The following is a 72,089-nucleotide window of genomic DNA, read 5'->3' on the forward strand; positions in this document are numbered from 1 at the left end:
AGGCTGATAGAACAATTTGCAGCATCGCCCGGCTCCAATGTCCAGGTAAAAGAGGACATTTACACCCTATGACTGCTCCTGACTAGGAGCTAACCACCACCACCACCACCAGACAGCAGAGCAGAATTGGAGAAGACATTCATCCCACTTCTACATGGATCCTTAATACTGGTCCTCAAGGGTCGGTGTCCTGCAGGTTTTAGGAGTTTTCCTGCTGCAACAGATTTGACTCAGTGTTACAACAGGGAAACCTGCAGAACACTGGTACTTGTGGACCAGCATTGAGGATCCCTGTACTACTACCACATCAAGCACCACTTACTGTCCTGCAAGAGAATCAGATGATAAACCCATATTACTCACCTTTCTATGAACTTTTTAAATACTTTTGCAGGGTATGTGTGTGTATGTGTGTGTGTGTTAGAGAGGAACTATCCTTTCTTTTTTTACTATATGAACCACCTGCTAAAGTCTTTTCCACCATTTTGTCCCCATATATAATGGTCTAGCTGTGGTTCTGCTAATAAGCTTTATAAAAATGGAACTAAGTACTCTTAAAACAGTAAAAAAAAAAAAAAAAACAACTTCACATTGAAAAATGACAGTAAAGTATTTACACTTGCATTAGGCATCCATTAGCATCATGTGACGAACAGCCCCTCCATTTGGCTCATTTGTACTGAATAATCACTGTATAGATTTATGGATTGCTTGCACTTACTCCACTCACTCCACTGTAAACACTCACTGCAGGCAGTTTATCTAATGAGCTGCCACTTGACCAGTGGTCACTAAGTGTTATTTAACAGCATGGAACGGCTTTACCGAAGCTTTTATGCCCTCTTCACTGCACTGAGCTGTAAATGTGAGTATAATTTATCACCCTCGCTGACTGTACCACTATTGAAATGTTTTTTATGAGTGCAAAATGTTGAACCTGATCCAGATTTGTGATGGAATGTATCACTGGAGCAAGTGGTGCAACTGGTGTGGAAGTCATTTCAGCAGCTGATAAGCAGTTGCAAAGATCTTATTTACTCAATCATTTAGTTATTTTAACACACTGTTATGAACATGTATCAGCTGGTTTACCAAAGATCTCCAGGGGGATATTACTGAAGGAAGAGAGGAATTGAAAATATATGAATTTTACTGGCTGGAGAGACCTCAGAGATGAGACAGGATGCAAAATGGATGCTGCATCAACCTTTAAAAACAATGTTAAAACTGCAAAGAGCTGCCAAAGTTAGGAGGCACTGCATCAAAACAATACTGAAACTCTGTGTGTGTTTCTGGTGCAGTTTAATAGAGGCAGCAATGCTAAACTATGCAGTAATCTGCAAAAAATAAAATAAAATCACACAATTTGAGAGATTTCAGTGAAGTCATGCATCCAGGTTATTCACCTCCTTGTTCCAGTCCAGCTTTGCTGGACAATAAGAAGAATAAGAATAAACTTTATTTTCATTGCAACAAGTACAACGCAATTTAGAGAGCCATTTCAGTTGATGCCTCATTCATTACATAAAACATAATATAAAAAGATAAAGATAAATAAAATACACAAACAATGCAACAGTGTACTGTCTGCTGCCCCATCTCAGTCATCTATGATTGGCAGAATTTAAAATGATGACTGTCGTTGGGTAAAAAATGTTCTTAGAGTGAGTGTCCAGGGTGCGACAAGTCCCTGCTGATGTTTTGGGCCTTTTTTAGACGGCGTGAGCTGTGAAGGTCTGCAAGACTGAGGAGATGGCAACTAGTGATCTTACCAGCAACCAGTGAGCCTATCCCAGCTAGCAGGTGAGGTACAGGGTACACCCTGGACAGCTTACCAGTCCACCACAGGTCCACTAACAACTAATCACAATAATCACACTCAAATAGGGAGAATTTAGAAATGTCAACATGCCTAACATGAATGTCTTCGGACTGTAAGAGGAAGCCTGAGTACCTGGCTGACATTTTCCACCAAAAAAGATAAAACAAGACATTACTTTTGCTTTTGTAATTGTGTGTTTTTTAAATATCATTTTGTTGGTGGTGTTTCACATTGTTATCATAATAATCTAGTCAAAGGTGAGAAGGAGCAGCATTTTTTTGCACAGAAAGCTGGCTACATACAAATAGGCTTTTTTTATTTCATCTGGTTTATTGAAAATAAAGAGTTTAGTTTCAAACATCAATAACATATAAAGCAAAAAAACAAAGATTTACCTGAACAATTCCAGAAATGATTTGGATTAGAAAGGGAGGAAGACGGTGGCTGGACGTCAAACCCAAATTAGATCGATTGACCATAAAACAAAAGTGTGTTTCTGTTGCAGGTGTTAAAAGTGAACCTGTGTTATTTCTTTATTTATTTTCTTCCATTTTATAGAAATGTTAGCGTTATTACTTCTGGCGCCATATAAAAAGGTCATCCATTGAGAGGGGCAGGTGTTCATAAGTTTTCTTTAACCTGCTCCTTTTCATTTGTGGTGTCGTGAAAAGAAGCAGTAGAAGTGAATATTTTATGTAAACCACGAATGAAATAAAAGAGCTCTTATTAATGAATGCACTTTTCACAATCTCATCGGCCTGTGAAACATAAACATGGCAGCTAAACCCCCCCGTTTGGACCCGTCTTGTCAGCGCTTCTATGTTGTCAAATATTGGATTTGGCAGGAGGAGAGCTCCCACTGCGAGGTCTTTCCTCGTCTTGTCTCCAGCTCAGTCTCCGTGTGGCGGAAGCTGTCGAGGTGAAACAAGTCCTTTCCAGCGGCCCTCCTCTGTCCACATCAGCGTTGACACAAGTCGATGCTGCCAATTTATATTCCCTGCCCAGAGTGTTGTAGATCCGCAGGCGTCTGGTCTGATTGCAGTGTGAGAGCTGGTCTCCCGTCAGCTTCATCAGGCACACAACAGAGACTAACGGAAGAGAAAAGCTCAGAAGGAGCTGAGCCATTTTCAGTTTCTGCCTGCAATACCTCCAGATTCAGTCTTCAGCGGTTTCAGATTACACATATTTATGGTTTTACTGGAACTTGTCCAGTAAGTCCATCTTGCATCAGCTGATTAGCTCCAGTCTGGTTCCAAACTTATACTTGCCTGGAGCGCAATACGATGTGGTTAAAAAAAGAGAAAAATTCAGCAAATAAATTAAAAAAAAAAAACCCCATCATTTAACATTACTTGACCACATTTAACAGTGATATGTTTTTATATTTTAGTGTTTAATCAAGCTGAACTGCAACATTTGTTCCTCAGCTGCATGTTGGTCGTACTGGGGTTCAGTGCTCCTCCCAGTATGACCAGCCCTCATACACCTTTCTGGGTACATTTTGATGACTTGATGTGTTGATTGTTTTGACTTTGTGTGCTGATGATGGATTGGAAACAGCTGCACCATGAAATGACGGCTCTTTCAGAGGTGGGGCCTCCACCTCTCAGAGCCCGCTGGTGTTTGCTTTGTGCATCATTAGGTCAGGTTAAAACTTATGTTGGTTCAGTTGGGTAGCAAAGAAGTTATTTGTTTATGTGCATTCCCTTGTTTGTTCCGGTCCCTGAGCTGACTGTAACACCAGCGATGGCCAACAGATATGAATAACTGGGTTTGGACAGTAAACTAAACTGGAAAGTGGACCCTGAGGCTTTAACAGAGAAAACTCAGTAGACTTGTTTTTCATGAGAAAAAAGTTTTTCTATGTGAAAGTAGATATTAATGCATTTAATAATCATTTTGCGTAAAAAAAACTTTTTTCACAAAATTGTTGAACAACATCAAGTAAGGAATAACTTTTGCTCAACACATTTGCATTTGAAGAAGAAGAATTTCTATCCAACATTTTTGGACATATTAACAAATTAAAGCAAAAAAAACCAAAAGTCTTTCATTTTGGCTAAACAGCCATGCTAACTGCTCATTTTCAGAAGCTGAATCTGATCCTGTCTGAATATTCTCAGCTCGCTGAGCTTAGCGTTTGGGTTTGACCTGCAAGAATGCAAAGCATTTATATTTATATTCTATATTCTCTACATTCTGAGAAACCCCTCCTGAGCAGGATGAGTATTATCTCTGGTGATTCCCTCTAAATGTCTTTCAGCAAGGGAACAAAGCCGTTTTGACTTCTCTCTGCTGTGTCTTCCAGTCCGACTGTAGCGGGAGAAGCACACGGATGTACCGTATGATAGTATGCTTTCTATAGAGGAGGAGTAGAAGGTCACCAGCAGCTTTATTTTTCATAATGACTGACAGGAAGTGCAGAAGCTGCTGGTAGGAGTCCAGGAAAAGGTCAGCAAACACGTGATGCCCATGATACAGAGGTGAGGTGGATCCATACTCTGTTTCCTGAAGTCCACAACTATCTACTCCAGGCAGATTAATTCCAACCTGCGATCAGCCCCACCATCATGTCAGCTGCAAGCTTTACCACGGCGCGAGTGATGTGGGCACATCTGCCGTCAGAGGTGTGTATGGTATCAGTACGTAGGTGAGTCTGCGCTTGGTGTCTGGATGGAGAGAGATTTTCATGCCGTAGCCCATGTCCAGTAACTCTTGACGACTGTATCGGTGGTTCACACATGCAAAGACATGAAAAACAAATATAGTACCAAAAATGACATTCTGCTGTGTTGATATGCTGCCATGTTACAAGGCATAATAAGAGGTGTGGAAACAAAAGTGCCGTTCTTTCCCTAAGTTCTCTTTTTTTGTGACATAATCAAGTTTTCTTAGTTTCTAGTTTCATTTTAAAATTCTTTTCTGTCCTGTCTGCATACTGCATATTTGGTACATTTGTTGATAAATCTATAAATAAAAACATGTTGATGAGCTGTTTAAAAAAAATGTCTAAACTGGGAGGATTATTTGTCAAAGTAAGCAACTTCTTTCCACAATAGGCTCTATTATTCTTAAATAAATCCCTGTTTGTATTATTATGACATTATGTGGAATAACACATATCCGACTTATACTGAAAATGACTTGAATCATGAAAAAACTGGCCATAACAGCAATCTCTTGGTCCACGACAGATTGTCAAACTAATGCTGTCTTCCATAGACATGGCCTCCAAAAACTTCCTGAATGCAATCTTTCAGGTTAAAGAGGCGACTGTGCAAAATCATTCCATTGTATTCATCTGGTCAACAAAATACAAGGAACATGTTGCTGCTGAAAGGGAAATACAGAAAACTGATAAACAACCACAAGTATGGAATGAGCTGAAAAACAACAGAAAACATGTTATATTGTATGTATTTATAGAAATGTAAATAATAAACTACCAGAGGGTTAAGCATATGATGGAATTACAACTTAAATACTTTAAAGAACTACATGGTGTCACGGTTGGTGTGGAGATGAGGACCCAAATGCAGGATGCAGAAAGTTGACCTAATTTTAATCCATGAACAAAGTGAGAGCAGAACTAACAAAATGAACCAGCGACTGAGAACACAAACCAAGGGGTATAAATACACAGAAGAAGGAACTGGACACAGGTGAAACAAATCAGAAAATCAAACCAGGTGAACTAATGAACAGGAACCTGGACATGAGAGAATTAAACAAGAAAAACTATAAACTAAAACAGGAAACCAGAATTGAGGAGAAACACAAAATATCATATTATGACACATGGATTAAGTAACAGTATGAAGGTACATAATGGTGATTATACAGAAAATGTTAAACTGTACTTATTCTATATATTATGTTATAGGTATGTAAATAATTGCTAGGCCCATGCTAAAAATGTCTCATTTGTTTCGTCTGTACACGGTGATGTGAGTTGCTCCATGTTGAAGCTTACGATGGCCCTGAAGTGCAAACCACAATTACAAAACAAAAAAACACAAAATTAAAAAAACAACAAATTGAAAATGACAACAAAATTTAAAAAATGCACAATGACAAATTAAAAAACACAAATCAATTAAATTAGCACTACAAAAAATTCTAAAAAACACAACAAATAAAATAAAAAAAAAAAACAAAAAAATGATAAAACACGATGACAAATAAAAAACGACTACAAACTTATAAAAAGCACAACGACATTAACATACGGGAAGAGGTAGGTACCAGCGGGCAACAAGAGAAATCGCTGATTGGACGACGGTGCCAGACGGCTTTTGAACCGGAAGTTGTTGTGTACGTAGCGCAGTTTTCAAAACATGAACGTAACCCGGAGCCCAAACATAGCTGCTGCTATCCAAGAATATTTTGATTGTTACACACTTTACACAAGATGTGTCTTAATCAGCACACTAAAACTACTTCCAACACTTCTGTAGTATTTAACACAACGAATTTAGTACTACTTCAGCCTTTCCTCTACTCCAAACTGAACGAGGTACAAAAGTACAACTTCTGGGTCAAGAGCCGTCTGGCACCATCGTCCAATCAGCCATTTCTCTTGTTGCCCGCTGGTACCTACCTCTTCCCGTATGTTAATGTTGTTGTGCTTTTGTTGTCGTTTCTTATTTGTCGTTGTGTTTTATCATTTTTTTGTGGCTTTTTTTTTATTTGTTGTGTTTTTTTTTAGAATTTTTTGTAGTGTTAATTAAATTTGTCGTGCTTTTTAATTTGTCATTGTGTATTTTTTAATTGCTGTCGTCATTTTCAATTTGTTGCTGTTTCTTAATTTTTTGTTGCGTTTTTTTGTTTTGTAGTTTGTGTTTTTTGTTTTGTTGTTGTGGTTTGCACTTCAGGGCCACCGTAGAAGCTTGATTGAGATGGGATTCATAAGTCTTCTGATTTATGGACACCCATTATATGTAGCTCCTGCTGTGGGTCGGTCATGTTACTGGACAGTGTCGATGTAAGTAAGCTACAATTAAAACAATGCTATAGTACCTATCAGGCGGTGGTGTGTTGGGATCTCTGTTTTACAAGCTTGAAGGGTGTTCCTTTTTTCATAGTGTAACATGGTAGCAGCCATGCAGTCTTTGCATGTGTGTAAATGTGAAAATTTGTGTGAAATGATTGGAACTGTTTTGATGTAGGTGGTGTGTGTTGGAGTTATTAACCTGTTCTACCATCCAACTCACACCTCAGCATTATTTGCAGAAGTTTGCCTCCATTTCACCTTTTAGATGTCGCTTGGATTTGTGACACATTTTCATCCTCCAGTCTTTCATCCCATTCCCCCCCATTTGGCTTTAACACATATGGCACCCACCAAAGGTTGATTTCATCCACAAAAAGCACTAGGGGTGGGGAATAGAATAAATTGAGATTCATCGCTTCACAATTTTAAAATTTATATTTAATAAAAAAAAATATTTTCCTTTTTTAAATGAATAAAAATAATCCATTATACAATTTTTGTCATATCTATTGTTTTTATTAATATTTTTTCTTGTCTTTTTGGGGATTATAGCAGCAGAATGATGGTCTGGCTACTGTGTTATCTAATTGAAATGAAGAAAAATATAATTTCTGAGGTCTTTCTAGCTTACAGAAGAATGGAGTTATTTGGTAATTCATCGCCTCTTGTTTATTAAGTGTAATGATTATGAATAAAAAATCTGTTTAAATTAAGAATCGATTCTGAATTGAATCGTTACCCCAAAACATTGTAATCGAATTAAATCGTGAGTTGTTAGATTCACATCCCTACAATGCAATGTGTGGAGAACGTGATGATTGTCATTTTGACTTCCATTTTGACAGGTTAAATCCTTCATGCTGGCTGCATGACAGCTCATCTAGAGTCTCATTGTGGTGTCCACTGTCAATGCAAGAGGTGCTGTAAGGGCCAGGAAAATGGTTGTCAGCGAAGCTCCGCTGTTAAAACAAACTGTTGTAAACCGGTTGAAAAATGAACAAGACAAATATGGCTTACCTATTATTATTATTATTATATTATTATGTTAATATACTCTCAGCAGCTGTATTGACTGATTTAAAGTGACAGCTGAGCAGATTTGATGTCTTCACTTTCACTCATATCATGGATGACATAAAACTGTTTGTGGCTGTTACCAGAGGCATTGTCTCAAAAGATTGTGCAGGCAGTGGTTGCACCGCAACGGAAAGGTCAGCGATGTGAAGACACACAAACAGCCATGATGCTGCAGTTCTGCAGAGCACATGCAACACACACAGCATGCAACAAACAGGAATCTGCTCTGACATCCAGTCTAACCCTGAATCAATCTCTTGTTGTGGAATATTTCATACTTCCTACTCCCACACTCTCATGGGTAATTTATGAGTCCAGTATGTATTCCACAGACAACTGGATATGGAGCCTATTTTTTCAGTCCATTTACTGCCTTTACTGGTCTTACATGTGAGCGTTGGCTGGATAATGAGTACATCAAGATCTCAACTCATGTAGATTGTGTGTTGACACTCTCAGATACAAATCATAAGAGCATCCATACAACTTTTATCCCAACAGGCAGCAAAAGCAAAAGTGACTCATTGACCATCGAAGCAAATATCATCCTCTAGTGTTTCCTTTTTGTGAATGGATTATTTTACTTCCAATATTGGAGGAAAAAAAGCAACAATCAAAGACGCACCATGGTAAAAACTAAAATATCAGTTTAATTAGCATGATTTTGAAACTCACGGCAGTAATACCTGTAACCACTAGAGATTGTTTATCAATTGAGCTACATTTAGCATCTTATTACTGGACTCAAAAATAAAATAAAATAAAAAATTTTAGAAAAATCTATACAATTATTTTGTGAAAAAAGGAAATTACATAAAATACCCAGAGTATATCTGTTAACTATTAGATATGAAGCCTATTTAAATAAGATCAATACCAGGCAGAAACTAAGGAGACTCAGAGAAATAGTTTATTTGGACATTCTTTTGAACAGATCAAATCAAACACAAAAAGCTCAAAGTAATACAGCATCAATAACAAGCATAAAAAAACTACTCTTTTACAACAATGAGAAAACTGCACAGCAAAATAAATAACACCGTCCATTTTAAGCACCAGCAAAGGAACGTATTAAGACACCTTACACAAATTAAGACTATATTCTATACTTACATTCAGAAATTCCATCTGCTATAACTTCCAGCTGAAACAATACACCTGTTTTAAAGTTGCATGTCATTGGTTGATATCTTCAGTTATGCAAAACTTTATATGTTTGTCAATTAGTGCTACACCACATTAAGTACATTACTGATATTAAGCAGATGATTAAACCAAAAACTTATTTGAAATGCTTTTTTTGAAAAAGAAAAAAAAAAAAAATCAACCATCACCACAAAAACAGGTTTTTCCCAGATAAAGAGTGCACAAATAGATGCACTACCTGTTTAATAAGTAGTCATCAACTATCTGTGCATATTGTAAAATAAAATTTAAAATTAAGAAAGCATTGACCATTAAATCAGATCTGAAGTAAAACCCTCGACAGTACATCAAATCCTAAATTTTTGGATTTAGACTTGCTAACTGAATTGCATTAGCATACGTGCTAACATGTTGAGCTACATGCAGACTGCAGCTCGACTGATATCATCCTTTAGTTTGTGGACTTGGTTCTTTGGGTTTGAGTTCTTTTAGCCATTGTAAGGTAAGGTGTTTTTAAACTAAATGATGGATCTGAAAAAACTGGAAACTACTCATTCCTGTTGGATGACAGCTTGTCTATCACAACACAAGCGCACCCTACTGCACACCCTGCTTTATCCTTTAACTTCTTTTAACTGAAAGGGGACTCATTCAGTAGATAGTCATTTTACTCTAGCAGCCTAGAGACATTAATTTTAGACACAATCTAGACTTAATTTAAAAAAACCTTTTTTTTTTTTCCATCTGTGGGCTATAAAGTGATTTCTGTTTTACAACCACAATCTTTCTCTTTATATCCATTAGAGCATGGTCAAGGCACTTCTGCATTAGATGCTTCATATATATTTTAGGGAGTGGTTCAGACAGCAAGCTGAGTTGAAAGCTGCACACCAGACACAGACACACTACTCACAACAGAAACAATACAGTTTTAGCCACTTTGTCATTAGCATCAATAGTGTCAATGCTCATGAGCCAGCTAATGTTTTTACAGGCACATGTTTGAAGTGGTTAAGTATGTTTGTTTAGTATTTATGGATGTTAAATTGTCCTCTTTATTGTTTCATATATACATATATATATATACATATATATATATATACATACATATATATATATATATATATATATACATATATATATATATATACACATATACATATACACATATACACATATACATATATACATATACATATATATATATATATATATACATATACATATATATACATATACACATATACATATATACATATACATATATATACATATACATATATATACATATATACATATATACATATATATATATATATATATATATATATATATATATATATATATATATATATATACACACACATATATACACACACACACACACACACACACACAATTGGTCAAAGACCTGACAAGTTGTGCATTTTCCCAAAATGCAGAAGCTAGCAAACGTTAGCATTTCTGGTAAGAGCACAACTTTGCCATGTTAGAAAAAGGTGAACATGGTGAATACAATGTACTACATACAAGTGAAATAGTACCATCTTTAAAAACATCAAGTAAATGTTTCCTTAAAATATGGTTTTGACAGGTAACTCAAAAATCATTTTAATTTTAAATTTATATCATACCATGTTTGGTGCAAAGTAAAGTGGAAAAGTGTGTCGTGTTCAGGCAAAAACAAAATATGGAATTACTACTGGAAATAATCTTCTGGACAAAAGATGCTATGAACCATCCAGCTTGATATCAGCGCTCAGTTTTAAAGTCTTCACCTCTGATGGTATGGGGGAGGTAATAGTGGGGCATAAATGCTTCAAAAACTGGCAACTTGCACATCTGGAAAGGCTCCATCAAAGCTGAAAGGTACATTAAAGAAAATTTCCAAAGATCTCCGGATTAATGCATTCTGTTTGCATTAATAATATTAAGCAGGGTCCCACCTTTTTGATAATCGGAAAAATGACACTTCAAAGATTTTATCTTTTGTTGAAATAGGCCTCCAAAAATTAAAACATATCTTTTCTTTTCTTTTATAATGTGTGTATGTTCAAACAATGTTTATCACAAAACTAGCCAACACAAACTACAGTTTGTACATATTAGAATGGCAATCAAGAAGATGGATTTAGATTAAAGTAGAAGCAAATGCACCAATTCAACCAAATACTTATAATAGAGAATGAATTCTGATATGGAATTAATCTGCTTCAATACAATGAAGATTAAATACAAATCAGATTTGCAGAAACAAGCTGAAAACAACAAAAAATGGATTTATTCGAAACCTGAAATGTGGGATATTTCAAATATCGTTCAAACTGGCAGCAAAAAAAGAAAAATAACAGAGCACATATCTACCTTAAGACATGACAGTGGGTTGTCTATAAACAAGCTGAGATTTGGATTATTTGGAGCACCAGAGTGTGCTTTACCAAAAGATTTCAGAGATTTTAAAAGTTGCTTTATATTTTATAACCAGATGATGGCTCTGACAGATGCTATAAAGTGTGCCAAGTCTGCAGGGTCTCAAACATTTCTGTAAACTTTTACTTCATTCATGACTAAATAAGGCTAAATGGTATAAAAATAAATACCCAACATTTTACCACTTACTTTATGTAAAACTCTAATACTGGAGGACAGGGGAGCCGTCAAATTACTCAGCAGAAAATGACACAGTGTAGAGTTTAATTTATACATTAAATTTCTTCAGTATTAATCTCAACAGTACAGCAACTGAATTCACTTTCATTTGGATATAATTTATACTGTCTAAAGTTTTAAAACAGAATTGAATAAGGTGTGAGTTAATCTATTTAATTGTCAGCTGCAAAGAGTGAATGGACCATTGGGTTAGGTTCTGCTGCTAATATTTATTAATGTTGCAAAAATTCATGAATCAAAGCCTGACATCTTATGAAAACCTGCATGTCAACTAAATTGAAGCAACGAGGACTCTAATTATGGAAGCTGAGAGCAGCCATGCTTGAAAGAATTTTTCAGCATCTTTATGTCAAGATGATGTTGAGCCAGTGGCTAAATGTTTTTACATCCTGATACCATGATCATTTTTGAACTTCAAAGCAAACAGTGTAGTCTCTTTAAAACTCACTGCACAAGTTCAAAGTATTCATCTAGCAAAATTCTAAAAATGCAGCTTTGTTTTGCAATTGGAATTGCAGAAGTTTATAGAGATTTTTGTAATTCTGGATGATTTAATTACATACACACCCATGTTGGAGGAAGTGAAATTAACAACTAAAAAGAGCGCAGTAATCTGTTTTTTTAAGACAACAAAGATCCTCCAGTATTAAAGAAGTGATCTGGACCATCCATCCATTTTTTTAATTGATGGTTCAAATTAAGGGCTACAGGGGAGCTGAAGCGTATCCCAGTTATCATTGGGTGAGAGGCAGGGTACACCCTAGACAGGTCACCAGTCTGTCGCAGGACACGATCTGGACCTGCACTCTAATATCAATAACTTCTTTTGCTGTCTACACTCCAAGTTTGGTTAATTGTCGCAGTTATCTATACTACTAAGAGATTTAATGCCAATTGAATGTCCATTTAAATAGTTTTTTCAAGCACTAAGACAGAAGCAGAAATGATGATTAGTTGGTATGAGACACTGTAAGCTCTGCCGTTTGAACACAACTACAGCTTGCATAAAAAAACTACAACTTTGAGCATTTAACTTGTGTCTATAAAACTAACTTGTCAGAACAACTTTTTAGTAATCAAACATTTAATTTGCTTACTATGACGTCTTGATATAATTTCTTTGCTTAATTCCACATCAAACTGTTGAGTTTATCAAAAAAAAAAAAAAAGTCTGGTGTTCATGAGGGTGTAATACTATTAGCTTAGTGTTCTCTTTATTTTAGTCTGTTTGGTCAAGTTTAGGCACTGAATTTTATAAGTTTGTTGCAACAAAAAGGACAAAAAATGCAAAGGCAAATAGGAACATTTTACATTTCGAATTGAAACCCTTTGTTTTCATCACTAAACAAAAAGCAGCACTTTTGGCTATTTGTATGAAAGTTTAAGGTCCAATTTATTTTGGTTATTTTCATGAACTCTGAGTACATTTTTTTCTGTTCTAGCTTATGGCACCAGAGTCAAATGTAAGCGAGAAGTTGTTTCATTAAAGAGAGTCAAAGAGGTTTTTCCACCAAGTGGTAGTTAACGGTATTGCACTTCTGATAGTTATTAATCCAACTCATATACACATATCTGATGCACCCCCACTGAACATAATAAATCAATTTGTTTATATTTAACATGTTTAACATCATTATGTATTCATACATTAAAAATGATAGGATAGTTTTGAGTGTGCTTTGTAATAATTCATTTTCTTTTCAATGTTAACGCAATGCTATTACCATTTGCATTGAGTTAAGCTCTTTAAGGCAATTTCTAATAACTGATTCACCATAATCATGACATTGTCATTGATTCATACCCTGACTATAAATTAGCTGCTTTGTAACAATTTCAGCTTTTAGTTTCAGGTCTTATCCTGACAGCGTTAATCTTCGAAGTTCCAGCCATTAACTCATTGGCTGCCAGCTATGGCAGGGACCCCGCGCTGTCACCATTCAAGCATTTTGGCTCAACTTTCCGGACCATGGAATGTTGTAGAATTTGCTGGGTGTGTGTGTTGGGGTGTTTTTGTGGTGCGCACATGGAGGGTATTCACCATGTATTGGGTACGCTATGGATGCTAATGGTTTTGATGCTGATGGGCACACCTGGCCAAGTTGACTTTCTGTATTCAGAAAAACAAAAGACGTCAAAAGATTCCTTTGGCAGCCAATGAGTAAAATTCTTGTCTACCTGTACTATGCAAGCCTTCTGAAAGACAGTGCTTACTATGCTTTGTCCAAAACCATCAGACAAAACAATCGAACAATGAAGATCACTTTTGTTTGCAAACTCTATGCTGTACAAACACAGCAGATGTTGCTACGGAAAGAGATTTTCTCTGCAATTTATCCATCCATGAACTGTCTGGCAATGCTATGTAGCTAGCGTAGCCACAGGGCTTTTGTGTAGCTCTGAAAGTCTCTACGGGTCATGAATCAGAGCTGAAAACATCTTTCACTTCATTCACTTATTTTTAAACATTGAAAACATGATGTGCAGTTGGTTCTGAGCATGTTTATAAAAAAAAAACTCAACATAAAAATCTGCTGAATGCTTTCAAAACTAAGAATGTAAAAGTGAGTCATCTTCAAAACCTTAAAAAGACTCGTTTGTTGTTTCCAGCTGAATATTCATTGCCATTTCCCTAAGAAACCAGTCAGCAAACTGGTCTCCTGGGTTTGACCATCAAACTGTCTACTGACAGTTCTGATTAGCATGTGCAATTCATTTATACTGGTGCTGCATGACAGAAATCTCCAGGGTGATCTTCTCAGCAATCTCTTGTTTACTCTGTACAACCTTGACTGTATGTCCAAATATGAAACAGACTACTGTGAAGTTTGACAAAACCACCATCGATGTTAGTGAAAGCTCATTCATCCAGATCATGGTATCCTACATGAGCAGGGTTAAGTCAACCGGACTACATTTAGTTTATTGAGGACATTTCACAGTCCTCCAAAAGCACTTCATCCAGAAGGTTTTAACAGAGATTGTATGAGTATTTGAGTAGCCTGTGAACCCATCAATGGTGAGAGCAGTTCTATGGTTGGGTGTACATTTTGAAGAAGAAAAGAGGCATTGGTGGAAGTGAAGTTGAGCAAGTGAACAGTCTCCTTATCTCAGTGGCATGCCCAAGAAAGGCTTTTATAAACTTCCACAAAGGAGCAGTATTCTTATTGGAAATGTGATTAGCTAATGTGGGACATGTACAAACCAGAGCATGTTACTTTGACTTTTTTCAATTGAAGGAATCCGTTATTTAGAATAGTTATGTCAATCATTTACATTGATGACTGATTAGATGAGCTGTGCACGTCCAAATATGGATGAGACTACTTCTTTGAGCACAGGGAGATCAGACACAGCTCCAAGCACAAACTTGGATCGTCACTGGAATGTTGTTGCCATGCCAGAATCTCAAGAAGAAACTTCTTGAATGAGGTTGGACTTAGTGAAGAGTGTTCCACCAGCTCTTTCACATCCTTGTGATGAAATCAGTTTCAAATACTTTTCTTCATTGTGTCCTGGACTTAACACTACGTCGGCAAATCTCTTCATCTGTTCCTGTCTCTGAGCAGTGAGTCCAAGTGAGCAAAGCTGTTGAACTCTGTCAGGAGAGTTATGGAAATGATTGCAAGCTGAAGCAGTATTTGACCTTTTCAGAGGCTGCACTTGGGATCTTTCTGTGACACAGTTTCCAGCAATAGCCTACTGATGAGTCAGGAGAGTTTGCTAGTGCTGATTAGGTGTTAGCTGGCAATGTTTTGGCTGGTATTGCTGAGCTGACCTCAGGTCTAGGTGAGGGAACGCACACTGATCCCATCCTGTTAAGGGACGTGGCTTTTGTCAGGCCCTCGCTGCCAACGGTGGAAAGCGGAAAGCTTTCGTAACTCTCCCCCGCCCGGGTGCCACACTGGCAGCGCTGCAGCGTCGTCTTCAGCTCCCTCTGGAAGTTGCTGTTGAGGAATCCGTACACAACAGGGTTAATGCAGGTGGAGGCCATCGCTGTTAGGTGGCAGGCAGAGAAGACGGTGTCATGCTGGCAGTCAGGAAGGGCCTGGTGATGCCAGTCAAACAAAGTGTTGAAGACGTTCAACGGGAGCCAGCACAGAGCGAATGCGACAACGATGGCTAACAGCATGACGTTAATCCTCTGTGCTCCCCGGGTCCTCCTGCTGCGCTCCAGCATGTCCCTGCAGAACACAGCATGACATCTATTGTCAGACAATCCACTGTGAAAGATCACACCAAACCTTAGGCAGAATTATGCAACAGTGGGATATATAAATAGAGCACAAAAAGAACACAAGCATGCTGTCACACAGTGAATGGAAAATGCTGCAATCAAAAGGCTTTGAAGTGCATGAGAGAAAGCAGAGCTGGGTGACCTGCGTCGTCTCAGCCGGAGGAAGATCCTCAGATAGCAGAGCAGCACCAGCAGGAGTGGCAGGCAGTACTGGAAGATCAGCAGCGAGGTTGTGTAGGCGAGGCGATGTTTGTCTGACGGCCACAGCTCCATACAGATCAAATGGTCCCTTCGATAAAAAAGACAATATTTAACTTTACAAGACAAATACAGAAGACGGGATGTCTGGGGGATGAAGTCCTTCTGTGCTTACCCAGCCTGGAAAAGAACAACATGATCTCATTTTGATTTGTTTTACAGATTTACTGTGTTGTGTTTTCAGCTATTATAAATGGAATATTTGAGACATAAATACAAAGTTATCAGGTTCTTACTGGGTCTTTAGAAAAGATAAATAAAAACTGAAATGTATAAGAGACACAGCTTTTGTTCAATAAATGAACCAAAATGCAGAAAATGTGTGGAAAACTATGAACCGACAGCTTGTAGAAACTCGCACCAGTCTCTCACAAGGTTGTGGGCAAAATTATGACTTCAGTTGAGATTTGCAGTGTTCATATATTCAGTCATTATGTTGAAGATCTGCTGCTGTGTTTGTGATCTCTGTCCTTTTGTGCAACCCAGTTTTAGCCAAGCTCTGTGTCCAACAGCTGGCCTCTCATTTAACTGCACAACACTTTAGTATCTAGAGGATTCATGGTCCACTCTGACTGAAAGGTGTCCAGGTTCTATGGGTGTAAATCAAGCCCAAATCCAACCTCTACCACCGTGCTTGACACTTGCTGTGAGCTGTTTGTGCTGACATGCCGTTTTGTTTTCTCCAATTGTGACCGAACATCTCCACTTGGTCTAATTCTTCCACATGAGACTGTTCTAGATGACTTGTAGCTCATTCAGAGGCCTCTTCAAGCCCCGTATTCAACAGGCAATGAGCTGCTCGTGTTAAAAAGATGTAAACATGTTTTTCTTTATTATTTTTGTTCTCAAGAGTTGTAACTTTGCGCATTTCAGTGCCAAATGAAGTAACAGCTGAGGCTTCTAATTCCTTTAGCACATGGATACTGTGTATGAATCATCTTGTAGTTTGCTGCTACTTTTGAGTCAGCAGAACCAACAAGAGTTCATTATAAAGGGACCTGCAAACTTAATACAAAAAGTGAGCTGTGAAGAAACATTGAATTGTACAGAGAATAAAGTACCTTAAAAGTTACATTAAGTCAGGAACACAGAAAAGAAGTGTCACAAACATCAAACAAAAACAACAAAAGACGAGCTCCCATATCAGGCTGCATGAATACATTTTGCATAAATGTTTAACATTGGATGTAAACAATTAATGGGATTTACTGCTAAAGCAGGTCCTCTTATCTGCCCAGAATTTGCATGAGAAGGACTTTCTGCTACAGCATTAATGGTTAAAAACCCATGGAGTGCCACAGGGTTCCAGTCTGGGGCCTTGTCATTTTTATCTACTGCCTCCTTCTTGCCCACATTATGTAACGCAGTGAAATAATATTTTGTTTATTTTTTAAACACACTTGTTAAATTCCTCTACTGGACAAATTGTGTTTGGACCCGGAAAGGGACTGTCTAAAAAAATTGACATGCCCAGAAAACTTCACAAGCCAGGTGTGCAGGTAGGCATTCTAACCAATTGACTCCTGTAATTATGAACAGCAGTATCTCCTTCTTGAAGGCCAAGCTTCTCATCCCATCTGTACAGGAGAGTCCATGCAGAGGAAACTCATTTCAGCTGCTTCTATTTGTTTGTGATTACAGGTGTGCATAGAAACTTAGATCAACATATAAATTAAAGACCTTTTGGCTCAGATCCTGATGCCAACTACACCACCCAATATGCTGCCTCAACACAAACTGGACAATATCAGCTGGTATTTCTCAACTCCTTACACCGGTTAATGCTCCTTTCCTGCCAGAAGAGTGATGCTGCGCATCCCTAGATCCAGTTTCTGTAACTGAGGTATTGGACTTCCAAGGACCCCATGTTGGGCTATTACCAAATACACATTGCACCCAATCTGGATTTCCTTTCCACCAGTGATGAGACTATGTGAAGGTGGTCTTTGCACTTGGGGCTGGACTCAGGCAAGCCCAGGATGCAAAGGCTAGGAAGTCACCTGTGAGCTGCCCATCAAGGCCTGACTCCTGAGAAGTGATCTGATTCTGTGTTGTGAGCGAAATGACGTGTGTTTGTCCTGTTTCCAATCAATCAAGGTGTATAAATTACACTTAGTCTGGCCCCTCCATTAAGACCACACTGCCTTGGGAGACCCTACAAGGGACTGATGCCTCAGGCAACACAGCCATCAAGTTAATTAAAGCACACTGGGAAGGAGGGTCCATTCATGGAGTGGGAGACTGTTTTTCTTCTTATTAAACTGAGAAGAATATGTCTGCATTCATGGACCAGTAATGTGATCAGAGAAATCCAGTAACAAAGCCTCCCATTTGTACTTTTGGTAAGCTGCTGCATAATTTGCCCAATTTGTGCAAATCTGGTCGTTATATGATTACATTGATTCAGAGCATTTTATTATTATTTATTACATTAGTTGGTGCTTTGTTTTCATTTAAATTCTTTGGTTTCAGTTCTAGAAATGCACTTGAAGTGATGTCAAAAGGCATCGCCTTCATTCTCTCAACCCAATTCAGCAGAATCTAGTTTTAATTCAGTCTTCAGCAGAGCCAGGACAATCTGCAAGTATGCTGCAGTGATGTCACACGGATGCATAAATATTTATGACCATAAATACTAAAATGCAAAAGTGGAAATGGAATTTCACAGAACTGCTTTGAGGCATGGCACAAGTAATGTTTTGGATAATAACAGGCAGAAAAATGAAAGGAGGGTTGTTTTTTTTTTTCAGAAAAAATATGTTGAAGGCTTTTGATGTGTACGCAGGCTGAAATGTTTACTTCTCTGTGATTGCCAGGACCTGGTTGAAATATTTTGAAAAAAAAAAAACATGTTTGACTGAATAAAGTTATATGTGTTGGGATCAGTTGAAGGTATCATAAACTAATACATTTCTTTCAATAAAGCAAAAAAAACAAAAACAAAAAAAAACAGTGCTTAGGGAAACACAGGAACAGCAGCCCAAACAGACAAGGTTGTGCTGACATGGATTGTGAAACAGGAAGAGAAAAAAACAAGGAGCATATATGCCAGGAAGTTTGATTAGACGAATGACTGCAGGTGAGTAACAAAGACAAGGTGATAAATTGGGGATTAAGACACTCCAGGCTCATCTCATTTCTCTAATTTCAGCCTCTTTGCTTGCAATTTCCTCCTTCCTCCAGCTTGTGACACAGAAATCTTTGACAGCCAAATATTTTAATGGCTGTCTCTTTTCATAAAATGCACCTGGAGGAGAAAGAACGTGTGCCAAAGGAGCTGTAAGTGAATTTTTTTCAGCTCCTGTGACACCTGAAGGGTGCATGGCACATTACTGGGAACACTGGGAACTCAAATAAAAGGAAATGCATACTTCATTAAAAACAATTCCATACAGCTGCTGCAACAAAACTACCAGCTGTCAAACATATAGAACTGACTCAAAGTGACACCCTGATGTAAGGACATCTCATTTCGCCATATGTTCATCATCTCAGCTCCCCTCGACTAGAAAGAATAAGATACATTTATCATCCTAGTGAAGTAACGTACATTCATGCAGCTTTGTGCTCTAACAAGCAGTAGACAGAAAAAGTTACACGGCTGTCAGATGGAAGATGGTTTTAGTTAGAATTTCTGATTTGCATTGGATCAGAGTTTATGCTGTGTTATGGATGATTCTGCACGGAGCAGTCAGTCTATTAAACATTTAGGTTTGAGTTTTCTGTGCAAGACTTGGCCTTTGCTAAGCACCAGGGTTTCTAAGCAATTTGGGCTAAAATAAGGATCTTTATTTGAATGTCTTTTGTTTGACTTGTATCTGCTCCCTTTGGGTCAAACATACAGAACTTTAACATCAACAGTTATGCAGATGACACACAACTTTATGTGTTGTTGTCACCAGATGACTCCAGTCCAATAAACTTTCTGTGCCAGTGTTTGGAACAACCAAACAATGACCAACCAAACAATGAGCCCTTCTCTTTGCTACACACTTGGGGACCAGAGCTCTTAAAAATACCAATAAAGTCTGGAACCGTGGAGTGTTGATAGACTCAGATCTGACTTTCAGCAGCCACATAAAAGCTGTCCATAAGAAGCTTTTTACCAACTCTGAAGCATCGACAGGATTAAAAGTTTAGTCTCCCAGAAAGATCAGGAGAAACTCCTCCATGCATTCATCTCCAGCAGACTGGATTACTGGAATGGTCTTTTAACAGGACTTCCGCTGCTGTTGGAGCAAGAGTCCAGACTCTACTACCACATGTAGAAACGTTCAAATCCGGGTTAAAAACATTTCTTTTCTCATGTACCTATGCATGAAATCTGAACAGTAACTTTTAAATAATTCTGCTTTTAATTCTTTTATTATTTTTAAGATTTTATTGTGATTTTTACACCATCCATAATGCTTTTTAATGTGTCATGTAAAGCACGTTGAATTGTCTTGTACATGAAAGGTGCTGTACAAATAAACTTGCCTTCCCTACAAATGTGAAAGGAATGAAAACATCCACCATTTCATTAGGAGTGAGTAAAATCATTGTACAGTTAAAATGTGTGCATGTGATTCAGTAAAAACATATCTAGGAAAGTGTTCATCAGGTAAAAGCATCGTATTAGCAGTGGATAAAAATGACTTGTGAGCAGAAAGCAGGTATCTGAGGCTCCTGGAAAGCCAATAACCTCTCCATGCAGGAAACTCTAGAGGCTGCAGTTGTACAGAAAGCCAGATTTCAGTCCTTAATCAATGCTGACAAAGAGAAACATTTGCAGTCGGCTCAGGCATACATGAAGACTAATTTTCAAATGGTTACATCTCCCGATGAAGGCCTTGCTGCACTGGATCAAACAGAAAGTCAAAAGAAGAAGACGGAAAAGTTAAGAACAGTACAAAAAAAAAAAAAAAAAAAAAAAAAAACACTTCATGGGCAGCATCCGAATGTCCCTACATAGAGCCCTATATAGTGATCCCATCATTTTCTAGGGGTGTCCGAATGTCCAGAGAGAAAAACGTAGCGCAGTCAACATTAATGAGCATCGATGGCGCAAGTAAGGTTAATATCAAACCAGGTTAAGAAAAAAAACAGAGGTGAATAATTCAGGTGCCAGAAAGCAGAAGTCCTACCATGTTTTGGGATCTACATGTGCATTTAGAACAGGTGTTTTCACTAACAGGCCCGTCTACCTCACAGTGGAGCTGAGCTACTTAAACTCAACTGGTTTAGTGACCGATGGCCGGACAAGACTTATGGCACCTGGAATTTTCACCTCTGAAAAGAAAAATGTTCATTTTATTTCTTTATTAGTTGAATAAAAATGCAACAAAGAAAAAACAACATACAATTCAAGAAAAGAAAATATTTTCACATGAGTTTGGATTGGATTTGGAACAAGGCATGGTGGTTGCCGTGGTGACACTTGGTAGTCGCATGACCTGTGATTAGGTGAAAATAGCAACTTCATGTCTGAATAGTCAGCAGAATGAGTTCACTACTGTATGTAGTGTGCTAAATATTGTAGTCCTGTATAGTAAATGAAGGGTTAAGGAACAGTGTGTCCAAAAACGGTACATGCATCAAGCACTGATTAAATTCAGAGTCCAACTTGCAATGTTAAGATGGACAGATGTGGATGACTGAGAAAGTTTAGCAAAGAAAACTAAACATATCCATATGCCACAGGTGTCAGACTCCAGTCTAGGAGGGCCATTATTCTGCAGGTATTTGTTGTCTCCATGCTCCAACACACCTGACTGAAATTAATAAATAGGTCGACAAGAAGCTGCTGAATCCGTTTGATTTGAATCGGTTGTGTTGGTAGAGGGAAACAACAAAACCCTGCTGGGTAACGGCCCTCCAGGACTGGAGTTTGACACCCCTGCCAAACATAAACTAAGTTACAGATTCTGAATACCAGTTCAGACAGGAAATGCCACTCTGACATATCTTCCTCCCACTTTGTGGCTGTCAACTGACTTAATTTTCAGATCCTCAGTCAGCCATTTTAACGACCCTGCTGTTGGTAATCACGACTCTGGTAATCACCTTCCGTGTGTGCGTGATGACAGAGTAGCAGCAGAATAACGAGGAAAGTGATAGAAACTTATCAGTCACAAAGTGTGAGAAACAGAAGTGAGCGTTCATTTATTAATGCCTCAATGTCAAAATGACTATAAAGTTCCACCTGTGATGCAGCCACTCATCTTTGATGGTATCATTCATCACTTCTCCGTGTCTCCACTCTGACAGCCATGACACAGAATGAAAAATGCAACGACGCAGTCGAAGGTCGGACAGCGTCGAGTGTCTCCAATCAGGTGCAGCGACATGTGAAAACGGCGACGTGACGCTCAAGTGATGGAGAAATGACAAAGACGAGATGGTGAACGTAAAGCTCTTCAGGGCAGAATATGTTTCTCTGAGCTAATCATGCTGTTCCCACTCCTTCCACCACAATCATCCAGCATCCAGGCTTGATAAATGAACTCATCTCTGTTGTCTTTGTAGGTTTTAGCCCCTTTAGTGAGACGGGACAGATGTCCCTACTTTACCTTCTCATCATTAATGCTAGAATTCATAATCAAATAAGCATCTGTGATATCCAAGCCCTTTCCACAGGACTTCACACACTGCTGATTAAGCTTTCTAGCATTAAGTAAGTAAATATCAAAGCATCACTAGTATTTGTGCAATCCTGTGCAAAAAGTGCCGATCCAGCTCTAATTTCTTTCTATTTACACTCCGAGGTGACATATTAGCTTTTAATCTTGAGTAGGATTACAAGACAGTCTGGGAAAAACTCCTCCACACTTCATGAAAGTCTTTCCACAGTTTTCTCTCATTTAAGAACCACTTATTGCTGTCCTTCAGTCAGTTTTGACAATAAATTGATGCATAGTGGTTCTCCACTGATATGTTTTTAGATTAAATCGGGCATTTTAACAAAGCCGATGACCTCTCTGTTTGTGTGTGAGTGTGTATATGAGCGGATCTGCACGCGTTTTGCTAAAGTTTTGAAACTTGTTTGCAACAGCAGCAGGAGGAAGTGTAATTTCATGGCAAAATGCACCATCTAATCAGCATAAAAATGATCTCAGCTGGGCACTTTTCCCTCCACCTCAGTGTCAACGTGTTCATTTGGAGCTGGGTAATGACTACCACCTCAGGGAAACTGCTGAGGACAGAGCTTTGCAACTGCAAGGAGAAACCAGAGGCCTGTGTTTACCTAAGTGCCTTCGGGCAGTTCCCATCGACTCCAGCTGTCACAGTTTGAGACTAATGTACTGTAAAGTGTAATGCTTGTAACAGCCTGAAGAAATTGACTCAAATAAACTCCCAATTAACAAAGGATTTACTTCCTTCGGGGTTAACCATGTGATGTTTGTTTTCAGTCATTAAGATGATGACTCCCACCTAGCATGGCCTTTCTTATGTGATATTGCCTAAATGTTAGAAAACATCCAGTTTCAGGGTGATGCAGAAAAACAAGCTCCCAACCTGCTATCCCCCAAAGAGCAGAGGGGGTCCAGAGGTTTCGACTGTTCAGAGTGTGATTTAATTTAAGGTTATGTCCACACAGAGACGAGTTGATGTGTGTTTGCTTGAGTGTTAGATCATTTGGGTGTTTTGTTCACATGGAACCAGATTTTAGGGACTCTGAAAATGCCAACTTTGCTCCATTTCATTAATGAGACATGTTTCAGAAATGCTACACTGCAGTCGACAAGCTGAAGTTTGATTTTATCAAAAGAAAGAGCTCAAACCAAAAACAGCTGATTTCAGCATGAAACCAAGAATGGTTTTAACACAGGGTGGGTGGCTTCTGGTAGTTGCATGAAGGGGGTCCTCTGGGGGAAATAGGTTAGGGCTCCTTCATAATGTTCTGCTCCAAAAATCCCCCGAAAAGCTTCCAGTTGATCCAAAACACTGCTGCTGTCAGAGCTCTAATGACAGTTAGCAGCAGGGATAAAATTCTCCAATTTTAGCTTCTTTCCATCCCAAATTTCTTCTTTTTACATATAAAACTCATCATGATCAGGCTCCATTACAACGCAAACATCTCCCTTTGCTCTTTGCTTTCAAACTGTAGTTCTACTTGTTGCTGGAAGACCTAAAAGCGGAACGGGAGGTAGAAATATCAGGTATCAAACCTGTCTTCAGCTTCCAGTTTAAAGGTAAACGGTGTTTACCTTTAAAACTTTGCTTTTTGATCAAGCATGCAGTTAGAACTGGCTCGGTTAACCCCTCATTATTGTAATTTTCTTCCTGAGCAGGTATTCCTGGCATGCAGCTGTGGTCTTGCTGACCCCTCTTCCGTGTCCTCTCCACTGCCCTTCCTGAGACTGGTTCCGCTGGAGGTTTTTCCTTCCTGCTTATGTTTCTTATCTGTTGTTACTTTTTGCTCCGTAAACACTCAGGATAGGGGGACTGAATGCAACAGAAGACTAGATGTGGTCTGCTAGTTTTCTTATGAACAGGCTTATATGAACAGTTACCTCAAACTGGACTAATGGATCTGTTTTAATCAGATTCTCTTTAGACTATGATAAAAAGGATTAAACTGGGCTGTTTGATTAAAGCAGCATTGATTCAAACTGAACTGAACGTAAATGAATGGATCACACAGTTTGGATGTGTTGAGGATCACTTTGGGCTGTGACTGACATCTGGCCTTCTGTCGCTTCAACATCCCCATTTCCATTTGAATATCTTTTTCATGGAATAATAAGATTTTTTTATTGTATTTTTGGATCATAAAATATACTTTTAAGTTTATATTTGGTGCATTTTATTTCATATTTATGTCCATCTCATAAGTAACAACTGTTCACAAACATGACTGGGTTTAGTAAACATCACAAGGAGTATATCAGAAGTGAAAAAATTTAACAAATTGTCCCAAAGCCTGGGAATAAAACTTTTAAAAAAAATTAGATTAATCTGTATATTTAAAATGTCATCCCTGAAGGCAAAAGACAAGACTGAAAAGTATTCCTGTCACTGATCTCCAGAGAGCACTGCATTATCACTGCATGGACTCAGAAACGCCTCTAAAAAAACCCAATTTATCATTTTATCCACAAACAAAAATTAAACTCTAACATGAAAAGTAAAACACAAAGAAAATGACAAAACATTCTTAGGGATGCTGCTTTCTCCAGGTTGAAGAAAAGACAAAGATCCAGGTTTTGTGCATGGAGGTGTACTGTTTACATTTGCTGTAAGTATAATGTCTTTTTAAGGAGAAGTACCCGCAAATAAACACATATAATTTATGCACATATTAAAAAGCACAGTAAGAAAACAGCTGACCGGCTTCGAGTCCAGACCTGAAACTCTCTAAAATCATTTGGAGCTTTATTATATAAAAAACATGATGAAGATAAATTTATTAAGCAGCTTAAACTTCACTTTTAAAAGAAGAGCAATTAGTCTTAAATGAAATGTGATATGTTAAATAGGGCATTTAATGATCTGCAAATCGTTGTTTGTATTAATAATATTTCAATAATGGATTTTACTACGGAAAGATGAGAGCTGTCTGAACTTATGAGCCTTGTAATAAGCTTGCTGTCTACATTTTCCTCTTGGTCGACTCCAGCCGCCTCTCTCTCTCCTGTCATTTCTTCCTGAATCTCTGAGCTGGAGTTTAACCCCCCCCCCCCCCCCCACCCTCCGCTCCTGTTTATGAATTCAAGCAGCCTGGTTCTTTATGAGTCTGGATCAGCGACATTCCCGCATCCCAGATGTTTGTTCTCACCTGAACGGGTTGGCAGGCAGGCTGATGTTCTGGAAGGGGTCATTGGTGAGGATGTTGAAGGAGAGGAAGGGCAGGGAGATGAAACAGGCGACCAGCCACGTGAGCCCCACAGCCAGGTAGGAGTGGCCGGCGGCGGGGGACCAGCCGGTGGGATGGAGGATCAGCTGGTGACGCTCCAGAGCGATGAGCACCAAGGAGAAGATGGACACCGTCACGGACATGCACTGAACAAAGGGAGTCACCTGGACAGGTAAAAAAAACAAGCAAACTCAGCTCAGTTTGATGCTTTTTAAAGGTTCATTTCTGCAAAGATCTCGCTGCTTTACTTTACAGCTACAACATCGCTGAAATTCTCCATGGGCCCAATTTGTGGTACAAGCTGACGTTTCTGAACTGTAATCAGGACCCCACAATCCACTGCATGTCATCACGTCTCCAACAGCTTATTTAGTTGGAAACTGGTTATTAGAAATTTTGGAATATTCCCCACCACAGCACATTATGATGACAGACCCTGCCTCATTATTTCATCATTTAGCACCATGTGGTGGACAGGCCTCGGGTCATAAATCCAGAGGTAAGCAGAGAGGTGATTGCCTAAGTTAACTACTTCATCTGACACCATTAACTTTGCACAAGAAAAAAATAATTAAATGTTTCAAGGAGCACCACAGGAGGACAAGCGAATGGCTGCCATGGGATAAATCTCCCAGCGCTTAATGTCCCCAAAATGTTCATCTTTACGTGGATATTTTAATTGGGTCATGCTTTCTTTATTTCACTCCTCCTGAAGAATGATTGCTGTAAAAGAAGCAGAAAATACTGCAAAATTGTTTTTACTTTGGTCAGTGTGTATGTTGTCATGACAAAAGATCAGTGTTGACCTGAAATTAAGCTGAATTCTCATTGTTTTATAATAATAGTTTGAATGAGACTTTTACATGAGCCTACATTCCTGTTAAAAACTGTTAATCAAGTTGTCATTTCTTTATATTTGGCTTGTCTGTCAGCAGACAAACAGTCTTGTAACATCCTGACATGTTCTTCAGTAATAGTTCTTCGGTCTCTTCGAAGGTCTTTATATATATATATATATATATATATATATATATATATATATATATATATATATATATATATATATATATATATATATATATATGTGTATGTGTACAGACAACTTACAGGCTCTTAGTAACTGCATTAACAAGATTAATGACTGGATGTGCCAAGGATTTTTTTTGAACATCAACAAACTGAGGTGATTGTCTTTAGAAAGAAAGAGAAGAAAACTAAAATGAAGAAAAGTGAAAGAAAAATTATTGAGGACCATCATAGAGCTTCATGTTTTACACTCAAAAACTACCAACGTGTGCCCAAAATCCTGGCATAGCAATGAACTGGGAGCTAAAACCCACCAACAAGGTCAGAAATCTGGGTTAATGAATGGACTGGGACCTAAAAATCACCAACCAGGTCTGTAATCTGGGCAAAGCAATGGACTTGGACCTAAAAACCACAAACAAGGTCAGAAATCTGGGTTTAGCAATGGACTGGGACCTAAAAGCCACAGAAAAAGGTCAGAAATTTGGGGATAGCAATGGACTGGGACCTAAAAACCCTCAACAAGGCCAGAAATCTGGGCATAGCAATGGACTGGGATCTAAAAAACCCCAACAAGGTCAGAAATCTGGGTGTAGCGATGGACTGGGACCTAAAAACCACCAACAAGGTCAGAAATCTGGGTGTAGCGATGGACTGGGACCTAAAAACCCCCAACAAGGTATGTAATCTGGGCATAGCAATGGACTGGGACCTAAAAACCACTAACAAGGTCAGAAATCTGGGTTTAGCAATGGACTGGGACCTAAAAGCCACAGAAAAAGGTCAGAAATCTGGGTGTAGCGATGGACTGGGACCAAAAAAACCCCAACAACGTCAGAAATCTGGGTGTAGTGATGGACTGGGACCTAAAAACCACCAACAAGGTCAGAAATCTGGGTGTAGCGATGGACTGGGATCTAAAAACCCTCAACAAGGTCAGAAATCTGGGCATAGCAATGGACTGGGACCTAAAAACCACTAACAAGGTCAGAAATCTGGGTGTAGCGATGGACTGGGACCTAAAAACCCCCAACAAGGTCTGTAATCTGGGCATAGCAATAGACTGGGACCTAAAAAACACTAACAAGGTCTGAAATCTGGGTGTAGCGATGGACTGGGACCTAAAAACCCCCAACAAGGTCTGTAATCTGGGCATAGCAATAGACTGGGACCTAAAAACCACTAACAAGGTCTGAAATCTGGGTGTAGCGATGGACTGGGACCTAAAAACCCCCAACAAGGTCTGAAATCTGGGTGTAGTGATGGACTGGGACCTAAAAACCCCCAACAAGGTCTGAAATCTGGTGTAGTGATGGACTGGGACCAAAAAACCACCAACAAGGTCAGAAATCTGGGTGTAGCGATGGACTGGGACCAAAAAACCCCCAACAAGGTCTGAAATCTGGTGTAGTGATGGACTGGGACCAAAAAACCACCAACAAGGTCAGAAATCTGGGTGTAGCGATGGACTGGGACCTAAAAACCCCCAACAAGGTCTGAAATCTGGGTGTAGCGATGGACTGGGACCTAAAAACCCCCAACAAGGTCTGAAATCTGGGTGTAGTGATGGACTGGGACCTAAAAACCCCCAACAAGGTCTGAAATCTGGTGTAGTGATGGACTGGGACCAAAAAACCACCAACAAGGTCAGAAATCTGGGTGTAGCGATGGACTGGGACCTAAAAACCCCCAACAAGGTATGTAATCTGGGCATAGCAATGGACTGGGACCTAAAAACCACTAACAAGGTCAGAAATCTGGGTTTAGCAATGGACTGGGACCTAAAAGCCACAGAAAAAGGTCAGAAATCTGGGTGTAGCGATGGACTGGGACCAAAAAAACCCCAACAACGTCAGAAATCTGGGTGTAGTGATGGACTGGGACCTAAAAACCACCAACAAGGTCAGAAATCTGGGTGTAGCGATGGACTGGGATCTAAAAACCCTCAACAAGGTCAGAAATCTGGGCATAGCAATGGACTGGGACCTAAAAACCACTAACAAGGTCAGAAATCTGGGTGTAGCGATGGACTGGGACCTAAAAACCCCCAACAAGGTCTGTAATCTGGGCATAGCAATAGACTGGGACCTAAAAAACACTAACAAGGTCTGAAATCTGGGTGTAGCGATGGACTGGGACCTAAAAACCCCCAACAAGGTCTGTAATCTGGGCATAGCAATAGACTGGGACCTAAAAACCACTAACAAGGTCTGAAATCTGGGTGTAGCGATGGACTGGGACCTAAAAACCCCCAACAAGGTCTGAAATCTGGGTGTAGTGATGGACTGGGACCTAAAAACCCCCAACAAGGTCTGAAATCTGGTGTAGTGATGGACTGGGACCAAAAAACCACCAACAAGGTCAGAAATCTGGGTGTAGCGATGGACTGGGACCAAAAAACCCCCAACAAGGTCTGAAATCTGGTGTAGTGATGGACTGGGACCAAAAAACCACCAACAAGGTCAGAAATCTGGGTGTAGCGATGGACTGGGACCTAAAAACCCCCAACAAGGTCTGAAATCTGGGTGTAGCGATGGACTGGGACCTAAAAACCCCCAACAAGGTCTGAAATCTGGGTGTAGCGATGGACTGGGACCTAAAAACCCCCAACAAGGTCTGAAATCTGGTGTAGTGATGGACTGGGACCAAAAAACCACCAACAAGGTCAGAAATCTGGGTGTAGCGATGGACTGGGACCTAAAAACCCCCAACAAGGTATGTAATCTGGGCATAGCAATGGACTGGGACCTAAAAACCACTAACAAGGTCAGAAATCTGGGTTTAGCAATGGACTGGGACCTAAAAGCCACAGAAAAAGGTCAGAAATCTGGGTGTAGCGATGGACTGGGACCAAAAAAACCCCAACAACGTCAGAAATCTGGGTGTAGTGATGGACTGGGACCTAAAAACCACCAACAAGGTCAGAAATCTGGGTGTAGCGATGGACTGGGATCTAAAAACTCTCAACAAGGTCAGAAATCTGGGCATAGCAATGGACTGGGACCTAAAAACCACTAACAAGGTCAGAAATCTGGGTGTAGCGATGGACTGGGACCTAAAAACCCCCAACAAGGTCTGTAATCTGGGCATAGCAATAGACTGGGACCTAAAAACCACTAACAAGGTCTGAAATCTGGGTGTAGCGATGGACTGGGACCTAAAAACCCCCAACAAGGTCTGTAATCTGGGCATAGCAATAGACTGGGACCTAAAAACCACTAACAAGGTCTGAAATCTGGGTGTAGCGATGGACTGGGACCTAAAAACCCCCAACAAGGTCTGAAATCTGGGTGTAGTGATGGACTGGGACCTAAAAACCCCCAACAAGGTCTGAAATCTGGTGTAGTGATGGACTGGGACCAAAAAACCACCAACAAGGTCAGAAATCTGGGTGTAGCGATGGACTGGGACCAAAAAACCCCCAACAAGGTCTGAAATCTGGTGTAGTGATGGACTGGGACCAAAAAACCACCAACAAGGTCAGAAATCTGGGTGTAGCGATGGACTGGGACCTAAAAACCCCCAACAAGGTCTGAAATCTGGGTGTAGCGATGGACTGGGACCTAAAAACCCCCAACAAGGTCTGAAATCTGGGTGTAGTGATGGACTGGGACCTAAAAACCCCCAACAAGGTCTGAAATCTGGTGTAGTGATGGACTGGGACCAAAAAACCACCAACAAGGTCAGAAATCTGGGTGTAGCGATGGACTGGGACCAAAAAACCCCCAACAACGTCAGAAATCTGGGTGTAGTGATGGACTGGGACCTAAAAACCACCAACAAGGTCAGAAATCTGGGTGTAGTGATGGACTGGGACCTAAAAACCACCAACAAGGTCAGAAATCTGGGCATAGCAATGAACTCGGACTGAATATGAAATGACTAAGGAATGAAAACGTCAGCCACCTTAAGAACATATTGTATGAAGAGTTACATATCTGATGTTTCAGAATGACCTGAAAAAACTAGTTCAGGTTTACATCTTTAGTCAGGTTGATTACAAGTCTTTGTGTGTTCTTCCTAAAAAAATCTATTGGACACCTGGGGCTAATTCAGAACCCTGCTGCTCAAGTCCTCACTAAAACCAAGAAAGTGGACCACATCAGTCCATATCTGAGGTCTTTAGGCTACCTGCCTGTCAGAATATAGACTTTAAAGTTCTGTTACTAGTCATTAAAATTCTGAATGGTTTACTACCAAAAAACATCAGAGATGTCTTGGCCCAGTATGAAGCTACCAGACCCCTCAGGTCATCTGGATTCTGTCTTTCATCACTTCCCAACGTCAGAAGAAGACCTGGAGAAGCTGCATTCAGCTTCTATGCTCCACATGTCTGGTTGAAAAACCTCAGATCATCTGGGACATCCAGGTTAAAGACCCTCCAGTTCTCAGCTGCATGGAAATAGTTTTTATTTAAAAGTCCAAGTCTGCTGTTTTTCTTAATTGTGTTTTAATACTGTTTTTATCTCATGTTCTTTCTTTTTCCTTTTTCTTTTGTGATTATTTTTTAATTATTATTTTCGAATGTTCTCTGGGAAGCACTTTGAATCACCCTGGTGTTGTATTGTACTATAGAGATAAACTTGCTTTGTTTAACAAAGAGCTCATTTTGAATATCAGCTTTTGGCACCAGCAGCCTGTCGCAAAGACACACCATTTATTTCCATTTCTTTAGTTGGAGCTTTGAAGAAGATCAAAGATAACACAGTCTGACAGACCGAAAATTGCATTTTTGCTGTGACAAAGTGATTCCCGAAAGAGATGTTAACAGAAAACTTGGCATATCGCAGCACATTGAAGGAAAGTGGACAATAAGGAAGACAAAAGAAGTTTGAGGTCTAAAAGATATTTACAGCAAATGAAAGTGATGCATTTTAATAAAGATAGAACACAAACAAACACGCAAACAAAAACTCAACTAAAAATAGGTTAAGTTAATTTTTTAAAACTAAAGTTTAAACGAAACTTTATTTGTCTGAATAAGAACAAAAACAAAAAACACTGCTAATTATTTCATGGGAACTTGAATGATGATTAGTTTTGTGACGTAATTGTACTTGGGGTGATAAAGTTGTAGCCGAGAAGATTTTAGAACTTGCATGAGTTTGATTAGGTGGAGGAATCCCAGCTGGTTTGATATGGACACAGAGAATTATTACATTTCCAACATTTCCCAAGTGTCTTCATACTGTAGAGCTCAGGGCTGTTTCTCTAAACAACACACTCAGACTTAATACATTTGTCTACATTTACACAGGAAGAAATTCAAAGAAAATACCCCTCAGGCTGAGAGATTTAATTAGCATCTGCACAAGGTGGGTTAGATACACATTATAAGGAAAGCAGAAGGATCAACAGAGGACGAGCGTTTGATTCTCTTCCCAATGGTGGCTTCATATGGTTCTGTATGAATACAGCCAACGTAATTTTCATATGATCACCAACAGAATCTTTTACATCCCCGTACTTTGAAAAATATGTAGATAATACACATAATAATATTGTTTATTGCTCTCAGATGAACAAAAGACTGTTTTGGAAATAAAAATATTTTTCTGCCACTTTTCAAAACAAGCCATACTTGTTCAGTCTTCAACTTCAACCTCTAACATGCTAACTGGAATGAATATCTTGGGTTTTCTGCAGTTTTTATGAGCTTCAGACAATCTGACATCAGACTAGCCACTGACACTGGAATTAAGTTTAATTCCGAATAGAAAATTAGCATTAGGAATTAAGTGTTTACATGGTCATTTTTCATCAGTTTAAAGGGGAATTAACTTTTATTTGGAATTAAACAGGAATTAAAACTCCCATGTAAACGTAGCATTTATCTTGTGTCTTTTTTTTATCAGTTTGGGATTAGTCAAGTTGTTTGCAATATCACTTTAGTCCTGGATGTTTTCCACTTTTGATGACTCTTTTCACTGTTTCCATGGCACATCCAGTGTTGTAGTAATTTCTCCGTACCTTTCTCCTGGCTAAAAAACCTTTGATGCTTTACCATGACGAAGCAAGGCAAAGTTATTTGTCCTGCACATTTCATGTAAAAAAATAATTCAGATCTTTTTTTTTTATTTTTATTTTTTATTAAAACCTAAACAGCAAAACAGGTGTTGTAAATACTAAATTAGATTAAAACAATTAAAAGCAAGATCAGTTAAAAGTTACTGTGCAGATGTCATGCATAGGCGCATGAGAAAAGAAATGTTTTAAACCTGGATTCAAAATTGTCTACGTGTGGTGAAAGTTTAATCTCCACTGGCAGTTTGTTCCAATTGTTTGCAGCGTTAACAGCTAAATGCTGCTTCTCCATGTTTAGTATGGTGTCTGGTCTGGACTCTGGTCTGGCCTAGTTTACCTGGGTCTTTGGATCTAGGAGCTCTGCTTGGTTTACATTCTCTGAACATATCACAGATGTATTCTGGTCTTTAAACCATTGTAAGATTCTGTAAACCATCAGCAGAGCTGTTTATAGAGCACATTACAGTGCTGACCACAGTGCTGCACATTCATTCATTCAGTCATTATCCTAACCGCTTAATCTGATGGAGGGTCGCGGGGCAGTGCTGTACAATAAATAGAAATAAAAGAAGTTTTTGAAACTTTTGTCTATTTGTTTTTTTATTGCATTAAAATAACTCTGACTTTTCAGTGCTTGCGTGGCCATTAATCATCTGTCTCAACAACATTTCATGTCTCAGATTGTATTTACTTCATTGACAGACCTGGAAGGTCCAGACTTTCGAAATGAAGACAGGTCTATTCTGCTTTTATGGTTTTATTTTCCATTGAAAATCATGCAAGGTGAGATTTTAAACATTACACATCTCATGGACAGCTGGTTTGGGTTATCTGCTTCTCTTTCTGTTCATGAACCCTTGGTTTAGCAGTAAATATCTAATTCACAGTGTGTGTGTGTGTGTGTGTGTGTGTTCAACTGACCTTACAGAGGGCCTCTCCCAGCACCCAGCGGTCCATCAGTGTGTATATGACAGTAACTGGCAAACACACCACACACATGAGGATGTCCGAGCACGACAGGTTAGCGATCAGGATGTTGGTGACGTTGCGCAACTCCTGTTGCCGGGCGATGATGAATACCAGGCCTGCATTGCCCAGCAACCCAATTGCGATGACAGCACTGTACGCCACAATCAGAAAAGTGGCGCCGCCCACTGAGGGCGGGCACTGAGATGTGTCTGCCCAGTCAGACGCCTCCCAGACTCTGAGGAGGCTGCTGTCGTTGGACATGGCAAGGGGTAACAGAGCGGGGTCGAGCCCTGAGGCTGCCTGCAGAACTTGTTCCAGGAAAACAAAAGTGTGCAGCGATAACTGGATGAGGGAGGTGCAGGAGGAGCACAGGTGATGAGCAGAATTCAACACTGTGGTGGGAGATGTTTCGTGAAAAAGCTGCAGGGTTGCGTCTGAGGAGAGGAGCATTCAAATATAGAAGCTGTTCTGTTTTTCCATCTCTGCTGGCATCCTGGTGGAACAGCTCGGTGTCAGTTTCCCTGCAGAGGAGAGAAAGCAGAATAATGAGGAAGGCTCTCCACAGACAGCCAGGCAGTTAGAGGTGAAGAAAGGTGAGGTGGGGCTGTGTAGAATGACTGAATATATTAGCTCATGCTGTTTTTCTGCTCATTTCCTCTGCAGAGCCGCACCCACCACCCACAGACACTCATTAACATACAGCGTTGTTGGTTTAATGGCACATTATGCAGCCCGGGTCGCCAGGGAAGGACTGATCTGTGCATCTGTAAACGAAGCGAAAAGACTTCAGCTGCTGACATATCACAGTGAGAGTTGCTTTTTTTTTTTTTTTTTTTTACACAGAAAATCTAAACGCACTCCTCGGAGCCTGCTCACTTCAAAGCCACCGAACATCCACATTGTCTAGTGGACACACAGCAATGCAAGAACAGAAGACAAGAGCAAAACAATGATGAATGGGGGAAAAAGAAACTCTCAGAGGGCTAAACTTTGTCTAAAGAATGAAAAAGCTCATTCATAATCCAGATAATGTTTTAACAATGCGAGCTATTGCACAGCTCCATCATGGACAAGAGCCCACCGCAGAGCTGGATGTGTGGCTGACAGCATCAAGACCAAACACCATATTGAATACAAATATATATCCAAGAGCAGAGTGAGATGGGACGTTATATGAACCTACGGAGGTTCTGCAGCACTAACATCTGGAAAAGCTAAATTTATGCACCAAACTAAGTTACAGTGCAGTTCTGATACATATCTATGAAATCTCTTTGGGTTTTTTTTTTATATAAAAGAATCACAAATTAGCTTTTTTTAATCCTTTAAAGTGTCATTTTTTGTTACCAACTCCTACAGTAAACAGGACATCAAGGCAGCCCGGACAGAAGTAAGCTAATTGTCGGAACTCCAGAAAGGCGAAAACAAGAAGCCTTTTTAGATGTTCATACTTCAGGCTCTGGAAACTCCTAAAGGAAGACTCCTTGCCCAGTCCACCCAACCGAGGAGGCACACAAGAGAAATGGAGGCCAGTAAAAGAGTTCTCCAAGTAGCATGCTAACACCATACAGGTCACCCACCAAGGCTGGAGACTGAACAATATCGAAAGCAGTGGTTCACATGACATTTACCAGAGGTCTAAAATAATCTTGGAGCGATTACCGTTTTAGGGTTTTTACTGACGGAACTAAAGGAAATTATATTTGCTATGAAATATCATCTCGTGGAGGGAATGACATAACTCGCCTTATGTTAAGTTTGCTTTTAGATCTATGCTTTCCAAACAACGGTCCCCAAAGAACACCGGAGATACGAAACGTTTTCACTCCGTAACTATTTGTGTGAGCAGAAAACTAAAATAGATCATAAATTAGAACTCAGAGCTTGGAAGCGCATGAAACATGGAGTCAAATGCCTGAAGCTGACACCTCCATGACACATCTTTTATAAATGTCTTCCAGGCTTACGAGTCCCACCGCTTGACACACATCACATTAACCCTTTATGCCCTGGTAGGGAAATATGTGCAGATGTGAGGTGCCATCTTTGAGCATTTTTATGATTATACCCTGTGGCCATTAAATTTGGTAAGAAAATGTTTTGCTCTGAATTTTGATATGTTTTAGTTACAGATTCACTGTTAACTTTATCACAACCTTTTGACCCCAAACTTTATATCAAAATGATTTTTAATGTGCCATTTCTCTGATAAAAGAAAGAAATGTGCCCTTTATCTGAGATGTCTTATGTGATGGGAATTACTGTAAATCTTCATCCACTTTAATCTTGTTCATGTGGAGACCCCAGGAAGACTAACTGCGACCTCAGCAGCATCTAATGGAGATTCTGGAAATAAATAAACAAGTAAAGAGCCAAAGTATAAGTGTGTTTCAACAAGGTATCAGATTTGAACATATTTCTTCTTGAATTCTGCTACAGAAAAAGAAAAACTCTCCATTTGTCCTGGCTTAAGATTTTACCTTTGAGACAGCTTGCTATGAGACCAGGTTTAACATGAACAGCAGTGTTTCTAAGCTTGATCCTTGCGGAAAACCTTTATTTATAAAATTCCTGATCATCTTTTTAAACCATTAAACAGTAGGCGATACACAGAGCTACACACCACTGAATCTTTCAGATTCTCCTGTGTCAAAAGTAATCAAATTAATTTATGAAAATGCTTCATAATGCATCATCTCTTCTTTAAAGTCTAAAGAAGCTGCTGTAGTTATACATAATATTTTTCAGAAAACATTACTAAAACATAAACATTCCTTCAGTTGTTCATTTATGAGGAAATCCCAGAACACAGACATGGACAGAAGACTCAGAAATGATGGTTCAGATCTGCAGGGTCAAACCCCTTAAATAAAGAAACAAAGCAGATTTCTGATCAAGGTAAATTTTGCTTTGCAAAGAAACAAACTCTATTCATTAGTCATCATCGTTATTTATTTAAACATCATTGCCATCGTCTAACTGCTCCAGAGAGCCAACTTTAATCTGGACCAATCAGGCAGCACTTTGAGGATCTTGTTCTTTGATTTATACAGTAATTTTCATACAACTCAGCTGCTTGGTAACACGAGAAGCTTAATAAATTCCAGAGTAATCCCGCAAATGATGGTCAGCAACATTGGAGCACCACAAGGAACTGTACTCTCACCATCTTTCTTCACGTTGTACACCTCAGACTTCCAGTACAACTCTGAGTCCTGTCATCTGCAGAAATACTCTGATTACTCTGCAGCTGTGGAGTGTATAAGTGATGGACAAGAAGCAGAGTACAGAGAACTGGTCAGTCAGTTTGTGAGATGGTGCAGAAACAATCACCTCAATTTCAACACAAACAAAATAAATGAATGCTGACTTCAGGAGGAACAAGAGTTAACAAAACACTGTTTACATCTTTGGGTACAGATGATATGGTGTTACAGATACAAGTACTTCTGAGTTCAGCTGGACAACTGCTGACTAGACTGAAAATGCAACACCGAGTATCTATAACGGGTGCCCAGCTTCGGTCCTCGAGGGCCACAATCTTGCCAGTTTTCCATGTATCCCTGCTCCCACACACCTGACCCAAACTAAATACTTGTGCAGAAATTCATTGGCTGTTGGATCCATTTAATGGAAGCCAGGCGTGTTGGAAAAGGGAAACACGATGGACTTTGAACACCCCTGATCTACGAGAAAGGACAGAACAGATCCTACTTCTACATCATCCAATGTCTGCACTAGAATGTTGCATATTGTTTATAAGTCATCTGTGGAAAGTGCAATCAGCTGTGCAGGATCTGTTGGGGGAGCAGCATCAGAACCAGACACTTAAAGAGACTGAACAAACTGTCTAAGGAGGCTGCTTCTTTGCTGGAAATAGCTGTGGACAAGCTGGTGCCGTAAATTTGGTTAAACTTTGAAATTCTAAAGAAACCACAAATGAAAGCTTGACTGATCCCCAGCTCATATTTCCCAGTCCCGGTCCTCAGGAACTGTCCTTGTTTTAAAGGTGTCCGTACTTCAACAACCTGACTTAAACCAACAGTTCATTAGCAGCCTGTCATAGAAATGGATGAGCATTTCAGATAATCTGCATGAGGTTTGCTGGAGTTGGTAAGAACTAAAACATGCATGGTGGTGGTCCTTGAAGTCCAGGTTTGACAAATAACATGTAAAACTCAGTGGTTATATCAGTTACTGACATCTAGTGGTCAAGTTGGAGATAGCAACCCTTTTTAAACACCATCCATCCGCAATGTAGCAAGAAATATAATCTACACCAGCAACTTCCGTGCCACTTGAAAGCTTTACTTCTTCGTCACTGATTTTCTTCTGGGATCTTGTTTCTGCTTTCATCTATACCGAATACTCGTCTTCTTTTCATGTTGTCTCCTCTATAACAAGGTGTTCAAGCACAAATATCTGTATTATGCAATAAGTCTAACCCCTCACTTCTCAAATATTAAACCTTAAACTTTTCACAGACAGCATGCAAAATTCCTGATTCAAACACTTTCTTCTTCTTTGTTATCCTTCAACAGTACTCTTCTTCTACATGCCTTTTATCACAGCAGCAAGGCTGTTCTCCTGTATTTGTTCTTTATATTTGCTAGAAAACTGAATAGTCTACAGGATGAATTAAAATATTTTTAATCACATCACACAGTTGAGACTGAAATTTGATATTTAAAAAAAAAAAGCTATGTTCTCTTGTTTTACTGTTGGACATTAAAGCCGAATGTCCCTTTTCTAACATTTAGCTTCTCCTCTAAAGAGTCTGAGTGAACTATTTAATTAAGATGCAGCTTATTAACTACCAGCACATCACAATATCTCCTGCTGCTGGTGCAAAGCACATCCGTTGATTACAACATCCATCATATAATACCGTGCACACAGATCCAATCAGTTGATAGCTACCATTCCTGTTGCCAGCCTCCGTGTCTGCAGATATCCACCTGTCTCTCTGTCTCTGAATTTCTTTTTCTTCTGACAGTTGTTATGGGCCTCGGGGGACAGAGCTGCCAAAAAATGAGACATGCTCACAGGTTCCTGTACACGGTGCTGACTCACTTGCACCATCCACCTGCCTGTAAAAACGCTCATCAGAAATGTTCTCTCTATGTGCCCTTTCTCTTCTGCAAAAACAAGCAAACAACATCACTCTTTTCTCAAGGTGTTTGTTTCTTTGAAAGAGTGGAATTGTGCAGATTCGGAACAATAAAACATCAATCTCACACACTGAAGTCAAATTACAGACTAGCAGAACTTCAGTCTGAAGCGCACCCACCCAATAGCAAATCACCTGTTATAAAACAGTCTACATGCTGATCTCATTCACCTCCAGAGGTCTTCCATCAGGTTTTACATCAGCCTATTTTCCTGCACATATTTTGTTATAAAAAGAGATTTTGAGATGATTTTCTTACAGATTTAAGTTTGTGAGACACCTGCAGGGAAAGCCAGGAAAAGAACCGACTAAATAGCCTTCTAGTGACCAGATCTGTAAATCTGTTTTCTTTTTTTTTGTTTCTTTTTTAACATTTACACACAATAATAATAATAATAATAATAATAATAATAATAATAACAATAACAATAATAATAATAATAATAATAATAATAATAATAATAATAATAATTATTATTATTATTATTATTATTATTATTATTATTATTATTATTATTTTATCTATAGATGTAACCAAAGAATTATGATGTTTATTCTCAGTGGCTAACTTACTGGCCAAATTGAACATTGAAGTGCGAATTGAAGGGATAAAAAAGAAGCTGCTGTCGTGCCTTTTGTTTATTTAACTTTTCATCCAGACCTACAGAAAATTAATAATTAATTAAAAAGAGAAACACACGGGTCATTCAAGCTTCCAGATCCTTTTCACTCTTTCTGCCTCCAGTACATGTTCACAACCCCTAACCCTACCAAAACTGGTGAAATTTCATTGCCTATTTTATCCACTTTAGACCAGTTATTGGAAATTTTAATGATTCTTTGCTTGTTTTAAAAGATCCCATCAAACTTGCTTCACCAGTGAACAAAAATCCAGCAAGTGAAACTTGTCTGTAATGTCGTCTCTGAAACTTGTCTCTGACAGCAGGACCAGACGCTTATCAGTTGTCGATATCCAAATGTGAGGTTTCAGTGCATAGCTGAAGACAAATACAGCTGATCAGACTTTATCCAACACATTGACTGCAGAGCTTTGTTATTCTGCAGTCAGACACTGAAGTCAATTTCCTACAATCCAAGGGGTTGACATTTTATTTTTTTCTCTCTCAGTGAGGATCAAAAGCATGATGTATATATGCATGGACGTGTATGGAGGTGGGGATGGGGTGCCCTGGGCCCTGCTACCTCATCATGACAGTGGTACCCTTTGGTATTTCAGTTTCTTTACATGACATTATCTGACCCAACAAACCACAAATGTCACATTGACTGTGCTCAACATTAACAACATTAACAAGCAAAAAAACAACCATTTAAAATTTAGTTTTCAGTGCATACAGAATTAAATAATGTAGGACGAATGAACTGGATTATTACATGCATGCTGTCCCACAATGTCAATGTCTTACAAAACCAGATTATTGGTTCTCTTTAAATCACAACTGACTGCTGATGAGATATTAAACATGCGATTTGTTAAGAAACAGGCATGAATTTTACAGAGGGCAAAATTTAAACAGACTTGCTTCATATAATGGTGATTAATGTGATGCAAACATGAAGAGCATTTTTAGGCTTTGTGAGCTTTAATCTTGCAGCATCCATGTGGACTTTGTGGACGCTTATGCTGAATGATGTGACAATAATGGCTGGTTCAGTACAAGGATTAAAATCCAGTCTTGTTTAAAAAAGAAAGTCCAACAAGGACTAGTTTTACAATGACGCCATTATTTATTATCACTCTACACAGTCCACTGTGTTCATACACGAGTGTGCGCTTGACTGACCAGCCTGCAGTCAACATCTGTCTTCAACTGTAAATATAGAGAGCATCGTAAAGAGGAGAATCAGACAACAACAACTAGGCACCGTTAAGCAGCTAGAATCTTTGATTTATTAGGAATAAACACAGAATCGTCCAGAAGAACAGCAACAATTAGCATATTTCCAAACCATTAAAAAGTCTCATTAAAATGGGGTGGAGAGAACACAGTGGGAAACAAACTGGAGTAAAAGCTGAACTCATTAAGCTTGTTTACATTCAAATATTAAAAAAGAAAAAATTAAACCAAACTTTGAAAGTGCTTGTAAACATGTTAGAGAAAAATTGTCTGAAATCAAACTTCTCAAAGCTGAGCTAACACAACCAAACAATGCAAGTAAATTTTGAACTAGTAAAACTGGTGTTGGCACTTGCTCCACAGCTACTGTCCAGCACACAGAGGAAGAAGCCTGTTACAGTAAAAAACAGACCTAAGGCATGGCATACGTGTCTGTTAACAACAGCAAGGGGTTTTATTGCAACAATACCGTTGATTTTCAAATGAAGTTGCTTGTTTTTTTCATTTTGTAGATGGCCAAGTAGATGCACTGTTACGTGCATCACTTGTACAAACTTGTCATCCCTCTTATCTCCAGGTGGTTCCAAGTAGCTGAAGCGAAGATCTGCCTAGCCTGGGATCTATTGGCTGGTTCAAAATCAGATGCTCCAATCAGCACTAAAGATCACCCTTTAAAAGAGCAGCACCTGGAGGCCATCAGGCTCTTCTGTTTTGCTTGTGTTTGTTAATGGCATGGTGGAACAGGTATGTGGGCAGGCATGAGGATCAGGTAAGTTGGGGCGCCCTTTACATTTCCACACGTAGAAAGCATTGTGTAGACACACTAGGGCTAGAGGCTGTTGCCACCCCTTGTAAACGTTTTGGTCAAGATGGTTATTAGATCAGTTAGATAGGAGTTTATTTGGTTTTGATTTGGTTTACAGGTACAGTCTGAGTTAGGCCTCGTTTTGTTTTATTGTTTTCTTTGATTTTGGCACAGCCTAAATGTCCCATCCTCTCCCACAGGTTCTATAATCCCGCCATATCCAAGACCTGTAAATAAACGTGTCAACCCTCTATACTTGTCTTGTCTCCCTCTGTGGTTGTCAGGTTGCACCCCTCCCAGGGGACGTAACATGCACTCTTAAAAGGCTCTCAATAACTTGCAGCACTTGCAATTATGTTTTTATGTATTGTAATTCTTATATGTTTTTAATATATGTTTTATGTCCAAATCACTTTGAGTACTATTGGTTACTGTAAAGGCCTATACAAGTAGAATTAGACTGATTGACTGAATCAGAAGTTGTGACTAAAAATCTGCCAGATTGTCACATTAACCAACCTCTTCTCTTGCACAGTTACTCTCTCTCTCTTGCTTCTTCCTACAACGTCCCTGTGGGTTTCTTTACTAGATTAGTCATATTGCACATTCAAAATGACCGGCATGTTGATATTAGAGATATGCATGGTTGATCAACTAGTCAGCTAGTTATTACAGTGCACATTGTCGACTATTACTTTTAAAATTCAGCTGTTTTTGTTTGGACGAGAGCTACGTCTTATTATGCAGAGATGCAGGACTGTTTACTGTGTTGTAATAAAGTAAAAGAAAGAGAAAGACAGACACAGAGAGAGAGAGAATAGAGAGAGATGTACATCTCATGCCATCTGGTCCAACACACTGAGTGGCTCTAAGTCAGAATGGGACCATCAGAGCAGAGAAAGGTATTTGTAAGAAAGTACCTGTTTAGTGGTGAATGTCCAGTTTTTGCTACAAGCTGCAGTAATAAACGCCATACTCTGCTGGTTACTGTAGCATCCTCTGTCTGCTATGTTATTGCCAGACTTTTTACTGATAGTGTAGGCAACAAACCAGACCAGCATGATTACTAAACCAGTACAGAAATGTTGCACATCAGGAGCAACAAGATCAGGTGAAAAGACGAGTAAAATAACTGGTTTTGTTGTTGCTAAATGCTCTGGCGGGCACAGTGTTTAGTTCACCGAGCAAGTCTCCCCCACCCCGTACAGAGAGGCTACAGACCTCTTGATGCAGCAGACCAGGAACAATCCCACTGTCTCCCTGACCCACTACGGTAATGGCCCACAGAAGATTAACAAAAGCTTTAAAAACACTTGTGTGTGGAGCATAAACATCGTGCAAAATATCATTTCACATTTTAAAACTTCCATATGGAGATGAATTATTTTTCATTTCACTTTTGATGATTTCATCACTAATTGACTGATGATTTTTAACTTGTCTAATTAGCTGAATTAAAGTTGCTAGCATGTGATGGAGTGTTGTAAAGGAAACTGTAGGTGTAACTTGAAAACACAGAAGTATAAGGTTTGAAACTTAAGTTGTGCTGCTTGAAGGCCACATGTCAACTATAGAATCTGTTCAAATAAAATGTATATTTCACTGCCATGTCATCAGCTGAAAAAATCAAGCCTTAGCTTGTTCAAAGACAACATGTGTGCAGTGGATTTAGCTCTTACTTGCAAGTGTGATGACCTCCCACAGAGAACGTAAGAAGCTTCAGAATATCTTGAGCATTTTCTCACAGAATCTACAGAATCGCAGCATCATATATTAAATTCATTCCCATCCTGTGCTTTTATGCTAGGACAAGAAGTTCTAACTTATAACTGCAGCTCAACATAACTGTGCATGCAATCTTCTGAATTAGAGACTCTGAATGAACATTTATTCCTCTATTTGTATACTTATTTCTGTCACTATAACCTGTTCACCTTAAAAAAAAAAAATCAAGAGAATTTCAGCAATCTTGTTTCTGAACTTCCTGGTGTGCAGCTTGTCTAGTCTTTTCTTTTCATCTCTGAATGAGAAAAGTTTTTGTTTTGTCTGCTAATCTGCGTGTATGCATTGTGTCACATGTATGTGCTGTTACATACTGCAATGCACCCGGCTGAAATGAACCAGAATCATCTTTTACAGCCTGCCGGAAAAGATTAGTTGTTCATTTGAGTGAAATCTCTGAGAGACCTGAATACACCGTAGGTTTGGCCTTGAGGCGTTTGTGCCAGCAACAAATGTTTAATACTTTGTGTGTCCGACATTGTGATACCGTCATGCATTTATAGGCAACGAAGAGCCTGCAAAGACTGTGCTGTAATGCTGTTTTCTGCTTTTCGTGTGAGTGTGGCTGAAGAGATAAAAATAACCTCAGTGTTTTCTGTGTGGAACTGGGACAGGCCTGATAGTAGAGCTATTTAATCCGGTTTGGTTTAAGTAACATCATGATTTACTTTACACTAAGACAGAGAAGAGCCTCATCATAAAGGACCAGCTGAGGCTGTGTTCTGATGATTTGATCTCAGCTTGACGAAGCAGATGACTTCAGGTCGATCTGATCAGTTTGACTTTGCGTCACTGACGTCCGTACATGTTGCAGGCCCACGGGCTGCAGCTTGGCGTCATCTCTCTTTGCCACATTGCAAGACACAGATTGTACAAATGATCGGAGTGGGTGAAAAGATCCTTCAGGTTCATAGTGTGTTAGGATATGAACCATCCTCCCGGCTGCGAGGAGCGACAGAGCAAAAAATAGAAGGAAGGGACAAACCCAAGGACAAAACGCCACAAAGACGAAGAAAAGCTCTGCTTGTGTGCTTGTCACATGGACGCAGATGGCATATTCACACTTCTTCCCTGATTGAATTTGACTGTCTGTCACGCTGGATGGAGTGTTGCGTTCCTGAAACACAGGACGAAAACAGATCTGAAACTTTTCCCGAATTACTGAAGGGATTCAAAACTTTTTTCCATCTTTAAATATTATGTATCACTATATAATACATTTTCCATAATACATTATACATATATATATATATATATATATATATATATATATATATATATATATATATATATATATATTTATATATATATATATTTATATATATATTTATATATATATATATTTATATATATATTTATATATATATATATTTATATATATATTTATATATATATATATATATATATATTTATATATATATATATTTATATATATATATATTTATATATATATATATATATATATATATATATTTATATATATATATATATATATATATATATACATACATATATATACATACATATATATATATATATATATACATACATATATATACACTATTCACAAAAAGTTAGGGATATTCAGCTTTTGGGTGAAATTTCACAACAAGCCTAAAATGCATTCAAACCTGTACAGGTGAACTTAATGTGATCTTCTCTAAGCTTTTAAATGCACATGTCCAACTGTTAAATGTTTCAATAAATTTTGCACAAGTTGCTGTTCTCTAACAAGGAGCTTAACGGCAAAAATCACGGCAGGTGTGTGATCCTTGAATTGACCAATAAATGTCCTGGTTCAATTAGAGCTGGTGTTTAAACAGTTGTCCTCATCATGCTGTTCACATTTTGACATCATGAGACCAAGACGACACCTAACAATGGAACAACAGTCCCTTGCCATTGCGATGCTTCAAACAGGACGTTCTCAGACAGAAGTGGCCACTGAGCTTGGAGTGTCACAGAGTGTCATCAGCAGGTTGCAACAGAGATATGGAGAGACTGGAAGAGTCACAGAAAGGCCTAGAAGTGGACGTCCTTTGGCCACATCCCGTGCTGATGACCGCTACATTGTGAACACTGCCCTGAGAAACCGGATGATGAATGCCACTCAACTCCAGGCACGTTTAAGAGAGGTGAGAGGCACCCAAGTGTCACGTCAGACCATTCGAAACCGTTTCCATCAGCATGGTCTGCATGCTAGACGACCTGCACGGGTACCTGACCACACCACCAGGCACAGGCATCATCGTCTTGCATGGGCCAGGGAGCATTTACGCTGGACGAGGAACCAGTGGGCCTCAGTGCTGTTCTCTAATGAAAGTCGATTCACACTGAGCAGAAATGATGGCCGGCAACGATGTTGGAGACGTCAGGGAGAGCGCTATGCATCAGCCACTGTTGTCACCAGGCCAGCTTTTGGTGGTGGCAGTGTTACAGTGTGGGCAGGGGTGTCCACTTGGTACAGAACTGCCCTACACTTTGTGAATGGTACAGTGACAAGCCCATACTACCTGAATAACATCATTAATCCAGTGATTGTGCCCCTACATGAACAGCACAGGCCTAATTTCATCTTCATGGACGACAATGCTCCTGCTCATCGAGGCCGCATCATCAGGGAACGGTTGTTGGAGACTGGTGTACCTCAAATGGAATGGCCTGCACTCTCTCCAGACCTGAATCCCATTGAAAACCTGTGGGATCAGCTGAGCCGTCGTGTAGAGGCTCGAAACCCTGCACCCCAGAACCTCAATGACCTGAGGGCTGCCCTTCAAGAAGAGTGGGATGCCATGCCTCAGCAGGCAATAAGTTGCCTTGTGAACAGCATGAGACGTCGTTGTCAAGCTGTAATTGATGCTCAAGGGCACATGACGAGATATTGAGACGTTCACATTTTTTGTTGTGGTGTAACTACCATTGTTGTTACCTTTTGTGTTGAATGAATTTTTTGAGATGAGGAAATCAGTAGTGCATCCTTCTACTTAAATGTCTTACTTTTATGATATTATTTCACTGTAGCACGAACATATTGCATTTTCCATAAATTTCACCTGAAAGCCGAATATCCCTAACTTTTTGTGAGTAGTGTATATATATATATATATATATATATATATATATATATATATATATATATATATATAGGTGATCCAGGAAGATTTTCCAGGCATTTATACAATATTTAGGCAATTTGTGATCCAGCTGCACAATGTAGTGTTTATTCTGAAACTTTATCCAGTAAATCCACAGAGTGACGCCGGATAACACCAATTTTTATCACATTATTATTAAAAATAATCACCGTCACTTCCATGTTGCTAAGAGATTTCTGTTTTAATGCATATCGTGTGATGAAATCCACTTCCTCTCCTACCCTCAGCCAATTAGATGGTTTAAACTGATCAAATCAAAATGGGACTTTATTACCAGGTAAGTTTGCACAGTATGTGTTGGCGTTGTGGGGAAAAAAAGCAGGACTCATAAAAACACAAAAATAGACAGAACATGAACTGTATTTACAGGACATATGTAAACTACAAAATAATACTATATAAAGTAACGGTTCATGTTGTGTGTTTCTTTCAATGCCAATAAGTTTTGTCTCAAAAGCCAAGACTTGAATAATATGCAGATGAGAAATGGCTGGGTCAACGTTGATCTGTGTGTTATTCATTGCAAAGTACTGGTGAATTCATTAAAACTGAAGCTGAAACTAAATATTCTGGATGTTGAGTAGGAGTACAAGGGTTGGAGTTTTATACATGTTTATATGGAAAGACACAACAGCAGGGGGGACAGAAATAGCAACAAAAATTGTTTGAAGTTATTACAACAGCAATAAGTGGAAGGTGGAAGTACAACCAGTGAAATTCTGCAACACTTTAACATTTCTGTCAGTCATTGGTGACAGCAGCCAGCACGCCGTGTGAAAACCGTGGGTGTATGCATGGCCTGATCTCCTCAACAAAACACTGCACAACACGGGAGCTGCATGAACACAAATGATCTGCTTTCCTCAGTCCCACACAGAAGACAACAGGAAGACGAAAAATCAAACAAGCCACTCCTCATTCTCTCAAGTTCTCCTCACCTCCTCTGATGTGACTTCAAAGTCTGCAGAGTAACAGTCTCTTCTGTGTGAGGTGTGCCTAATCTGGTTTGGAAATGAGCCTGTGATTTTAATCAAGGCAAAAGACAAGGTTTTATTGCTCAATCTCACCACAGATGAAAAAAAAACAAAAAACAAACAAAAAACAGCACCTTCAGCCTTAGAGCTGCATTCAGATTCCTGCTTTGAAGACAGAATAATTACAAACACTGATACTTCTCAATCCAATTACTTGTCTGTTTCTATTACAAAGAGATCCAGTCTGATGAGTCTGCAAATGGAAAAACAAAATAAAAAGGAGATGCTGTAATATTCACTTAATTCATTTAGCTTGTTTTGGGTGAAAGAGATGTTTTAGTGCCTTTTACATGCAACAGCTGCACGGTGCTTGTCTGTGCTCAATCCCACCAGCAGCTGACACATAATTACCTTGCAAATGGATAAGCAGGAGTTGTTGCAAGGGAACAGGAGTTTTCTCTGCAAGCACACCGTTTGTGGTAGAGTGCGTTTAGTTTCCGCAGATCATATCGCTTTCTGGACCCTGAGGAGCTTTTTACTCTCTGTGGGCTCATTTTAACTGCAGCATAAAGTCTTGCGCCTGGTATGAGATCACCTGACAGTTCTGTCAAAAAGAAACTGCTTGTACTGTGGCTGATCATATTTTCTTGCCAGAGAAAAAGGAAAAAAAATACTCTTGCATGTGTGGGCTTGTGATTTGGAATTCTGCTTAGTATTAAATGCTTTTAACACACCGTGGAAACATTAAAAAAGCCTTTGTAAACTGCTGTTACCTTGTCAAGTGATCAAATTAGAGTTTTTCATGTGTATTTGTATATCAGCTTGTCTCTTTTCAAGCCAGATATGACTATTGAGGGGATCTGGTTTGGTGACTTCAGGATTGGGTCCCTGCTTTTTGCAGATGACGTGGTCCTGTTGGCTTCATCTGGTCGTGATCTCCAGCTCTCACTTGAGCGATTCGCGGCCGAGTGTGAAGCGGCTGGGATGAGAATCAGCACCTCCAAATCTGAGACCATGGTCCTCAGCCGGAATAGGGTGGATTGCCCTCTCCGGGTCAGGAGTCAGGTCCTGCCTCAAGTGGAGGAGTTTAAATATCTCGGGGTCTTGTTTACAAGTGAGGGAAGGATGGAGCGCGAGATTGACAGATGGATCGGTGCGGCGTCTGCAGTAATGCGGGCTCTGCGCCGGTCTGTCGTGGTGAAGAAGGAGCTGAGCCAGAAGGCGAAGCTCTCGATTTACCAGTCGATCTGTGTTCCTACCCTCACCTATGGTCATGAGCTGTGGGTCGTGACCGAAAGAACGGGATCTTGTATACAGGCGGCTGAAATGAGTTTCCTCCGCAGGGTGGCCGGGCTCTCCCTTAGAGATAGGGTGAGGAGCTCGGTCATCCGGGAGGAGATCAGAGTAGAGCCGCTGCTCCTTCGCATCGAAAGGAACCAGCTGAGGTGGCTCGGGCATCTGGTCAGGATGCCTCCTGGATGCCTCCTTGGTGAGGTGTTCTGGGTACCTCCCTCTGGGAGGAGACCGTGGGGAAGACCCAGGACACGCTGGAGGGATTAGTGTGTGGTTTTCGTCCTGGTCATGGAACTGTGGACTGGCTCGTAGGTCTCAGCAGGGTTCTGAAAGGAACATGAGAGTTGGCCCAACCAGTCCACATGTTTTGTGTGCTTGGAGAACTCGTTCATGGAGAGGCTTCGGGAGTATGCGGTACCACACTATCTGATGTGGTTTGGTTCTTGTACTTGGAAGTTGGATGTGTTTGGGTTGGAATTTCTCGGTGGAGCCAGAGCATCGAGGGAGCTCCAATTTGGTGGACTCAGGACTGGTTTCATAGGGCTGCCACTGGAATGGTTGCAGCTGAGTGTGAAATGACCAGGACAGTCCTCAGCAGGTATAGGATGGAGTCCTCTCTGGGTCAGGAAGAGATCCTGCTCTCAATGCTCGAGCAGCTCGAGTATCTGAGGGTGGTGCTGTGTGAGAATAAAGGAAGAGGAGATGTGCAGATGGATCAGTGTGTCGTAGCGAAGAAGAAACTGAGCCAACGATGAAGCTCTCAGTTTACCCGTCAATCTAGGTTCCGACCATTACCTATGGTCACCAGCTATAGGCGCCTGAGAAAACAGGGTTGCAGATACACGAAGCTGAAACAAATTCCGTCCTCAATGTGTCTGGGCTCTCGCTGGGAGATGAGATGAGAAATTTATCATCAAGGAGGGTTTCAGAGTAGAACGGCTCCTCCAGATCAAGCGGAGCCAGATGGGGTGGATCAGCCATTAGGATGCCTCTTGGACACCTCCCAGTTGAGGTTTTCTGGGCATATTACACTAGGAGAAGCCCCAGGGAAGAGTCAGGACACGCTGAAGAGACTCCGTGTCCTGGTGGACCTGGGAATCCCTTAAGATCCCTAACTGGAAGAAGTAGCCAGGGAGAGGAAAGTCTCAGTTTCCAAGTTTGAGCTGATGGTCCTGCGACACGACCTTGGATAAGTCTCTAATTATAAAACACTATTTGGATGCTTGATGAACTAGATTTAGAGAGATTGCAGTTTGGTTTAAATTGCAGCAAGATAACTTTCATTGTGTACAGTTACTTGATGTTTTTCATTTGGAATTAATGATTTGGAAAGAAATAATTCCACATTAACAGCATTCTACCTATAAGTTTACATGAAAATATTAATTCTGAATGGAGGTTTACATGAAACATGTCATTACTTAATTCTGCTTTAGATCCGTGGGTTGAGAGGGGTTCTGATTGGACAGAGGGTGGACGTGATGTACTTATGTCCACCGGAAATAATCAAAGTTCACTTCCTGCTTCTCGTCTTTTTGGTCATAACCTTGAAAACTACTTAATAAGTTCCACTTTTGCCACTATTTTTATTATAATTTTGAAGCAGCAGCTCGACAAGAGCAGTTGCTTCTCAGCAGCTGAGAAGGGGAAGGAAGATAGACCACCAAAACTCCCATGTAAACGTGACCATTGTAACCTCCAAACAAGCTGGATTAAATCAGATGAAGGAGATCATCTCAGTTTGGTGGATCAGTAATATCTGTTCACCCTGCAGCAACAAAACTCCAAAGAAGTTTCATCTTCAGAGATAAAACAAACAAATATGGAATTTAGTTTCATGCTAATTTAATCCAGTTTTATTTGCATTGCGCTTCTTCACAACTAAGTCATCTCAGGACACTTTACAGACACATCTGTAAAGGATGTTTTTGCAGTTTGCAATTTGTTTACTTTTGCTCAAATTTAATAAGCAACAAATCAACTGAAATGAAAAGATGCACCAGACTGTTTTCTTACCAGAGGGAGCTGAAGGATAGAGGAATTAAAATTCGATTAGAAACAAAATTGAATTAAAAGCTCAATAAGATGAAACTGCTCACTGAGACATGAAACCAGACTGAAAAATCCAGCTGCTGGTCAAAATTTGTTTAAAAAAAATTACATTTTAATCACCACTAATAAAAAGGAATCAATGCTTGAAATTTGCTTATTTTTCCCTCTCTGCTTTTCATTTCCTGCTGGTTGTCGTGACTTTGTGATGAATGAGGACCAGTTTCCTTCTGGTAACGCAGGGACGGAGGGGGTGGCGGGATGATTAATGGTGTTTCCATCAAAAATGACGCCAAGTTCCACCAACTCACATCATGTTATCACCTCGCACGCAGAGATCTCACGGTGAGGTAATAGCCTTGATCGTCGCTGCAGGTTCTGCCCTTAAGGCATAAACCTGGACAAGACTTTGACAGATCCTCCAAAGTGTGACGAGGCAGAGCCGGGAGTCTGCCGATGGCAGGTCTGACTGCAGCCAGGCTGCCTCAGGTTCATCTGGTGCCCTTTGCTCCTTCTAGTAATCCCATTCTAACTTGTACGCTACCTCACATCATACTGATGGGGATTGTTATAGAGAAAAGGGGATAAAGAAGTGAAGTAATCCTCTTTATTCTCTGCTACTTTACCCCTTGTCTCCACAGTTAATTTACAGGGTATTAAGTCACAGCTGTTAGTAAATAATATCTGAATAAAAGTGAGATTAAAACAGTATGGACACGCATACAGGCACAACTCTGTCTTCCGTCTTCACAGTGTTTATTAATGAGCGCTTTGCCTAATCGGCCCAGAAGCAGCGTGACAAACCCTGTGAGGCTGCATGTATTTACTGTATTTTTCACACATCATCCAGCAGCTTCTGAGACCCGGTCTGATGCTCAGCTTTGGCACATCATTCACTCAAACAGACCAAATGGAGTGAAAATGAGCAGATGAGTAACTGGAACAATCCTCCCCACTCAGATAGTCAAAGAGAAACCAGCCTTGCAACAGGCTCGCCTGACAGGCCCTGAATCTGTGTCAGAGATCAATCAAATGCAAACGCAAAATGCATTCGCTGCAGGAGCTGAGTCACTTTTATAATTCATGTGTGATCGCACCATCTCACTGTTCAGTCATCATTTAGAGTGGAGCTACCACTTCATCCCCTTCTTTGCACAGCATGCTCGTTATCCACATACATACTGTAGATACCGGGGTAAATAATATGGAAATTTCCCAAATGAAATAATCACGGCTCTGTCAAAGAGACTTGATCAAACGGAAACCCATTGATTTAAAAACACATTTGCAGAGCCTTTAATCAGGTGTTAATAGGAGCTCTCTTCGGGGGGGCTGCGTCAGTTTGAAGTGTCACAGTCAAACTCCACAGCCGTGACGGCGAGCTCAGTCATCACTCAGATGAAACATTATTTCTATCTCTCAGACACTCGACATGAAACATCATTTCTGCTCTTATTCACTTGTTATTTAGACAATAACTCGAGTCGAAGTGGATCTTTTGTAAAGTAAGGCAGGTAGATTAGTCTGCTATTCAGCAGAAACACACACTATTTAAACATTTATGTGAAGATAAATATGTTTGTTAATCAATTTAACGTGTAAATAAAGGGTTCTAGTGAATTTTGAGAGGAAAATAAAAGACATGAGAAAAGCTCTTTTGGAATATCTCACTTTGTCCATCTTTTTAATATACTATGACAGCGGGTGTTGTGCTGAAACAAGCGCTGTTGGTATGAAAAGCACCCCAAAAACCTTGCATGCATCGCTAAACAGGCTGAATGTCAAAAGTGATGAACAGACTCGTGATCTCTGCCAACCTTTAGTTTATTATTGATCACCGCAGCCAGCCTCCTCATAGTGATAAAAAAAGAGAAAAGGTGATGAAATTGTCTTAACGTAATAAGAACCACATTTTAATGGTGTTAACTTACCATTACTTACTGGGAATTCGCTACATTCACCAACCTCTCAACAATTTTCAGTGATCATGTGTTTTCAAAGTAAATAAAACTGGTGGGGGTGTTAGGTTAGGTTCACACTCTGCATGCATATAAAAGCAGATGAAATTGTGAGAACAGAGAACTTTGTTCTTGCTCTCGAGGCTGCATGAACAAGAAAAGATGCGTTTTCATTTGGTCCATTCATCCCCCATACAGAGCTTTGTCTGCAGTGGGGGTGGGGGGTTACTGCAGGCGGCAAAGCCTGCGCTTTTGAACCCTTCTTTGTACTCTCTCTCACCACCTTGATCACCTGTTTTAGAATAATTCTCTATTTAAACTGCGCCTGAAAGTGACAACTCCTCACTTCATGCTCTTCCATGTTTACCACGCCCACCTCAAATGTCCGACCAATCAAACGAGACATCTCGGAGCCCCATGAGAAGACAGTTCTGCCAGCCGATGTGTCCAACCACGTCGGCCAGAACAAGATGTCATTTTCTTCTCAGGGACTCAAGAACTAGATAAAAGTTCTCCCTTCTCATGGAGGGTGTAGAAAACTGAAGTTTAAAGACACATTACGCAACATTCTGACCTTAAAACTCTGCCTTGTTGTTCGATGACACTGTGACATCTATCATGTGCATTTCTAGAGCTGCTGCTGCCGAGCAGCGTCCTGAGGCTGAGAAGCCGACATTACAACTTTTACATCCGGGACGCAACGTGACGTTACAGCACGTTCGCTTCATGGTGTCATCAGGAACTGCCTGTTTTCAACATGCAACGTTGCAGATTCAACACAAGAAGATTAAGAGAGAGAAAGAGACAAAACAAGAGTCATCGTAAGATTGTCTTTTGCTAACAGGTCAGGTAAGATGTAAGATGGATGTCGAATTAGCCGTCGATCGGGGGGGCATGATGGGAAAATGGCAACAATTTTGTAGTGTGGTAAGTCGAGAGGTTTGAGGTAGAGGTAGAGGTTTCTCCAAAGAGCCATTCGTGTCTGTGAGACAACATTATGACAGCGGCAAGGTTGTGCATTCAACGTAAAAATGCTCGCTGGAGTAAAAGTCTGTAAAGCTTTAAAGGTAGAGTATGTAAGATTTTCAATATTTTCAAAATAAATTAACTAAAAAAATAACTATAAAATAACTGGACAGACCGGAACCTACGTGTTTAAAAAAAAAAAACTATCTAATTATGATTGTAGTTATTTTTTTTAGTTATTTTATTTTGAAAATATTGAAAATCTTACATACCCCACCTTTAAAGTAACATCATTTAGACCAATTTGATATATGCAAATTTAATAACTTTGCTGGTTCCTGATTGGTTCATTTTAAGGAATTTTGACATTTTGTATATAAAAGACTGAAATATGTAAATATGATCATTTCTATCTATTTTGACCACAGTTGGCCATTTTGACTGCAAGGGATTTGCAAGGGATTCAGTTTGTGGGTCAGTTGCCATGGAATAAATTTGTCGCGTAGTCCAGGAAAAACCAGGGGGATTACTGGGATGACCCACAGCTGGATTGGAATAAGGAATGCTAATAAATGGATCAATAAATAATTTGTAAATGTTCTGCAGGAGAAAATCAACTCCTTCTGACAGCAAACGTTAGAAAATGGGTTTAAAAACCCAATTTCAGTCAGCTTTCTGAAAGAAATTAAAGATTATCTAAAAATGTTGCTTTCATTCCCAAGAAGATGCCCTGCAAAGCAGATCCAGATCTAACTCTTGTTTACCAAAGCAAACTGGGTCCCAGTTTGACACCAGTTATGGATTTTAACTGGCTTTACAATGACGATGAAAGCAAGACTGCAATGTGGACGAGTCAAGCTATGTTTGTCTCACAACTGGACAATTTTTCTGTCTTGTAAAGATGTTAAACATATTTCTTAGATATGGAACGGCTCTTACTCTGCAGGCGGAGGTCACATGATCAGCTGCGATGGGGTGATCGTCTCTTTTTCAGACACATATCTCAAAAGGTTGTGGACGGTTTTTGATCAACTCTTCAGGGAATCTAAGAAACAGAAATAAGGCACAGATGATTAGATTTTGGGGATGATCCAGATCACCACCTGGATCCAGAAATTTGTCTTTGGAGCTTTTAACGCAACAGATAATCTCCAGAATCACTGACAAAATAAAAATAAAAAAAAGTTCCATTTGCTTGGTGGAGGTCTGTGTTCTTAGTGAAGTTGGTTAAAATGATTTTCTGTGTTGCAGGAAATGTGGAAAATAAAACAGTCTGGAGCCTGGAAATGCTCAGGTTCTGGAGGGATGGTGATACTTCCCACAACCTCTAGCTCAGGCAGGGAAATGTCCTGCAGGTCATTAAAAATGTTGACCTGATGGCAGCACGACATTAAAAATGCAGAAACCAAACCAAAAACCTCCAAGTTTGCCTTCTGACAAAGAGAGGAACCAAACCAGGGCAATCCATTCCACATTTTACTGCTCGGAAGCGCAGCACACGAGGTCCTTCCTGGGCAGAATCTGGCAACAGGAAGACAGCCGAGGCGTGTTTGGAGTGAGGAAGGAAACATGCTGACCTTTAAAATCAACAGGTTTACCGTTGCTTCTAACAAATCACATGCTTGTTTTCTTCTTCTTTGTCAGTGAACGAGCAGCTGTGAAGCAGCATCCTATGTAAAACGCCAGTCCGCCTGAGTTGAGCAGAACAGAAACGAACGCTTCCTGACAGACAACATTTATCTGCTTCAGCACCACTCAAGGTCGGTATAAATCTTTCTGATTTATACCAGACTTGTGTTGCAGACCTGTTGTATAAATGTTGACATTTAGACTTCATAGCAGGTTCTTTATATGGCCCCATTCCTGCTAGAAGGACACGGAGTCCTGCCTTCCTTTCACCACATATTCCCATCACTATTATGATTTCATAACTTCATTTCTTTAAAGTTGCTAATTCACTTTAGAAAAATCCAGATTCCTGATGAACAAACAGACAATATTTTAAACCTTATTTAAATATAAAACCTCCCCCCTGTTAGTCTGACACAATAGTTAGAGCTTCAGCACAAACTCCATGTGATGCTATTATGGATTCTGATCAAATGCATCGTCATGGAAACATGGAGCGTCATCCTTTTAAAAAAAAAGTTAGGGCCTCATCACGTTATATCATGATACGTTTTTACAAATAAACTATCACTTGGCTGTTTTTAATAAGTTTATGAAAGTTTTGTTTGTATATGTTCAGATAATGCAATTAAATGTTTTTCTTGTTCATTTTTTTTTTCTCCAGTTTTAAAGAATTTTGGTGCAAAAAACTTGTCTGACTGAGGCTTTCATTCTGTAATCACTCCAACACAAATGAGAGAATCGATGAAGATATGAACAGGCTTTTCTGAACCAACCTAAAACATCACCCACTGATCAAAACATATTTATCACAGATTTACTCTTTTGTTCTGGGAGTCTTACAAAATGAAAATTGACCGAAATATATTTAAACATAAATGCTTTCACACTTTTAAATTTCTTCATTTAAAAGACAGTTTTGGTGTCTCTGCCGGCCTCTTAGTCCGCACTGAAACTCAGAGAGAGGTGAGCAGCGTTAGATCAGACTGGTCAAAATGCTCTGAACTCTCATGCAGCACTTTTTTTAAATATATTTGTCAATAAATTAGCAGGTTCCACATTTTGCAAATGATTCCTGCAACTCCAGCAGTAATATCAAACCAACACACTACATGGTGACCAGAGATCCCAGCCAATCAGAGGAGACAACACATCCCATCTCTGCCTTTAACCCTTTAACATTCAAACACACAAAACAAACTGTGACCAAATATTCCGCTCTGAAACTCTGCAGGGGAAACAGGGTGCGGGACGGAGAGCTCGGCGCACCGCTTGGCGCACCGCTCTGCAGCGCTTCTACAACGCTTCTGCGTTCAGTGGATCCCCAGGGTAGGAAAACACATCACTACTTTAGTGGCTATATTGTTTTAACTACAGTTAAAACCACGTCAATGTCAGCATTATTTTCCATTATTCTGCTTAAGTGTGAAACTTTGCAAACTGCTTCCGGTGAGACGAGTTTCCACTGAGACAGATGCTGCTTTAGTAGAACGGCTCTACTTTACCTGTATGACACCTGGGTGGTTTATTTCTAAAGTAACAGCCGGCTACAAGATGAAAAGTCAAGTAGTGTTGGAATTTGTTTGGCTTCATAATTTATAATATTAGATTATATAATTTTGATCCATGTAAAAGACTGTGGTGCCTTCATGACCCACCACTGATTATTATTATTAAAATGGAACTATTATGTGCATTTCAGGCTAATTTATTTTTATTTCTGAGACCAGAAGGGCTGGGATTGATGGAGTTATTGTCACAAATGGCTTTATTTACTTCAGACCGACCCTCTCCGTAGGCTGTCAGATCAGCCTGTGGGCAAAACGAGTGGATTGAGACTCTTCCGCATTAAGCCCCGCCTCCCGCCACTGCACTACATCGGGAGCGCGCACCGCACCTGCTTTCGCCGTCATTGTAACATCTCATAAACAGAAGGATTAGGCTAATATGAACTCAATAAAAAAACAAAATACAATGTCAGCACATAGCATACAGCCCTACATGTTGGAACCTGAATCAGACCCTGAAAACGAAGTGGAAAACAGCAACCCACAGCAAGGAATGCAGCAGGATGTCTCTCTTTGGTAAACTCACCAGCCATCGCTGGAAATAACTTTATCCCACGTTTTCCACCCGCCTGATGTATTTGTACATGCCCTTGTTAACCAGTAGAAGGTAACCAATCACCGAACCTTATCCCCCGGGACGTCACAAGGATTTCCAAGTAGAACAAACTCTCTAAAACGACACGTTTTTCGTCGCCATGGAAACCGAACGGAGAGAGTGCTGGAACTCAAACTCAAACATGCATTCAGGTGATAAAAAACAGTGTCGTTCACATGTCTGATGAGGATTCAACACTGTCACACTGTAGAAAGCTCAGAAAACTCCAAATACCAGAATAGCACCCCTTTAAGTAACTATGACTCGACCGTTACCTGTTCAAGCAGGGACAAATATGCTCCATTGTATTTTCTTTTCGTTTTTGTTTTAGTATTTGAAGTTTTACTTGTTGATTCATTTATTTCCCATTGAGACTTTTACAAATGTACAAAGCAAGCCTTGCTGCGTCCCCCTGTAATAACCATGGGCCCCTCTGAAGGGTCCTCCGCCCAGCCGGGTACCGCTGAGCTAGTACAACCCCAACCCTGGTCCTCGAGGACAGGTGTCCTGCAGGTTTTCCAAGTGTTCCAGCTGCAACACACCTGATCCAAATCAATGTGTATTTAGCAGACATGTGCAGAGCTGGACTGAGTCTGAGTCAGGTGTGTTCCAGTAGGAACACTTGGAAAACCTGCAGGACACCAGTCCCTTGAAGACTAGGGTAGGAGATCACCAGGGCTAGTAGACATGTTAACAACATTATTGCCATGCCCTGCCTTCCTGGCTCCCTTGCCCTCGCTCAGTTTATCCTCCCTCTCCAACCACACCTGCATCTGATTAGCCTGATGAACACACACCGGCCCACAATCACCACCATCTCCTTTAAAGCCAGTTGTCTCCTCCACAGCGGTCACCAGTCTGTCCTTTCACTCCAGTTCCTGATTGTTTTGTCAATAAAGCCCCTGAACTATTATTCATTCTGCAGCATAAATCTTTCTTCTATTCTATTTCCTCTTCAAAATAAGAATTATATAAACTCCTTTTCTCTTAAAGCTTGTCCTGTGATCTACAGCAGCAGTGAAAGACGAAGGTGAAGAGGAACATGAAGCTTGACGCAGCATCATCCTCTGTCTCTGGAGTTCAGAGAAACTAACATTTGATCTCTTTGGTCTGTTTCCTGATGTTTTATGTACTGAACAAGGAACATAACAGGTATGGTGTCAGGAGGGTTTTAATATGCCTTTAGTTGTATGAGGCACAGTTATTGATCAAAACCCATTGACAGCCATCTTCATGTGGCCCCCAGAAAGATCACCTTTCACCGAGCCGCAGCCGAGTCTGTGTGCTGTTTGCTCGTATTGATTCCTCTCAGATGGATAGAGATGCATCACCCTCTCATAAATGCTACCAGGGGGTTGTAGAAAAAACAGCTGGAAATCCAAATAAACTCTAGCAAAAATAATCTCGATGAAGGAGAAGAACTGGTTGTATTTTCCTTTCAGGCCGCATCTTTCATTTTTCATCTGTCTGGATTCACATAGAGGATGGAGGCAAGCTGCTGCTTGTTGTTGTGCGGTTTGTTTTCCACTTTCCATCCTGAAAATGAAATAAATAGACAAGTGTCTGAACATAAATTACCTCTCTGTTGGTTTCCCTGCAGAGTGCAAAGTGCTGTCATTACTTTGTCTCACCAGTATTTAAAAAAAACCAGATGAATTTACAGCCAATGGCAGCAGCAAACCCTCACATGGAGCAGCTGGAGCCTGAAAATGTTTGGCAGAAAAATGAAAGAAACAATCAATTATCAAAGCAGTTCCTGATGAGACATTCAATAAAATATACATTTCCTACAACCGAGCAGGCACAGATCTCTTTCAGAGAAAGAATATCATGAGAGAGATGAAAGCAGCCGTAAAGGAAAGTTAATATGGTTAAAAACGCTGATGTGACCTGAGGGTGTGGGAACGGCCACACTGGGATGAGAAAAGAATAAACCTGCTCACATTAAACGCATGTAAAGATGAGTATTGATGGTTAGTGACTATAAAGGACTTCAAACCGAACCCTCCTCCACTTCTGTGCTGAAATGCTGCAAGTAATTCTGAGGAACTTTCTGTCGTTTAAGATGGATACAACATACATTTTTCTGTTTACTTCGTAAGCTGCCTTTTGAGGAAATTCTTGAGGCCTTTTCTGTGATGTATTCCAAGCTGAAACCTAGAAAACCCAGAGTTCCCAGCTGCCATTGAATGGATCATAACAACAGCAGGAGGTCAAAAACTCTGCCACAGTAAATCAGAGAAATAAAACAGAAATCACACATTGCCTTGCAGTGGTTCTGCTCACGTCTCCACGCAGGCCTGGAGGACGCTGCTGCATCAGCAGATCATCCCCATTCTGCAGCTATTTCAGTTTTTCTTCCCCCTTTTTATTGGATTTTTTACGTTTATTTTGTGATCACACCTTGTGTCTGAAGGTCCTCTACCCAGTCGGCCCCAGTTTCTATCCAATCTGCACAGCAAAGCGGGAGGAAAGAAAAGAAAAGAGCAGGCAGAGGACTGCTTCTCTGCAGAGAAATCTTGTAGCAAGTCGAAAGAAATTACTGAGAGGGATTACTTTGGTTCTCGTCAAGGTTATTTGTCTCTATGCATGATGTTCCTGCAAGACCACTCCTAAAACTTTGGATGCTGGGTTTGCACAAGTCCATCATGTCAGTGAGGAGCCTTAGAAAAAGCAACACAGCAACTGGAACCTCACGACAATTTGTTTCCTACATAGGAGCATCTTAGAAGGAAATAATCCTGTCAAAACGTGTTTGTTTGCAGCAGGACGTCCAGCTCCACCAGAAACCATTTAGACACTGTATCATGTCAAAACACACAGCTGTGGGTGATGACAGCATCCCTGGGAGGGTGAGTCAGGTCAGTCACACACAAAATACGGCTTTCAGGAGGCTGCCTCCGTCGGTCAACTAGAGATAAGGACATTTCTTTGTTTAAAGTGAAAAAATGTGTTTTATTTCAAACGAACCTTCTGACATTTCCAACATTTCCAACACCAACGAAGAGGGAACAAATATAACCTTATACGTTTCTGCTCCTTTTCTCTAAAACATCACTCATTTCCTTTTCCTTCACGACACAAAGTTCTTCACAAAACCTGCACACACATTCTTTCCAAAGTCTTCCTGACATGCTGCGTTTTAAATCCACTTTGGCCTCTTCCTCTTCATGAAAACAAATTATTTTATGTGGAGGTAAACTACGTTTTGCTCTGAATTTTATTTGTACTGAAACTGAGTCTTGTATTTTTAAGAAGACTTCAACTTTGTAAAATCCATATCCTGCATTATTTATCATGTCTCTGCATAGTTTTTATACATTTCTATGTTGTACAAGAGCCCAGTTCAGCAAGGACCCCTGCAGGTTCACCAAGGCCATGTTGGGGGATCATACATACTAACCAGCTACAAAGAGAAAGTTGGAGAATTTGTGAAGGCAGCCCACTGTGACCCCCGCAGAGCCACAGAACTGGGCAACCACACAACGATCAGCATGGCGGTACTTCCTTTGAAGCAGATGAGAACCAGGGAACCATCTTGAAAGGAAGTAGAAGAGATGGTGAAGAAGGCCAGAGAAGACTCTGACAGAAAATGTAGTCTGACAGTCACACACCAAGCAGAGGGTGGCAGAGGGACGCTCCGTGCCAAAGGAGAGAGGACGGGCCCTGAATAGCTTATTTCAGATCCTCTACTGAGCGTAGAAGCCGAGATTTTCATGTCAGACCTGGCAGAGCAGATGGAAACATGCATGACGGCTACCGGACTTCTCTGGGTGCTTGGAAGCGGTGTTGGAGGTAAAGATGTGATCAGTGTAAGCACTGCGTGCATGTTCTGCTTCCTCGCTTGTGCACGTCGCCATGGAGATCAATCTGAGTAAGGTAGCTGGTTGTGTGTTCACAACATTGTTTTTTTTTTTACTTTACAGATGAGTGGAAGGAAACTTCTGTTATATCAGCTGATCAGTCTGATCGATCAGCTGCTGTGCAAAATCACAGATCTGAAAACGCTGATGGCTGCTGGGTTATATTTTATAGCAAATATAATTTCCTAAAGTGTGCTCAGTAAAAAACCTGCAACAGATACCTGAGCAGGCATACATCTGAAGGGGGGGTGCAGCTCTTCCAGGAAAGCATTAATAGATCTAATTCATATGAGAACACATAGCTGATGAGCCGCAGGGGGGCTTCAGTCTTACAAAACTTCAGCTCAGTGAGTTCTTGCAGTGTATCATCGCAGCATGACCTCATCAGGGCTTCTTTTATCCTGTTTTTGGATTTTACAGGGAGACATGTTTCTTCCTGCAGACAGGACGTGTCTGCACGCTGTGTTGCACATGTATCGACACGCTACATAAAGAAATGGGAAAGTAAAAGAAGAAGTTGTGGTGTGAATGCTGTAACTAGTAAAGTAATCTCATTACAATTTGCAGAAGTAATGAGGTTTTTTTTTTTTTTAGTTTGTCAAGAGACTAGAAATAATAAAGGCTCATTCCCACTTGTCTGGCTACACTTGGCTAACACTTATGGGTCAATGCTCCATAACCTTATAAACAAAGCAAATCTACCACATGTACAGTAAAACAGGGCAGGTGATTCACTAATGTCTGGGTTCTTTCATGTTCTGATTCACAACCTGGAAAAGGGTGTTGTAACTGGGTGCACATCCTCAATCCTGTTTATAATAGGGATGAACTTCCTTCATACAGCAGCAGCAGCATCCAGGCAGCCAGAAACAGCAGCAGGAGGTTGGCGACTTGCAGAAAGAGAATCAAAAGGTGTCCTTGATGAAGCAACCTCACTGCATGTGCAGCTTGGGTGGGTTCTGAAGACCCTTTGGACCTCAATCGAAAGGATGGCCCACATTGCAAAATTTGCAAAAGGAATGGTACACCTGCCTGCATCTTGTCGAGTGGCTTATTGGCTCTGTCAGTGTGGACAATGTTCATCTCATGTGGAGTGTCTGAGAAGGGCAGAAAGTCAACCGTGTAGGACTGGGGAAGCAGCAGAAAAAATGTTTTGTTAGGTAAAAAGGAGGAAGAAGACTGGAAGCCTGATGGACAGTGACTTGGACACCACTGCTGGCCAACCAACTGGAGGGTGTCACAGTTAGGGGTTGAAACACCCGGTAAAGGTGTGAAATTGCGTCTGCAGACATCAGCTCCAGTCCAAAGGACACAATCAATACAAAGCAACTGGATTCACTGCATCACTTTGATTTATGTAACAAGTTCATGTATTACTTAAATATTTCTCCACATCTCTACACAATACATTGTTCATGCTCCATGCCAACTTTCCCCAGGCATAGTCAGTGTGTTGTTTCTAACAGAGTTTATGGTCCAAGGTCCCACTAAAGAATTTCATTTATGGAGAAGTTTCTCAGCTGTTTGAAGAAACTTCCATTTAATATGATGGGGGTGTTACGAAGTAGAGATGCCATGGAAACAAGACTATCTTCCTTTTCAGGACAATTAGCACATTACCTCAAGGACAAGTTATTCTACAGAAGATAAAAAGGTGTGGTGCAGGAATACTTAAAGCAAGAAAGACTGAAAAGAGTCCAAACATTATCACCAAACAGCCACATATATTACTTGCTTCATCATGCAGCACAAAGATAAAGCAACTGCTAAAGTGTGTATTGTATTTGTTGTCTCATCCAATGAAGATGGAAGTCATTCCCTTCATGGCTGTCTTCTGACAGGTTTGCTGAAGGTTCGACGAGGCTCAGATGGCACAAAACATGCATTTGTGGTCGATATCAAAAAAGCATTTCTGCAGGTATCGCTCAGAGAAAGAGACAGCAATGCAGTGAGATTTCTGTGGTTCACAGGCCCTCTGGCTGAAGAAAAGAAGGCACCTCCCCAAGTTCTTACTGGCAGCCATTGTAAGAAAACATCAGAAACAGTGAGTTTCTAGCATGAGTTGTAGAAACCATCAGAGCCTCAGTTTATGTGGATGACTTTATCACAGGTACAAAAGAGGTATTGGAGGCTCATGCACTGACTCTGAAAATCATGGCAGCTGCCGGGATCTCTGTAGATTAAAAACTCGCCAGAGCTAAAGGAGAAATGGCAGAAGAGTCTAACAGACCACACTGCTGAACATAAAAAACACGATTCATTACAGAAAGTTCTGGGTTTAGTTCTGGGAGATCAGGAGTTTTCTTCCCTGATGGCAAGATGACCAGATTGGGAAAGAGGTGTTCAGGGATGAGGAAGACTGGCCACCAGAGGCCAGATCCGAACCCCATTGGGAATCTTTGGGATGTGCTGGAGAAGACTTTTTGCAGCAGTCTGACTCTTATCTAAACAAGATCTTGGAGAAAAATGAATGTTAGGATGTCGTAGAAGCTTATTGTAATGTGACAGCAAATGCTAATCAAAGCAAAAGGAGGTCCAACAGAACTTTGTTTTTTGACAATCGGTGCACTCTTAAAGCCATTAACATAGTGTTGATGGATGTTTTCATATTTCTTATGTCCTCTGTGCGGTATTTTTTTTCCACAGCAGAACACAATGTTGTGCACGAACGAGTTCAGCAGAACATGTCGACTTTTCTTTAAACGTTGAACTGAATTAAATGTATTTGCAATACTTGTTTGGATCCTTTGAGGTCCTGAATGATCACTGCCTACATTTCCCCAACATTACACCTACATCACACTACGTTACCCACAATACTTTGCACACTCAAACAGGAACATTCCATGCAACGCCGATGCAATCCTGCTCTAAAACGGCAAGTACAGGTGAAAAGAGGCACTGCTGCGACCAGAGTGTAGACACCTTGTCTGCTTATGATTATTCATGGAAATATTATGTACATTTCCGTGCAAATTATGTGCTTAACAAGCAAGTCAGGATATCAGCTTTGTCATCTTCCAATCAGAACACATATCATATGAGATATCTTATATTTTAACATTTTATAGCTTTGATGTTGGTTTTGCTATAAAATTCGTAAAGCAGCACAATGTAAACAGCTGTTCACCAAAAAAAGAGCTTCTGCTACTCTGAGTGAAAGTTTTTTTTTTTGTCTATAAATTTGTTCCTCATGCATATTTATTTGGTGTGGAAGAATTTAAAGTCCAGTATAACTGGTTTAATTGCAAGACCCGAATTTAATTTCTTTTTCTTTCTAAAATTCAACTTTTAATCCTCACGTTACCAAAAACAGAATCTAAATTAACCGAACTTGGAACGTGTCCACGTGAAGCTTCACACTGTGTTTTTAGAAAATGTTTTACAGTAAAACTTTAAATAAAGACTGAAGCAGAAAACCAGATGAAAATACAAAAACACAGCAGATGGAGATCTGTGTTAGGAGTTTCAGTATTTATGTCCCCGCTTGGAAGTCCAGACTCTGGTGGACTGAAATTAGAACAAATTAGTGGGTGAGAGAAACACTGTGGAATGAAAACAGTGGAAATGGGGAAGCTAAAACGAGAGCAGCTGAAATGATTAATCAAAATCACGTGCACAACAGCCCCGGCAAATGACTCACAATGCTGTTTTCTCTCTCACACAGAGCTGTTTGTGTTAGATGTTATGATATAAAACGCAATCTGTGTCTGGCCTCTGCAGTTTTGATCCGCTCACTCTGAAATTTTAAGAACCAACTCTCATCTGACAGCCGCGTGTCAAACATCCGATGCAGATGGAAATTTCTGTGAAATGCAAATAGGATTCGGTTCCTATATCCTGATGGTTGACGACATTCTTTACTTTTTGGGCAATGAATGGTTTTAATTGCATCCATAAAAGTTTGTAAAACTTTGAAAAGGCTTCTTTTTGATGATTATCTGGCTGCTGTGTTGTCACGAGGAGCTCCTCTTGGCAAAATAAGACGATTACTAAAACAATTATTGGTGCATCTTCTTCCCATGTGACGACTTGACTGCAACTGCTAGATGAATCTTGCAGCATGGTGCACTGATCAGATATTGGTATTTATATCTGTAAATGTACTGAAGGAAATTCCACATTAGGTGACAATCGGCCCAATCAATAGATGCAAATCTATTGGTGTAATTCCATTATGTAATCTTTGCTACATTGAGCCAAAGGAATCATCCATCTAGAACTTTTCCCTGCTACCTCAGCCAACAAATTCCATGGCTACATGTGATATATGTGCACTGAGTCCTCTGAGGGGCAGCAGTACAACTTGTAGATTTAACACCACTAACTTCGTCAAACATCTGCAGATATTTGATCCTAAAGAGCACGCTGAGTTTGTTAATGAATAAAAAAAGGAGGTGGTATAAACCAGCTAATTTTGAAGGAGATGAAAGAAAGAAGTGAAATCGTGTTCAAGCAACAAAAATCACAGAGATGATACTGAACCTTGTTGTTATGGATGGGCAGCCACGGTCGCTTGTTGGGGAAAAGGGATCACAACTGCTGGAGCTACAGTACAACGTGGTGTGCTGAAAACCTTTATCTGAGATGGCTTTTACACACAATGAAACACAGTTTGTTGGGTATTTTACGCTATTTTACAAAACCTCACATTTCGGTACTGGTAGCAAAAAATGAGGATCAGTTCACCTTTAAATTCTTAGACTGGTTGTGACAAACAGCAAAGAAGAAAATTGGTTCATCTACTGGTCGGTGCAGGATGTCTTCTGTTTGCATATGAAGAAAACATAGAGCTGCATCAGGTCCTGATGGTCTGAGAATGGTTATATTTCAATGGGAACTTCTGACCACAAGCTGTTTGCCCAGCCAGAGCTGCCTAGCATCTGTCTTGGTTGTGCTTTCTAACAATGCCCTACACTGAGGCCACATTGGCCTTTTGGGTTGTAGTCCACTTCCTGTATTTCCTTCACTTGAATCTAATCAAGAGCTACATTTGAAAGTAGAGCAGTGTTTGTTTCTTCGATACACATCAGAGTTCACTCGCAAATCCAAACATGCCAGACCTAAGCAAACAAAACCACCCAAAGAAGCACAAGTACTTTCATACACCAGCTTTTTAGGGTGCATTCACATCAGGATAGTCCGCTTGACTCAGTCCAGTTGGGGACTCGGCTCAGTTGTAGGGAAGACCAAGATCGTGTTCACGTTGCACTTTGGTCAAACGAGCCAAACCTTTACAGTAACATATCCACATTCCCACCAAAGGTGGCGCTGCACTAGTATTTAGCAAAAGAGAGGACATGACACGCTTGAAGAAGAAAACTCATTTCCTCCACCTGAGAGTTAAACATGGAGAAGAAACTATGGCTGTTTTGGGTTTTTTATTGTGTCTTATGCAAGTATACTGCAGAAATACACTGCAACAATGGATGCAGTATGAACACCAGACGAGGCGGAGGACTCTTAACACCATCGCTATGTATTTACCCACAATGTAACACTTTGCCTAATGCAAGTGACTTAAATTTTGTAGTCCGCTTCCTGTATTTGGTCTGCTTAAAACAGTCCGAGACCTGCATTTATAGGCGGTCCAGGTCCACTTTTTGGTCCAAATTAGAATTTGTTTGGTGCATTCATATTTCCCCAAATTCCAGAATTCCAATCCGAAAGGCTGATGTGAATGTGCTCTTAGAAAAAGGGGTGTTAAACTCCAGTCCTCAAGGGATTCAAATCAAATAGATCCAGCAGCTTCTTGTCAACATCTACATTGCGTTGGATCTAAAAGCAACTTTTTTTGTAGCACTGAGTGGTTCTGGTCTTACTTATACATTCTGCTGAGGCCATCTGAACGACAGAGACTTAAAGACCCTCTGGGTCAGGTTTGCTTCCCATCACAAGAGTTCAAACTGAAAAAGAAGAATCTGCATTTAGTTAACAAACCTGAAGTTTGCACTAAACTATGGCTGCTTTAAATCAGGCCCTCAAGCTCTTATTTGCCACAACGTTTAACATAGATATTCTTTCTTTTTCTTGGCTGATGATGAATCCTTTTTACCGTTTCTTTTGGCCACATATGATACATCACACTTGACTGCGCCGTGTATGAAACTGGTTAAATAAATACCTTTTTCTTGCCATCTTTTGGGCCCCAGAAAGACCAAGATGGCACAGGTGAATCTCATATCAGCTGCTGGGTGGCACTGCTGTGGCTGCATGTAATTAACAACACTGTATAGGGATCACAGTGTCACACTTTTCCTTCTCACTCATTTTCTGCAGCTTCTCTGAAACCAGGTCACAGATATAATGGTCTGGACAGAGATTCCCAGACTTTTCTTCCCTCAGACTTACTTACTTACTCCAACAACTCCAGAGTGGCACTGAGGCCATCTGAGATATTCATTATCTTCAGCGAGTTCTGAGGCCTCAGCTTGATGGAACATGCTTGAAATGCCCCCTTTAGGTGAAATAATGCTGATTTAAACAGCTCTGCTGACCCAGTGTCAGCCAAGCTCTTCATAAAGCACTTAGACTGTATGCTGTATGTTCCTTTTGAGGCTGTTTATCCTCAAAGCTTTGTTTGCAAGGGACTGCACACATTTGTTTGAGTCAGTAGCACACACCTGAATGACACGTCTGCATGCTGCGGTTCATCTTATTCTGCTGCTAGACTGGAGCAGTCTGCAGTGCAGAGTATTTGCAAAGCTGAAACAGAATCTATTCTGTGTCACAGCTTCACATCCATTCTACAAAGCCCTTCAAGTGGAACATCTTTATTAGGCAAATCTAAACACTGCCGGTGACTCCATGTTTCACTCTCATCTAAATGAAATGCTGCTTCATTATCTCTTTCAGGGAAATTCATCACCCTTTGACAACCTCACCGGAGACAATTACAGGCATTCTCAAGGTGAAGTTTATTATATTGCTTTAATTCACCACTTATCCCGGTGATGATCAGCTGGAAATCCTACGAGGTCTTCTGAAGATCAATAGGAACGCTGATAGCTGGCTGAGGCACGTAATGAGATGTCCACACTGTGTGTACTCGTGTCAGATCATGCACACAAAGAAAGATAAGTATCAGACTTTAATGAAAACATTTGGATGTGATCTATTAAAGGCTAAAAGGACAATAGCTGCATTTTTATAATTCAACCATTTGTGCTTGAACCCGTCTCTGAGCCTGAGAGAGAAGATATCGAGATGGTGGAAGGAGCATGTCTACAACAAACTGTCTCTGAATGGAAAAGTCGTCATTTTAATGTCTGCTCACCTTGCTGTAATGTCAGATAGCATGTTGACAACGAGGCATGTCATTCATGTTAATACGTCTCAATTTTGGTCTGTGTTGGACCATTTTTTAAACTATGAATGTACTTTTTTAAAAAATTCAGAGTTAGAGATTTTACTTAATGTTGACCACAGCATCCTATTTCACTACCAAACTTACACTTCACACCACACCGAACTTACCAGCAGCCAGATAAGCACACACACACATTTTAACGACATGGAATTGCACAAAGCAGCACATTTACTTTAGGTTTTATTTACCTTCAATGTTCATCTTAATTAAATAGCCTATTTAGATGTGTTGTTTTCGCCAGGAGTCTGGAAAATGTGATTTCCACATGACAGATCTCTGGTTGATTTAGCCACCATGTGGCCGTGTTACTGTACAAATAAACAACATGAAGTGTAATATCCTGTATAAATAAAGCATCACTGTGTGGCTGCAACATTCTGATGAGGTTTCCTGCTGACCTATGTAGACCAGTGTTTTATACATGCTGCATCACCTACGATCTTTTATGTTCTAACTATTGCCTCTGTTAAGCTGCACATGTGGAAATTCTGCTAAAAGAAAGAGGACAGGGACACAAAATATGATGTCTCTTCCATATCTCCAGTGCTTAGAAGGAAGGATAAAGCTCCAAACTCCCCCGTGTCTGATCCAACATCCTGGCGTGGAACCTGTCTGTTTAAATGCTTTTTCATTACAAAATGCAAGAAACATTTTTAAGCAGGATGATGTACATTTACCTATTGGAGGAAATAAGAGGGAAGTTTCTCTTCTATACTGAAAAATTCAGAAATAAAGCTGATCAAATGGCAAATAACTATAAACGGTGATTATATATGTTCTTGCCATTTCATATTACATACAACAAATAGTAAATGTGCTGCAGTCACTTAGGACAAAAGCAACTGAATAAAAGTAAATACACAACTTTACCATATACACATTTCTGCATCTGACTTTTGAATGTAAAATGTAAAGCTGAAGTAAAAAAAACAGAAAAAAAAACAACAGTTCATTTAAACACAATGTCTTTATTAGTGTACAGAAATAAAATCAATGCTCATTTTTAATGTAATAAAATGAAAATGATATTTTTTTACTCTTTGTTATTGATTCTGTGAAAACAGCAGCTGAGTTTTCTGGTTTAAATGTCGTTAAATATGGTGTCTTGTGGTTCTGGAGCCACTGAGCAAGCCTCCAAAGAAATTTTCCTCTTCCTCCAGACTGAGTTGAGGCCTCTTCAGTGATGGCTGTTGGGACCAGGGAAGGCTGGAACCATGGTATCAAGAGATACACTGACTCCTAAATCATCTTCACTGCTGTCATCTGGGTTCCTGTTCAGCACAGAACCAGATACTGATATCAAAACAAGCAATAAAAGTGCCTCTTAGCTTCCATTAAGGATCTATATGTGTTTGATTAATTATCATTTTCTGTATGTAAAATGAATGAAAAAGATGACAAACATGTACTTCTGAAGTGAGCGTGGAAAGTCCTTGATGACTGCTGTGTTCCAGTAGTTGCCTGCAGTGTAGGGTCAGTCTATCAGCCAACATCTACCTGTAAACTGCTGGTGCTGCGCATGGCATGAGATGTGCTGGACTAATATCTGCAAACAGAAGTTAGAAAAATATCAGATTCTTTCATAAATAGATTGTAGGTGTAAAGAGCTGCCGTTTATGAGTAATCAAAATAGTCATTATTATTATAAATATTAATCATTAATAGATTAAATCAAACTTTATAAAGAACTTTCATGCTGAAGTTTTTTAAAAAAAAAGCATATTAAATAAAACAAGTTTTCGACCACCAAAATATACAACATAGAATATTAAAAACACGCTAATTTTATTTCACTCACTGCTATACACAGACAATGTTGTTACGCCCTGCACAGCTCCTGTTTTACACACATTATGTCAAAATATCAGAGAAATTAATAGTTAATGGAAATGGTTCAGTGATAAAAATCTGATGTATTGGAAATAAAAAAGCAGTGATATGTCACTTTTTTTTTGTACAAATACATCTCCTCCCTGATGAAATTATGCCAGCATCAGACTACATGATGATCACCGTGTCAGATTAAATGATAACAACTGCCATGTCGGAGGACAAACCAACAATCATGAATACGGTACTTACTGTGTGGTAGCAGGCATTAAAAATAAGAAATAGAGACGTCTTTTCCAAACATTTATGTGGCAGAGCATAAGATAGATATAAGAAAATAAAACATGGGGCTCATTTGTACACAGCAGGAGGTTAAACCTTTAGGCTTGTCCTATTAGCATTAGCGTTAGCATTATCTGCATCAGGTTAAGTCACATCTCAGTCACGGCAGAAAATAACTTCATATAAGTAGCAAAACTTACCAACTTCATTGATGGTGAGCCGCTGTGCAAATGCTCCTCCTTCCAGCTGCATGGTCGATGCCGTCTTCACCTCTTTTTTCTTTTCAAATGTTTGCAAAATGCACAAGCAGGCCACAGCCGGGAGAGATGCAGGTGCAATATCAGCAATAAAACAATGTAATCCATCTGTCCCTGATGAAGGGAGAGATAAAACATACCAGTTTGGTTTTGGCAAAAGACAACCAAGCAGTGGATATGGGACCATAGTTTCCACATCTTCTCACAGCTTGTTGATACCCGTGACTGAGGCAGGCCCAGCAGGCGTGTTTAGGCGTAGAAGAGGGGTGGATTTAGGCCTAGAACAGGGGTGGGTTTAAGCAGTTAGCTACCCAGGATGATGAAATTCCAGAGGCAAATAAAAAACCGTCTTCAAAAGAAAGGCTTCCAAGGATGTTACCACTTCCGGTCAACGCCTATACACACGTTTTAACTTGAAAAAGTGCAATTTCTGGTTGATGACCCCTTTAAACAAAGTTCATACAAGAGATTTGATCTCTTCCAACCGAGACATATCTTAAATCCTGTTCTTTCCAACATGGGTCTTGAATGTGAGATAGAAGTGGAAACTCTAACTTATTTGGTTGTTCTACAAATTGGAAGTAAGTTATTTTGGACTCCCAAGCAGAACCCCAGAAACTGAATA

At 39.9% G+C, this 72,089-nt stretch overlaps 1 protein-coding gene across 1 annotated transcript; it reads right to left on the reverse strand.

Annotated features, from left to right (window-relative positions):
* Positions 1-15,441: 15,441 nt before the first annotated feature.
* On the reverse strand, positions 15,442-34,321 carry npy8ar (neuropeptide Y receptor Y8a; the record flags this gene model as incomplete). Its single annotated transcript, XM_079256274.1, has 4 exons — positions 15,442-15,892; positions 16,088-16,234; positions 25,964-26,205; positions 34,013-34,321. The coding sequence occupies 4 exons, from the start codon at positions 34,319-34,321 to the stop codon at positions 15,442-15,444; spliced, it is 1,149 nt and encodes a 382-aa protein (XP_079112400.1).
* Positions 34,322-72,089: the final 37,768 nt, after the last annotated feature.

Source organism: Telmatherina bonti, assembly GCF_933228915.1.
Source record: "Telmatherina bonti genome assembly, chromosome: 17".
Classification (NCBI taxonomy): Eukaryota; Metazoa; Chordata; class Actinopteri; order Atheriniformes; family Telmatherinidae; genus Telmatherina; species Telmatherina bonti.